At 42.0% G+C, this 57,162-nt stretch overlaps 2 protein-coding genes across 3 annotated transcripts; one reads left to right on the forward strand and one right to left on the reverse strand.

The window, feature by feature from the left end:
* The first annotated feature begins 714 nt into the window (after window positions 1-714).
* On the forward strand, window positions 715-14,505 carry Trmt10a (tRNA methyltransferase 10A). 2 transcript variants are annotated; one of them, XM_028857644.2, is made up of 8 exons: window positions 715-839; window positions 4,952-5,155; window positions 5,972-6,134; window positions 6,990-7,061; window positions 7,992-8,066; window positions 9,697-9,846; window positions 11,574-11,679; window positions 12,989-14,505. In XM_028857644.2, the coding sequence occupies exons 2-8, from the start codon at window positions 4,971-4,973 to the stop codon at window positions 13,243-13,245; spliced, it is 1,008 nt and encodes a 335-aa protein (XP_028713477.1). In that variant the 5' UTR covers window positions 715-839; window positions 4,952-4,970; the 3' UTR covers window positions 13,246-14,505. The 2 variants fall into 2 exon arrangements, with proteins under 2 accessions (XP_028713477.1, XP_028713485.1); XM_028857652.2 differs by lacking the exon at window positions 715-839 and adding an exon at window positions 1,154-1,707.
* Window positions 14,506-17,688: 3,183 nt separating this feature from the next.
* Window positions 17,689-46,235, reverse strand: C6H4orf17 (chromosome 6 C4orf17 homolog). Its single transcript, XM_028857906.2, has 9 exons — window positions 46,004-46,235; window positions 36,543-36,758; window positions 30,753-30,956; window positions 27,930-27,994; window positions 23,606-23,749; window positions 22,576-22,657; window positions 21,347-21,554; window positions 19,704-19,747; window positions 17,689-18,308 (listed from the first exon to the last, which is right to left on the reverse strand). The coding sequence occupies exons 2-9, from the start codon at window positions 36,673-36,675 to the stop codon at window positions 18,121-18,123; spliced, it is 1,068 nt and encodes a 355-aa protein (XP_028713739.1). The 5' UTR covers window positions 36,676-36,758; window positions 46,004-46,235; the 3' UTR covers window positions 17,689-18,120.
* Between the last annotated feature and the right edge of the window lie 10,927 nt (window positions 46,236-57,162).

The following is a 57,162-nucleotide window of genomic DNA, read 5'->3' on the forward strand; positions in this document are numbered from 1 at the left end:
TAACCATGTTCAAAGGTCAAGCATCAAGTAAAATATACATCATGGTTCTTTCAATATTGAAAGGGCAGACTTCTATTCAAAGATTTGAAAATAGTTTATTTCCAAATTCTATAATAGTCATCAATTGAAAAGGCCAAATTAAAAAAAAAATAGTCAGTCTATACACTGCTTAATTTTTTCCCTTCGGTTGGTCTATATTTAGCAAAAAGATTATATAAGGTCAAGTATTACAAACGATGAAATATCACGTGTTTTGCAAATTAGCATAGGAAAACCTCAAAAGAATGGAGCATAAAGCGTATGTTTTTACTAAGGATATAAAAAACTTAAATTCTTAACGTCAATGCATTTTTATTAAGAACTTCACTTTAAGTTTTTTCCACTTATGAAAACCATGGTCTGGTAACCTTTACCTACATAAATTAGAAATCATTTGGGCAATAGATCACCCTCTCAACACCGAGAAAATAAAAGCATTTCGTGTTTCGTATTTTGATTTCTGTAAGTGGGGCTCTACTCCACTCGCGACCCGAGCTGATACATGAACAAACGCCTGTGACTACAAATTAGTTCTTCCAGGGAAACACACCTCATGGTAGCTACTACGTTCTCCAACTAAAGCCGGGTCTCGACCCCGCCCCCTACAGGCCCCGCCTCCTCCCCAACTTGTTTGTAATTGGCGCTATTCGATGACGTCAGCCGTAAGTGCCGTAACCAGGCGCGCAACCACCGCCTCTGGGAGTTGAAGTTTCTGGCGGAGGACTGACGCGTGGAGCGGTGGGCACATCGGAAAGGCGTTCTGACCGAACCCTGGCGTTCCCCATCGGCCCCGCGGCTTGGTAAATATGGAACTGCGACTGTTGCGCGGCTAGGCTTTGGTATCCTTGCGGATGCTAAGGGAACGCGAGCCGCACTGCCCTCCGCGGCAAGCACGGCTTCCGGGGGAGAGGGCAATAGCCCGGGAAGTAATCGCCTGGTCCCCGAGGATGTGACGTCAGGCGGCGCGTCCCCCGCCGCGCCCCCGGCCCTCCTTGCAGCGGCCTGATTGGTCAGCTGCGTTGGCTCGCGCGGCGAGGGCGGGGCGGGCGCGCGGGCCTGTGTCTGCGCGTGCGCGGGCCCTGCGCGCGGGTCTCTCGGGCTTCTGTTGTTCGTGGGGGTCTGAACCGGAAGTGTGACAGGAAGGGACATGTGGAGCCGGCGGCCCGCCCGTCGTAGGGCTGCGTTGTTGTTGGAGGGCGGGCAAGGCGCTCTCCCCGCCTCTGCTCGGTTCCCGTCCCTGGGCCTGATGTGCCCGGCGGTCGGGTGCGGGGAGTCGAGGGGCGGTTGCTGCAGACGCGGCTGAGCCTCGCGGTGAGCCGAGGATGAGGTTAAGATCCACGAGCTGGTAGATGTCACTGGAATACATTGTGTTTAAAATGCGGCTGTCTGTCCGGAGGTGTAAAGAGATCGTAGGAGATTATTCACTTAAAAAAGAACACGAACAAAACCGCCCAGAACTGTCTTCTAAGATTCCTCCCAAGCCGGCACTCTGGTCAAAGGGATTTGACAAATGAACAAAGGGCTGTTTCTACTGCGTAACTGACCAACACGTTTAAAACAAAAACAACTGTTACTGGCAGGTCATTAATTCTATTCTGCAGTTACTGCGACTCGGCCGTTCCCGAAAAGGAAACTTGAAAACCACCAAGGCTGTTTTATTTTGATTCGGTATGGTAACAGCTGAGGGTTTTGTCTTCGATGATGTATGCTCTCCCCACACCAAATACTCTTAGTCATCATTGTTCAGTCTTATATTCCCATCTGATACCCTATATCCATGAATTAGCCATCCATTTTTAAAAATTGTGCTGCAGTAAAATTCCACGCTTATGTTCTATACTTTCTGTAAAATGTCCTTAAATAACTTGCTTGACTTGGCTTAGTGAATGAAAACATACTGTGAGCATCACTGCCGGTCAGGGAGGAGCCCCAGACACTGCCACAGAGACGTCCTAACCCAAACTAAAAACAAAGTGTGCTCAAAAGTACCATGTTTTGCGTAACAGGTAATTGCAGCAAATTCGTACACAATGAATTTATTGTATGGTAGACAGTCGGAGCGGAAGCTATCCGGGTAAAGTCTAGCCAAAATAAGATAGCCAGCGAGTATTTTATATGCATTTCATGTATACGTGTTTCAGTACGTCTGTCTGGCTTATTTAATTAAAGCTTAGGAAACTCACCCGGCACAGTGTTTCGAGAATCGATTAAAAAAAAAAATTAGGTCTAGTTCATGTTTCCTTATTTTTGATAGGCTGTTCAAAAATGTTACTATTCTGCGATAGGTCAAATTAAATTTAACTTGAGACATTTTAGATGTGAAAGACAAAGGCTCCCCCTGGTGGAGGTGAGTTATAAAACATGCTTTTGTAATCCTCAACACTTCAGGTTTTAGAACCACGTAGAGAACTACTGAAAAACATTGCCATGGATAAGCAGAAATGGAAAATTTGTTTCATAAAATGTTTTCCTGTGAGTTTTAGTTTTTCTTTTAAGTTTTCATGTTTAATGAGTCTTGCTTTTTCCATTATCCCTTGCTTTTCTGTTATCTCTATACATTTTTGAGTTTAATGCCTTCAGAGACGTCTGTCAACAGTGTACGGTCAGCATGGTCCCTTCAGAACCCCCACCTCCAAGGATTTAGGTGACTGGGAAGTGTTGATGTTGGAGCTGGGTTTGAGTCATAATGCCATGATTTCATTCTTTCTCTCTCTCACACTCTCTGTCTCAGTCTCTTTTGGTTTGTTGAGACAGGGTTTCTCTGTGTAGCCCTGGCTATCCTGGAACTCGCTCTGTAGACCAGGCTGGCCTCGAACTCATAGAGATCCACCTGTCTCTGCCTCTCCGAGAGCTGGGATTAAAGGTGTGCGCCACCACCACCCAGCTCATTTGTCTCTTTAATCAGCCAAGTATTTTGAGTATATTCTGTCTGCTAGATTTGTTTGAGATGCCTTGTTTCATAGGAATTATTTAATAACTTTTAAATTCAAATAAATCCAATCTCATGGTGACTTCTTTTTAAAGTAAATCTAATACAGTCCATTCTGGTGAGGTTGAGATTTTGTTAGGTGATGCATTCTTTATCAAACTCAGGAAGAATTAGTAACTGTTTAGTATTACTCTTATTTCCTTTTCAAGTGATTGAAATGCCGTATCTATTCACTCAGTTATCCTAAGTATGAAATAAGAATCAAGTAAATCTCAACTAATGTAACACTGTACTGTCAAAGAACATGAGAATCATATAATAAAATTACTGTTTAAATTATGTTCTGCAAGGGTTTTGTTCTCTCATTATTACGTTATGGAAGATTGTTTTCTCTTTCAACTCCTCCTCCTTTTTTTTTTTTTTTTTTTTTGCTTAGATTGTAGCCTCTCTGTAGAGACTTATTAGCTAGCTGTATTTAAAAAAAAAAAAAAAAAATCTCTGAATGTTCCTTAAGGCCATAGACTACTTAGTAGATCACGCTTAGTCTTTGGCAGGGATCCATAGGAAGCACTTTCCAGCTTTGTTGTTAATACTCCTGAAGAGTAAAGACATTGCAGTGTGTTTAGCCTCCCTCTGAGCAGCAAGTTCAGTTCTAGCTAATATGGATCCAGAGGCATGCGGTTAGGTTTAAATGAAGATTTATTTCGGCCGGGCGTTGGTGGCACACACCTTTAATCCCAGCACTTGGGAGGCAGAGGCAGGCGGATCTCTGTGAGTTCGAGGCCAGCCTGGGCTACCAAGTGAGTTCCAGGAAAGGCGCAAAGCTACATAGAGAAACCCTGTCTCGAAAAACCAAAAAAAAAAAAAAAAAAAAAAAGATTTATTTCAACCAACCCTAAGAATTTCACAAACTGATTACAGAATCAACTTTTACATTTTCTTTAGCAATGACTTTATTAGAGAAAGAAAACTTGTGTCATTCAAGGTATAAAATATAGATATCCATGAACAAAAGTTGAAGATGAATGTGTACTTTTTGAAAATAATTTGATGTAATAGGAATATTAGTATTTGTTTTGATACTTATGTAAAATATAGCCATTTCCTCTTATCAATAAGTAGTTTTGGAAATAGCGTTTTTACTGGCTTATATGTAACTGACCTTATAGAGTTATTATATATTAGTTATTTATTAGAGGAACCATATTTATTTACTCTTTTTGCTGACACTCAAGTAAATTCTGGCTTTTCACAGTTAAAAATAATGCTAGAATGAACACAAATTTTAGTGTACATTTCTGACTCAGGAATTTATTTCAAGAAAATAAATTGCTAGGTCAGCACGTGTCCTTGTTTGATTTTCTGTTGCTGTGATAAAACACTCTGACCAAAAGCAAGCTAAAGGAAGGGTGTTTCTGCCTTATGCCTCTAGACCACGGTTCCTCACTGAGGGAAGTCATGGCAGGATCTCAAGCAGAAACCGTGGCGTATGCTGTATGGCAGCTTACTCCATTGCTCATGTTAGTGAACATCCTCATACGGCCCAGGACCACTTGCCTAGGGATGGCACTGCCCACAGTGGGCTGGCCCCTTCCACATCAATCAGCAGATATGGCCACAGACCAATATCATCTGGGCAGTCCCGCCACTGAGCCTTCCTCAAATAACCCCGGGTTATGTCGTCTTGACTGTAGGACAGTATCAGTGTATGACAACTCTCAAAATGTAACTTGCCTTCTGGGAAAACTGTATGATGCCCCTCTGTTGTATATTTAAACACCAGCCCTTTACCAGTACTGTCAACAAATGTATTTAATCCATGTTAACTGATAAAGATCTTTGCCAATAAATGGAATTTAACTATCTAAATCTGTATTTTTACTACTGATAGAGTTTAACATTCGTTGGCATCTTTTGGCCATTTGGATTATTTTGCTTTGTGTTTATAAATTATCTATTCATATAAACAATGTTGTTTTCCAGTTTTTCAGAAACAGCAAATATGTCCTCTGAAGTGCTGCCAGCATCTCTTGAGACTCCTAACGTGGAAAGAAAGCCAGGCGTGGGTGAAGGTGAAGAGGAGGGACAGAAGCCAAGATTAGATGCAGAGACTGGGCCACTATCTAAACGACAGATGAAGAAGCTGCTGAAGCAAAAACAATGGGAGGAGCAGCGAGAGCTGCGCAAGTGCGTACTTCCGCGCATGCTACTTCTCATTCGGAAACGGGAAGCCGGGTCCTGTCAATAGTCGTCTTCATTGAAACTGAAGTTATGAAAAAATAAGGTTACGCATGTTACTAGCTAACACCGCGTTGCTGTTAAAACCACACATGCTTCGATTTTGTGACGTTTCTTGCAATACTGATGTTAGGCTCGGCACCTTTTCTCCCCTAAAACTGCCTGCCTGTCAGGACACCTGTTGGAACAGCTGAGACAGGGAGCGGGTGTCTGTGTCCTAGATACGGGATAAAACAACAACACAGGAAGGTCAAACATGGGCCTGACGTGGGTATGGCTGAAACAGGTTTCCATGAAAGCACTTAGGCCAGAGCCATTGTCTAATGCCAAAACGTATAAGAGATTAGAACAACATTGGGCTTTTATTTTTGTGCTTTAGTAGATTTAGTGAAATTTTCTTTTTAGTATTCCCAATTATTATTGAACTAGAAAATCGTTTAGGGATGAGTTATGAAAGTAAAATTCTTCATAACTCTTGTTTTTCTTAGGTATAGTATAGTTCCAGTAACGAAACTATTGAATAATATATTCAGTTACTCATTAAAGAAAGCTTTATATTATCTTTGCAAAGTCACTGTCTCCGTGTGTAAAGTTACTGCATGGAGTAATAAAGCTGCTTCTCTCTGACCTTTTCTCCCCACAGAGGAGAGGATGTTTCATAAAACTTGACCATTTACAAACATAGCTGCTTTTTGTTTAATTAGAAGTCTTGTGAACGTCTAAATACACAAATAACAAAAACATTGTTTTGTTTACTAATTTTAGGGAAAGACGAAAAGAAAAGCGCAAGAGAAAGAAATTAGAGCGGCAGTGTCAGCTGGAGTCCGGCTCAGACGGAAGTGACAGGAAACGCATTCGAAGACAGGCTGTTCATAGCAGCCTCCGCCTCATCATCGACTGCAGTTTTGATGATTTGATGGTGTTAAAGGTATCCCCAGGTCCCTGTATGTGAACTAGGTTAAATCACTTATTCGCGTGTGTAATGTTATCGACAGTATTTATGTATTAAACTACATCTTAAGTTTTTCAAAATCTCTTACTCCTAAATTAAGTGCTTTTATATGTATATGCATATTTATGTTTATGCTTCTATATACATAGGTAGATATTTACTCATAATTAGATAGTAAAACTTCATAACTACATATTAGTTATAAAGATCTATAGAGTTACTGTGATGACATGTCTGTAATTCTGTCACTTGGGAAACTGAGGCAGGAGGATCTCAGAGTTTTAGGCTAGCCTAGGACATATAGCACATTTGAAGCAAGCCTGGACTACTTAGTGAAATCCTGTTTCAAAAAAGTCTGTAGCAGGCCTGGAGATATGGCTCAGCAGTTAAGAGCACTTGCTGGTCTTGCAGAGGACCCAGGTTTGGTTCCCAGCACCCATGTGGTGGCTCACAACCTTGTGGAACTTCAGTTTCAGGGCATCTGACCCCCTCTTCTGGCCTCCAGAGGCACTGCATGTACATGGTGCACAGACACAATAGCCAAGTGCAAACACTCACAAATTTTGTTTTAAACCTTGCATTTTCCCAGTACCACTGGGGTAAAGTGTGGAAATAGCATGATTCTAAAAAGAAGGTTTTGTTTTTCTTGTTTGTTAAGACATCGTCAAGTGGCATTTTGAATAGATAGAAACTTTAAAGGACAGAAGGATAGGTGAATTATGGAGCATTAACTTTACAGGTAGAAATTTTGTCAGTGTGTAGGAAAATCAAATGAAAACTACCACAATCGCCTTTATTTATTGTTGTTTTTTAAATTGTGCTATTTTATAGGATATTAAGAAACTTCATAAGCAGATTCAACGATGTTATGCAGAAAATCGACGTGCATCACATCCTGTACAGGTGTGTATGGAGAATTAAAGAAAATTTAGGGTTTTTTCCATCTCCCATGATAAAAGGCTTGGATTGTTGCAGTTGCCCTTGCCTGAGAGTCGTAGAGGTTTTTTGTATCATACTTATCTGATCAGTTTTTTCTACAAAAATACTTTGAACATGTGTCAGCAGTCTTGTACATTTTCGGGGTCTGTTCACTCAGGATTTCATGTATTCACACCAGTCTCTCAGCTTTTGATGCCTTCCAGCATGGGAAGTGGGAAGGGAGGGGAGGGAGGAGGGAGGCTGCCCTGTACTGATGTGTGCAGCAGGGTCTCTTAGCTGCGTCTGTTTTCCATTTCCTTTGGAGCCGTTGACACTTCCGAGGAGGGTTCCGTAAACTTAGGTGAGAGTGACTGTGAGACTTATTGACTGCTGCAATCAGTAGTCACAGAGCCACGAAGAGCCAAGGACTTCCCAGTGTGCTGTGTGTGGCTGTGTGGTTTACCACGTGGGAGCAGTATGGGTTGCGTTTTTGTACAGTTCTCTACCTACCTCAGTGCCAGTCGTTACATCTTTGTCTTCCCTTCACAAGACCCTCAGCATCCTTGAGTCAGCTGTAAAGTGGGTGTCAGGGAAGGCTCTGCAGCAGCAAAAGTAACCGCAGTAAGAGTGGCAGCAGCACTTCCCCAGGGAGGTGGATGAGAACCTGACTCAGGGCAGGGAGTGTGCAGGATGATGTGGGAGGAACATGTGGGTGGGCTGCCACGGCCAGGGGTTCACACCTGTCCTTCCTACCGCCCATTTCAGGGTGCTCGGGGTTGAGCACAGTTCTTTTTTTCTAAATCCATGAAAACTATTTTGTCTTTCACTGGTGATCAGATGAGTAATGAGGGAAGTAAAATACTGAACTAAATGAATGATTTTCCTCTTTTTCTCTGCTTACCAATTGCTCATCAGTTTTATTTGACAAGCCATGGAGGTCAACTGAAAAAGAACATGAATGAAAATGACAAAGGATGGGTCAACTGGAAGGTAGGGACCGTCCACTCACATGTCATTTCATGACCTCTGAGCTCCTGGAAGGCCTCTTGGTTTCCCTAGTCTCAGGAATGGTGTGCTGCGAACCTGGTGTCGTTACAGCCGTTTCTGAAGTCACACAGGGGAGGAGCTAAGGAAGAGAGTGGGATGTCTGCTCATCTGTGTTCACTCTCTTAAGTACTGTCTGCTATTTTAGAGACACTTCTTATAAAAGAACTACCTAAAAGCCTCACTCTAAAACTTGAAAGTGTCTCTACATCTAAATCCGTGCTGGCCACTTTGTGACCAGTAGCCAAACGCGGCTGTAAACTCCTGAGATGTGAAAGTCTGGATCGTGAGTTGACATGTGCTATAAATGTGAGATACGTGCTGAATTGGGGGATATAACATGGGCATGTTATGTTAAAATACATTGAAGTTAATTTGCCTATTTTTTTTTTTTTTTTTTTTAGTGTGGCTTCTAGCAGATTCAGATTTTATCTGTGATGTATAATTTCCCTGTTTTAGGTATTTGTAAAGATGTGGCACCAGTGTGGCCAGCTGGCTGGGTGCTCTTCTGTTCAGGAGTGCTGTGTTATGTCTGTCCATGTTTGTTTACTGTTTGTTTTCAGCTCTTACAGTCTCCAGCTTTCCCCACTAGCACCTACTAATCTAAAGACTGCATTCATTAAAAGCCTGTGATACAGACATTTGCAAGAGGATCATCCTTAGCAAGTCTTTGATATTCATGTCTCTTTTTCTAAGAAATAATGAATACATTAGACGAGCATATTTTCTAGTTTGTGTCCTGCTAAGCTTATTATTTACACCCTCACTTTTTTAGAGAAATATGGATTCAGTGGCTTCTAGTAATTCAGATACCTTGAGGCCACTGTGAAGTATGGAGTCAGGTTTATAGCATACTGCTTTATAGAAAAGTGGCATACAATTTAAGTGTCTGCTTCACTTGATTTTCTTTAAAATTATTGTATGAAAGTCAGGGTCTGGTGATATCATTCAGGCAATTAATGTGACTTGAAAAATCTGTACTACCAGCTCTTACTCAGTCTTGTATCTCAGCTGACAATTTTGGTCAAGAAGCTTTCAAGTTTGTCTCCTGATAGAAACAGACACATTCAATGAATTAAATTGACAAGCAGTTTCCTTTTGATGATTCGCATAGGAGATGTAATTGGAAAAGGCATTTCTTATCTGGAAAACAGTGTGATCAAGAAGGCAGGAAAAATGTGTTTTTCTTTTTTCTTTTTGGACACAGATAAAATGAGAAAGATAGGCTAGTGCCATATTCAGGAAAGAGTTTCTAAGTTAAGGAGTTTGAACCTCCAGGACAGGCCTGAATAATAACAAGTGAGATTTTAGAAAGTTAGTTTGCGCTCAGTGTGTGGATTAGATTAGGGACTGAGGCCCCAACCAAGGAAACAAGGTCAGTAGAATATGTCAGTGACTGAGTTACGATGTAAGGAATTGGTTATGGATTTTAAATGCTATTCTAGCAATAGCCTCTCAGGCTTTATTTCAGATGCTTTTGGGCAGGTTTCTTTTGGGAAAAGAGGATAATCATTTTTAGTCAGCTTTCACAGTATCCTGCTAATTAATATACTCATTCTCCTTCTGTTTTTTAAAGGATATCCACATCAAATCAGAGCACTATAGTGAACTCATAAAGAAAGAAGAGCTGGTTTATCTGACGTCAGACTCTCCTAATGTACTGAAGGACTTAGATGAGTCAAAGGCCTATGTGATTGGAGGGTTAGTGGACCACAACCACCACAAGGTACTGTGCTTTGCTCCTACCTAAATCTGTGTTTCAGATAGTGACAAAGACCTCATGACGAATGGTCTTTCTTGAGCACCTGTTACTGTTGTGTGACCTAAGCTAAGCAAAGGACTTCACATTAGCTTACTTGACCTTTTCTGCAGCTCAGGGAGATCAGTGCAGTTATTTTCTACATTTCACAGTTGCAGGATTTGAGAACAAAAATTAGCTAAATTCAGTATGTATACAAAGCAGACTTACATAATATTGTGCAGTTCATATTTTTGTTTTGTTCTTATTGTTCTCATTTTTTTTTTTTTTTTTTTTTTTTTTTTTATTTTTTTTGTATTTTTGACATGTTTGTGATCTTGAGTCAAAATGTATCAGAAGACTGATTTCACATTTGACCACATGATGCTGATGACAGTTCTAGAGCATGTTTTATACTGATATTCTAGCTTTATTATTTGTAATATATGATTTCTCAAATTATTTTTCTCTCTTATTTTTTTTTCAATCTCGTGTCTTTATAAAAAGTTACAGAACTCCTCTTTCTGAAGAGAATATTATGTACTTTGCAACATACTCAATTCATCCTATTTTTCTGAGGAAAAGTTATTTTTTCTAAAAATTATTGTCAGCACAATATATGAAGGAATTGCATATTCTTCAGCAACAGTGTGTACATAGAATTTCTGCCATGTCACAGGCGATCTGTGGAGCACCAAGGCGTAATACAACAGAGAAATTGGATTGGATTTTTTTTTAATTGTAATCTTGAAGTTGCCAGGTGTGGCTAGCCATTGGATGAGCAACTCTAGAACATCAAAGGGACCTTGTCTTCAACTTTTCTGTTGTTCTCGGTGGAAAATTTTAGCTTATAATTTATGCATGAACAGGTTCTCTGCTCAGGTTGTTTGTTGCTCTAATAGTTTTCTCCAAAAGCCCCTGGCTCCTTTCATCTCCCCCCCCCACCCCCATATGCTAAGTACTTGTTGAGAGATTCAGCTTACACTTCCTGCATGGCCTTTTGGGATTTTTCATCTAGGATAGACATACACTTAAAGTATTTTAAGTTTGAGAAAATATAAAATTCCAGCCAGGCGGTGGTGGCGCACGCCTTTAATCCCAGCACTCGGGAGGCAGAGCCAGGCAGATCTCTGTGAGTTCGAGGCCAGCCTGGGCTACCAAGTGAGTTCCAGGAAAGGTGCAAAGCTACACAGAGAAACCCTGTCTCAAAAAGCCAAAAAAAAAAAAAAAAAAATATATATATATATAAAATTCCTATCTCACTGTTTTTTAGGTGATGGAAAGGAAAAATAAAATATAAGGCAGCTGAAATACTTCTCACTCAGGATTTCATTTTATTGTATGTTTGTGCCTCGGTGTATGACTGAAACCGAGCGTCCTTTGTATATTTCACTCACAGAGAGAGTGATAGTGTTTCTTTCTAAATTCAGTTGGAAAGTTTAACACTGTGAGAAAGGGGATTAGGGATGGGAAAGAGAATAATTAGAAAACAGATTCCATCCCTTGTTCTGCCATTGAGAGGCTTCTTAACTGCTGGGAATGCACTGTCTTCACCTCTGGGCAGTGAGGTGGTTATACAAGAGCTGGGAGTTCTCTCACTGCCAGGACTTAAATGTCCATGCTCTTGAGATAGTTTTCTCCACTGAAGTCCTTTCTGAAAAAGGCCTACCCTCTCATAGACTGTGTACATCTAAGTCCAGTGTCTTTATTCTCAGGGACTCACATTTAGACAAGCATCCACTTATGGAATTGAACATGCACAGCTCCCTCTTGCAGATTTCGTGAAGATGAACAGTCGAAAAGTCCTGGCAGTTAACCATGGTAAGCTACTGAAGGGTGTGCCTGAATGGACACTCTGAAAGAGACAGTACAGTTCAGATTTGGACGAATAGAAAAGAGGAGTCATTTGTTTATTAGAAATAAGAGTGAGTGCTTCAGAAACTTTTAAAAATCTACAAAAGCATAAAAGCAACTAGCTAGCCAGCCAGCGGTGGTACACGCGCCTATAATCCCAGCACTGGGGAAGCAGAGCCAGGCAGATCTCTGTGAGTTGGAGGCCAGCCTGGTCTACAGAGTGAGATCCAGGACATGCACTGAAACTACGTGGAAAACCCTGTCTCAGAAAACAAAACAAAAAAAAAAATTTTTTTTTTTTGAGACATAGTTTTACTATGTAGATCAGGCTGGCATTGAACTCAGAGAAATCCACCTGCCTCTGCTTCCATCCTGAATGTTGGGATAAAAGGCATGTGCCACTAAGCCACCCAGCTTTAATTTTTTTTTTAAAGATTTACTTTTGTTCTTTGTGTATGAATGTTTTGCCTTCATGTGTATATATGCTCCAAGTACATGTGTGGTGCCTGTGAAGCCCAGAAAGGGAATTGGACCACCTGGAACTGGAGTTATATAGGCAGTTGTAAGCAGTTCTGGGGGTATTAGGAACTGAACCCAGTCCTCTGTAAGAGCAGCCAGTGCTCTTAACCACTGAACAATCTCTCTAGCCCTTTTATTTAATTTTTTAAAGGGACAATTTTAACCATACACAATAATTTATGTAATCCTAAATACTTTTTATATAACAAGCTTTATGGGATTAGAGAAGTGAATTTACTTTTCCAGTGAACAAATTTCTTTGAAAACCTTTGATACCTAGTGGAAATGACTTTTCTATAAAGTTATCTAGAAAGCCCTCCCACAGTGTGGTGAACCTAGGGACAGTATGGCTTCCTTCCTACTACTGTGAAAGCAAAGGCAGATGGTAGGCAGAAGCTTTCTTGGGTGGTTCTCTTAGGGGAGATGAAGAAATGCAGCTGAATGCTAGCCTCTGTGTCCTAGTTGTTAGTGCCTGAGAGATGAGGAGGTGGCACTGATGGGGATAGGGTGGGACCTCAGAAGATCCTATCCTGATTATGAGTGACAACCGATGCTAGTGAGTTTCTGGGGCTGAAGAACTGGCTGAGGAAAAACTGGAAGAACAAAGACTGGAGAGCCATGGGGCAGTTGGTCCCTGAGAGCCAAAAGGCAGAGGAAGTAAGAACTTGACAGTAATTAGGGCAAATCAGCACTCAGCACAAGGGTCACATTATAAGACAGCTGAGTAAGGAGTGTCTGCCATTTGTCCTTGTTGCAGTGTTTGAAATTATCCTGGAGTTCTTGGAAACGAGAGACTGGCAAGAGGCATTTTTTACCATCTTACCCCAACGGAAAGGAGCTGTTCCTGCACATAAAGCCTGTGAAAGCTCTCCTCAGGACCAGCAGCCCCAGCCAGAAGGGTGGGACAGTTCCAATGAGGGAGAGCATTGCAGGAATCACCCTGGCTCACCACAGAAAGAAGAGCAGGGCCCGCAGAGCAGCCCGGTGTCCTCAGTGAGCCCTGTCCCACAGTGACCAGCCTCCCCTAGCTGTCCTTCCACTGAGGGAGAGTCTAGAGAGTGTGGCGCCTCACAGAACACTAGACTACAAGAACACTGATCTTTCTCTCAACCCTGTTGTGGAATTTAGAGTTAAATGATAATGAAAAACCTTTTAAGCACCAAGAAAGGATTGTTTTGTTTTGTGTAAGAAGACTTAAAGGTATGATTTCAAAGTTGTTTGAAGCCTCAGATCAGAGTCATGGAGAATGTTCCCCATACTATGCCTTCCTTCTGCTCATTCACTGGAGTGTATGCTTCAGAGTGTGCCTTCTGATTTAGCGTGGGTCTTCTCTGTTCCTCTCAGTGTCTTTTTGGTGCGATCCTATTGTTGGAGCAGATGTGTGTGTGTCACTGGGATGTTGGACTTGGGAGGCTGCCCTTCTGTCTGTAGCTTGTGTTCAGTGTAGTTCTTTTGAAGAACTACATTAATTCTAGAAGGAATACCAGTTGTTTTCAGGGCTCAGGAATTCATCCCTTTGGACAGCGGGGCCATTCCTGCGCCTCCCTTGTGATGCCTTCTCATACTTTTGAAATAATCACAAGGATAGTCTTAAATTCCTTAGGGACAATAGTTAATTCAATTACAAAATGAAATTTTTAAAGAACCAATTCGTCTTTACCCCAATTTAAAGCAAAAAAAAAAAAAAAACCTGTCCTTTCTTTCTATATGTTTTTCATATATATAACATATTTCTATATATGTTAGCTTTAATGTGAATATTGTGCATCTGCCTCCTACTGTAATATCCCAACTAATGTAAATGTGTGTTTCTGTAAATAACATAGGCATGTAGGAAAATGTGCATGTAATAATGTGTATACCTGTCCACATTTTAGTCCAGTTACAGGACTGATATGTATTGTTTGTGGAATGGTTGTGTTGAATGCACTAATACCCAAGTCCAAAATCCAACAGTAGTTGGAAACTGACAAGGAAGAGGGAGCAGAAGGGAGCTGTTCACCGTCTGCGTGGCAATCACAGAGAAGTACATTCAGCCCCAACGCCCTCGGCACAAGGGCAGTGGGTCTCCAGGAGCCCCACTGAACTGCGACAAAATCAGTTTCCGGTCTTCTCTGTTTATTATGTAATGTGTATGTGTGCTGGCATCACACTCAGATGGAAGCTTATTTAGAGTGAGTATTGATATTGACTGTCTGTTACTTTATTCTTAGTTACCTGTTATAGCGAGTTCTTTCGAAGTTCTGAAAGAATAAAGTTCGTGTTGTTACTGTACTGGCCCAGGTTTTTGTGAGATGTCCCCCTTAGGGCCGTGTTTGAGCACTCGGTCTCCAGCTGGTGGCGCCGTGTTGGAGGGTGTGGGAACTTTGGGAGGTGGAGCCTGCTGGAAGAAACCCGTCACTGGGGTGGGCTTGAGGCTCTATAGGCACTTGTCCTTTTTAGTCTCTGTCCTTTGTGCAGATAAAATGTGGTCACTGCTGCCTGACTGCCAGGCCGCCTAGGCCTGTGCCTGGCCTGCCCTTCCCTGACCTGTAGTCCTGCAGCCACAGAAACAACTGATACAGTGCCTCCCACTTGAATTAGTGTATATGGAATGGGGCCCTGTTGAATTATGAAAGGGAAGGAAAGTATTTCAGTTACCACATAGTTTCATTCTCATTAATCGCAAAAGCTCTGTGTTGATTTCCTGGGTGTGCTGTACGAAATCACCACAGACAGAGTGGGCTAAAATAACCACAGCTTCTTTCCTGCAGCTTCCGAGGCTGCAGGTTCAGAGTCAATCGTGAGAGGGCCACACTCTTACTAGCATCGCAGAGCACCTGCACACACACGGCACACATACACACACTTAAAAGAGCTTGGTGTCCGCCTCTCGGCTGTCGGCCAGAAGACAATGACCACTACTCATCTTCAAAGAATTTCGGAGTTATTTAAAGATTGGCTATAAAAATAATACTTAAAGACCCTTTAAAAAAATCTTAATGTGTCCTTTTCTTTCAACTTTTTTGTACAGCAACAGGTAAGCAATAAAAGGAGAAAAGAATAGGTAGAGAGGTCTTGAATTCATGGGCACAGAGGCCTAAAGTAGTCAGTGAGTGAGCCCATGGAGACATTTATCCCTTTCCCCAGCTCACTGGGAGGCATGTGCAGTAGCGTGACATATTCCCAATAGTTGGGATGCTGGGAAGATTAGGGAACCAGACGAGGTTTAAGCCTGGACACTTAGGTTTTCATTGTGAAACTGCCCATGCTACCAAACTCAGTGTCCTTATTTAAAATGTGACTGTTAGCACATTTATCCCATAGGGATGAACCAACGATCGCCTGTGAAGTAAGCAATGATGTCGTGGTGATGCCTTCTCACCCTGGTTTTCCTCTATGTCTGCATCTCCCTCATTCCTCTTCTTCTCCCCTGACCTCACCTGCTCTAAAATAGCGATCACCAGCTGCAGGGTCGTTCCTTTGGAGTGCAAGCCTTGGCATGATTTTGAAAATGGACTTGTTGCCAGAATAAATAAATATTTACAGGGAAAAAAATATGTATCATTTAGGGAAGCCTTTATTAAAACAGTAAAAACAGCCATTGTGGCACGCCTTTATCAGACTAGCAGACGTGATCTCTGTGAGTTCGAGGCCAGCCTGGCTACAATGAGCTCAGAAAGCGTAAAAGCTACACAGAGAAACCCTGTCTCGAAAAAAAAAAAAAAAAAAAAAAAAAAAAAAAAACAATGCTAACATAAAACACAGTCGTGAAAGATCACATCTATGTCCTGTCTGCAAATATAAATGCTCATGCTTCAAAATGCCTCAGATTGGATAAAAATGTGACTATATCCACTTTTAAAATAGTAATAATAAAATTTAAAAACAAGGAAAAGGGCATACCAAGCTTAAAAAAAAAAAAAAAAAAAAAACCAAGTTAAATCTTCACAGTGATAAATGCTAGCACTTTCCAAGCAGCATGGGAAAGAGAGGATGTTCTAATGAAGGGGCAGTCTTAATCTTCCATCACAACCAGAGCTCCTCCATGTCACAGCACACACTGAGAGACAGCTTTGAGGATCGGATGAAATAGAAACACATGTGTAAGGAAATTTAAATCATGTTTCCTGCACCATGACAGTGCAGATGCATGAACAGTAAGTATGTGGGCAATTGGGACACTGTATAATTAATAACAGGTGTATCTAGATCGAGATCCATATGTTGAAAATAAAAACAAATTTTGTTTTCCATCATCTGTAGAACATTTCTAAAAGAGATAGTGGACTATCAAGGAAAATAAAAACTTAAGCCCTACAGGCAGGTTCTCTGTGACAAAGCAAAGTAGAAAACAAAACATGGAGTCTGGAGAAACAGATCAGTGGGTAAAAGTGCTAGTCATGCAAGCATGAGTATCTGAGTTCAAATCCCCAGAACCCACATAAAAAGCAAGACACATTAGTATGAACACCTATAATCCTAGTGTTCCTACTGAGAGAAGGGAAATGGATATAGAGTCCCCAGGAACTTGTAGGGCAGCTAGCCTGTCATACAAAGGGGAAAATCAACAAAGAGACCTGTCTCATAAAAGTAGAATAGGAGTAATACTCAAAGTTATCCTTTGACCTCTACATCTGCATAATGTGCCTGCAGAATGTGCATACATGAATGCACACACATATACATGTTGTACACACAAGTACATGCACATGTATGCATACACATACAGACACATACAGAAAACTTGAGATAAGAGAAAAAATAAAATAAAATAAAGCTAAGCAACTGGAAAGGATATGCAATCTGAAAGTAAGCACTATCCCATGGAGCCATCTTCCCAGACTCCAGTGACCTGATCTTTATTAGTCTGGAGAACAGTCCTAGTGTGATCATGAGAGTCTTTAAACTAAAAGAAACAGGCCAAAGAGTGTCGTACTGATTTGTTATAAGAAGTGAACAATTTGGTTAGCTATTGTTCCCTTTCAATATGGAAGAGAGCCACAAATGAAGGAGAATGGATCACCTGTAGAAGACAAAAAAACAGACTTCCCAGAGCCTCCCAAAGGAAAATGACTTCATTTCCATTTTAGCCCATTCCACATCTCTGCCTCCAGAACTGTAATAGAATAAAATTGTGTGGCATTAAGTTGCTAAGTTTATAATATTTTGTTACAGCTACAGTAGAAAATTTAGTACTTTTCTCTGGTGTAATTTTCTTCTGTCTGCTGGGTACAGTTGGCAGTAATACCCTAGATGATCATTGAGCCACAAGGTAGAAGGATCCTGGGCCTCTCAATCAACAAGCACTGCATAGATGTCCACTGAGTATGAATGTAAGCCCTGAAGCACATGTTACAAACTTATATTAATAGAATAATAGCTGTAGCCCAAGAATAGTTAATTTAAAAACACCAAAAAATTCTATATTATTAGCATTCACCATTAGCACTGAGTGGAAATAAACTCCTTTCTGGCTCATGAATTAAAGATACTTTTTATTTTATTTTTTTATTTTTGGAGAGATGAGAATTATTCCATATCATAGGTTGCCAAACCTGGCTCAAATGTTAAAAGTCTCAAGCAATTTTCCTCCACTCTGGATTTAGATTCAGGGCTCAATTCTGATTATGGATGGCTTTCTGGTATCCGCTCTATATTAGGTACTAATACTATTAGTACAGGATAGAAAATTGCATTTAAATAAGCATATTTCTTTTATGTGTATTAAAACTAACTACAAATAGAAATAATGTCTTCATTAATATTTATTTCTAGTGTTGTGTACATGTGTTTTTGAGACTTACATGTGCCACCATGTAGAGGACTGTTTGGTTATTTTTAAAATGATTTTTGATGTTCTGTCAGTGTGCAGCTCATCTTTGTGAAAGAACTGGCCAGTGTCCATTTCTACCTTTGGTGTGTTAAAGGATAGAGTGCCCTTTGAGGGCTGTACACTTGCACACTCCTTGCTGACATTGGTTTTGTCGATCTGCTGTCCTGAGTGTTGGACCTGAGAGGAGTCTTTGGTTTGCTGAAATATTCTTTAACAGGTGTTTTCATCTTGTTTCCTCTTATAAGCAATGGGGTCTCAGTCCCTGAAATAGAAAAAAAAAAAAAAACTATTAAATAAGACGATAATCGAGAAGCTGAATTTAGCTTCTGCCTTGTTTTATGAGTGAGCAGTGTGGGGTTAAAAACAAAACAAGTATGAAGGTTAGATGAATAAAAAACACTCAAACATCTTAACAGAATCAATTCACGTTTACCGTGTTCACCTTCAATGAGATATTTGTGCTCAGCTACATGATCTGTTTGCTTACTCTTAGAGGTGATGGTGGGGTTTAGAGTTGGTGAAGTGTGAGGATGTTGGGGAAAGGACTGGACCAGTGAGATAAGAATCTGTTATCCTGACAGGTAAAATAAGAGAACAGACAAGCATCTTAGACCAATTTAACTGCACTCCACAGACCCTTCCAAAGCCCACACAGTCATTCCAAGCCAGGAGCAGGTTTGGAGATGCCAAATGTCAACTGTGGAGAAAAGTGGTGCAATCTGGAGATTCCTGTTTAAAAGTCTATGCATCTAGGCAGGGTAAATCTATGTGTGGGCCATCAGTGAAACTCATGGGTAACTAGAACTATCATTAATTATCATTCTAGAGTGAGGAATCTGTTGGGCCATCTTAGAGCAAGGGATGGGATATGCTTTCTGATCTCAGCTACACTTATTGCTTGTTAATGTATAGAGCCACTTTGGATTTTGGTGAACTCCATGGGAAAGTAACAAGGCCACTGAAGAATTCTACTTGGTGAACCTCTCATTTCTGGTAAAGGGGAACTTGGAGAAGCAAGACAGATTTTATATTGGAGGCCTGTAGATTTTATATTGGAGGCCTTGACAATTGCTCTGTAGTCATTAATGCAGTTCTTGTTTTACTGCTGGGAGCTGCAAATCTCCAGAGAGGCTACTCTTGTACGCTTCGAGACCAAAGTAGGCTTTCTACGACAATTGAGTTTCTCTGGTCTAAACTGTAGGCTGGTACTGGGCTTCTGATTGGGGCACACTGGTTCTCAGCTGCCTCATAGGGTACCTGTTTGTGATTGCTGCAGTCATATTCTTTTCTGGTAGATTTTCTCTACGGTGAAATCATTTAGGTCCATGACAGTCAAACCGAGCAGAATTAACCAGGGAAGTCGCTGTCTCTGGATGAATCAGCAATCTTTTCAGTGAATGAGTGTGACTGCTTGCAGCCACTACTGCCTGACTGTGTTGCTTTTCAGAGTGTTTGGTCCCAAAGAAAACTTTTTTGTCATATTTATCTTACACAAAATTGAGCAGATGTGCTTTAGAAGAGTGGGTAGGGCTCAAAGCTACTCTCAGACCTCACTGATTGTCCTTTGAAAGCCAAGATCCTTAGCACCCATGTCCCGAAGTAGTTAGTACCTACTGATTTCCTTATACCATCTGCAATCACACAAACTGTACTTAACCTTGTGAGACAGCCTTACTCCCTTCGGATCCTTGACTTGACATTCTAAATCAATTGGAGAAAGAAAAAGAGTTTGAGAAACAGCAATAGACTATAGCATCAGCAGACTAATGGCATCTATCTTAAACATGCTATCCCAACCTTGATTTAAATTACCTACCAGTGACTGCTTACTGTGAGCAAATATCTAGCAGGCCTATCATAAGCCACTCACTGAAGAGGAGGTCAGCTCTTACCAGGTGCTACTTTCTGATTTCACAGAAACTTAACAGTGCAGGCAGTTAGAATGTATACTTTTTAAAGTGACATTATTTTTATCATATTATTTCTGTGACTTTACATTTAACCCAACATTTAGTTTACTTATTTATTTGTTTATTTGTTTATTTATTTATTTATTTATTTATTTATTTATTTATTTATTTATTTATTTATTTATTATGTGCACAGTGTTCTGCCTGCATGACAGAAGAGGACACCAGATCTCATTATAGGTGATTGAGAGTCACCATGCAGTTGCTAGGATTTGAACCCAGGACCTCTGGAAGAGCAACCAGTGCTCTTAACCTCTGAGCCATCTCTCCAGCCAGCCTAACCCACATTCTTTCAACATGCTATACATAAATATACATGTGTTTCTTTTGTTTGTTTGTTTTGCTTTTGAGACAGGGTCTTTCTATTTTAATTTATTATACGGGCTAGCTTTAAATTTTAATTTATTTTAAATTTGCAAAACCGTTGCTCCAGTCTCCTCCGTGTTGAGATTACAGATGTTTACTGCCACACCCAGCTCTGTTTCTTCTTCTGTTAAAATTGCATGGTTTAACAAATACTGCTTCTAAAACATCATTCAAATGGCTTAGTGATTATTTTTCTCTCTGAAACTTCCTAGGAATATATCAGTTGAAGTGATTTATTTTTATCTTCATTGATTTACATTAAAACCCATACCTATATAATACTAGCATTTACAAAATATGCATAACACTAATAATAGTTCCAGTGTCCTTTATGGTTTGCATACTTAAACTTTTTTTAAGGCCCTTGTGGCTAGAAAGATGGCTCAATGTTTAGGAAAGCTTACAGTTCTTGTAGAGGACCCAAGTTTGGTTCTTGTTTTTTTTCTGGAGCTGAGGACCGAACCCAGGGCCTTGTGCTCACTAGGCAAGCGGTCTACCACTGAGCTAAATCCCCAAACCCCCAAGTTTGGTTCTTAACACCAAGAGGCTCACAGCTTCCTGTGACTCGGCTATAGGGGCATCTGATGCCCTTTTCTGGCCCCTGTGAGTATTGCACTCATACACCACACACACACACACACACACACACACACACACACACACACACACACTAAAATAACCTTTAAAACGCCTTTTTAAAGCCTTATATTTTCTTAGCTCTCTAATGTCTAGTCTTACTTTGCCATTAGTGGAAAGGGAATTTTCTTCAAAGAGAAAGGTTATTTATTAGCTAAAGAATATAGCCTCTGCTGAAATGTTCTAACAGTGGAACTGAGAACAACTTTGTTATTGTGTGTGGGTAGAGTTAAGACTCAAAACCTCCGCATGACTAGCAGTTGAAAGAGAAAACGAGGAAGTGTGAAGTCATTCTGTGCAGAGGCACCTGGGTGGCCTGTTTAATTACCTGGGGGGCTGATGTCCTTCTCTAGCTCCGGTCAGCACTTTGGGTTTGGCAGGTGTGCTTTGCATTGATTTGGCTGTGGTGGGTGTTGCAGCTATGGATGACTTCTTGGGCTCTGCTGCTGGTTCTGCTGGGGTATTTCTTCCATGGCGAGTCAACAGGTTAATGTCAGAGAGCTCAGAATGAACCAAAGCGGATACCCACTCCTTTTCTGGTTGGGGGGGAAAAGGTTGGAGAGCATGGACGTTACTATTGTCGTGTTGACGAGAAGTAAAAGTTTTGTCTCTTTTTAAGTCAGTAATGGGTTTCACTGTGACATTGCCATACATTTACGTCACTTCAGCGTGTTCTTTCCCCCCTCCTTTCCCCTCCTGCCTCCCCTGCCTACCTCTTGCAAGTCCATTGTGCACCATTCATGGAGGCACTTGCTTACACACACACACACACACACACACACACACACACACACACACAAGTAATAACATATTCTTTTGTAAATGCATGCAATTTATTAAATGTCACAATCCCCCACCCATAGAAAATTGCCCCTAAGCACTTTGCAATTAAAAGTAGTCTTGAACTCTATGGCACGGTACTATTTTTCCAAAATGCTCCCCATTTTCAGAGAGTACTCCCCGGACCAATATCACCCACCAGCAACACCTGCGAAGGTGTTGGAAAAGCATGTTCTTGGGGCCCATGGAGGAGGTCTTGGCTCAGTTTGATGATCAGCTAGTTTAGGGATAGCTGATATGTGCTGTATGGATTGCCCTGCAGTGTATTGATATTTTCATGACACATACAAGGGACAGCCCAAGAGATAACAGGCATTAGCTAAGATTAAATCATCATAGCTATGAGGAGTTTGAAACATGGAAGGTCATGCTGCTACCCTCCACACCAAAGGAAAGAAACAAGCCTATGTTCAGATTTCACAATAGGCCAGAGGATGTGTTCATGGAGGGCCCTGGGGTATGAAGCATAGAGGAGATGCAGAAACCAACCTTAGCTGGGGATACATGTTTCCTATTAATGTAATGAGATACACTACACTTTTTTGATGAGCTGAATGGCCAGCATGCATGCAGGTAGGTGTACAGGCTTACAGGGACTCTGGGCAAATAATTCGGCAATATTTATTTGCAAACCCCAGGTAGGAGGCTTCCATGTGTCCCACTCATCCCTGACAATAACCCGAGGTTGGTGCCTGCAGACGCTCATTTTAACCTCACCTTTGGTGCTTGCGTGAAGCAGCCACCGCAGAACTTCGGCCAGGGAATCGGTATGTAAAATGTCACTGAGCTTTGCCAGGATCTGAGAGGGAACACACAGTGAGGAAGTCAATGGCACCAGGCTCACAAGGTTTCCTTCTCTTCCTTTAGAATCTCATCTCCCCAAATATCACTCCGGGTACATGCTACTTGGGTCAGTTGGGATCTAGTTTGTGGGCTACATCTCCAACAGTGCAAAGGGCGGTCAGTGAAAGCATGGCCAGTTCAAGTGATGTCTGTTGTGTGTCGTGCTGTGTCTATTTGATTCTAACTTCTGTTAGGATCAACTTACTTCAGGAAACGGACCCCTTGTGCGGGCTTCTGGGGGCCCGAAGGAGAATCTGCTAGTCAGGGAAGTTGGCTGAACTCTTGGTGTATTAAGCAGCTCTCTGCACTCTGGTGTGTGCGTGACTGAGAGCCAGCAGCTCCCAAGAATTGTTCTTTCATTCAGTCTTTTCTCCTCGACCTCTGCAGTTTGCTCCATGTGTGCGAAGGTTGACACTGGACCAAAGACTCAGTGGGGCCTGTGCATATTTCTGGAGCTTGTTCTCTACATAGGGTTTTCTTCTTCAGCATCTTACTTACAGAGACTCCAGCCAGCTCAGCATCCTCAAGCTCTAACCGTTTTCCCTGTAGTGAAGACACTGCCCTGTGGGTACCACTTCTCCATGCCATGATTAGGAATGTGCCCTAGCCGAAGTCTGGGTTAAATGCAGTAATCCTCCAGTTTCACGGTCATGGAGCTGTGTTGTCTGTTGCCAAATACCTAAAAACAACTTATTCATATATTCTTCCCCTCTCAGTGATGATTTACAATGGAGGCTAAGTCCTGAATGAATCTATCATTTTATCATCTATTACCTGTCAGCGTCACACACCTGTGACATTGCTGCTCACTCTCGTGTGTGTGTGTGTGTGTGTGTGTGTGTGTGTGTGTGTGTGTGTGTTCATGCCGTTTCCAAGCTATGGGTTTAATAAACCTGCCTCTTACCTTTATCTCCTGCTCCAGATAGTTTGGTATGCACACAGTGTTTTCATTCCCATCTGTCTTGGTACTCATCACTTCCGAGTACCCGGAGCCAGCCGCAGAGCCCGTCCTTGGAGGCAGGAGTGGCTTTTTGGCTTTAAATTCACCCTAAATCAAAGATACGGTATGATCGGCATGTGTTGTTGCACTTGTAATTTCTACATAAATTAAATTAAACTAATGAGAAGCATTAACTTTGCTCACATTTTAAAATTACGTTTATTTAACTCTGTGTGTGTGTGTGTGTGTGTGTGTGTGTGTAGAGAGAGAGAGAGAGAGAGAGAGAGAGAGTTTGCATGCACATGAGCATAACATGGTATACATGTTGTCACAGGACAACTTTCAAGAATCAGTTCTTGTCTTATATCATGTGAGTCCTGGGTGTCTGCCACAGGTCATCAAGCTTGGCGGCAAGTGCCTTTACACACAGACCTATCAAAGGCCAGAGAAACATTTTTCTTTAGTAAGAGAACCATACAAGCAAACACGATGCTAATAATTTTAAGTGTCCTCTAAACTCTACCAAACCTTTGTGTTTGGAGACAAAGCAGATGGTGACGTATTATGGACTTTGGTTGAAATCATTTAAAGCCCTTGATGAAATTCAAGATAGTAATCTAAATGGGAACGTGAGACGTTTTGTATATTGTTGTCTGGGTGGCAATCAGCCCCTCCCACAGATGATCTATGTTGCCTTGGGAAGATTCCTTTTACCACCAGGAAGACAGCAGGGAAGATTCAGTTTTGTCTGCAAAGAGGCTTCATTGTGTGAGCTGTGCTTGCTCTGCTAAAAGCTGGAAATTTAGAATTAGGAACTAATTTTCTTGCTTTTAGTAGGTCAATGGGAAATAAAAAGGTATGTTGTGGGGTGGGCTGGAAATACAGTCTGCAGTTTAAGCAATCACAACAACAACCAAAGAGTATGGGGACTTTGAGTGGAAAGAGCTACAAAGGCCTTGGATCGCAGAGCCTGTTCCAGGAAAGGCCTTCCAACCACCTTCACTGTGGCCGGTGTTACTGACACACCGAGTTAAGAGGAATTGAGTCAACCTGGGCTTGAGATGACCAGAATGAGAGAAGAGCCTTTAACTTCTGGCAGTTGGGAGAGCAAAGCTGTATCATACATATTCAGATTGATTCTTTTTGAAAACTTCTCATGTGTATACTAACTATTCTGCTTCAACTCCTCTCATTGGATATAACTGAAATATCTGATTGGAGTTTTAAAAAATAAAAGAATCAGAATGTACAGGACAACATGGAATTAACAGGAATCAAAAGTAAAGGGAAGTAAGAAGCAGAAGTTCATTGAATGTAGTAGACATTTTTGCTTTGCGATCATTGTATGATAATGAAAAATAAGAGCTTTTTGACTACCTGAAACTGTCTGAAAGACAGATCTCATAAGGACGACCACCTAAGAACTATGTCTCCAAGATGAAGGTGACCTAATCATGCAACAGTCCGTGAATAAGATCAATGAGATAGGAAAATCCAAAACATTGATGATAACTGATGAAGTTAAACATTTATTTTTGAAGATGAGCAGAACTTGTAGGCCATTGTGCTGGCAAGTTTTATGTCAATTGGTAAAAGCTATAGTTTTCTGAAAGAAGGGAATCTCCATTGAGAAAATGATGCCATAAGATCCAGCTATCAGGCATATTCTTAATAAGTGATACATGGGGGAGGGCTCAGCTCATTGTGGGTGGGACCACCCCTGGGCTGGTAATCCTGAATTCTATGAGAAATCAGGCTGAGCAAGCCATGAGGAGCAAGTTAGTAAGCAGCACTCCTCCATGGCTTCTGCATCTGCTCCTGCCTCCAGGTTCCTGCCCTGACTGAGATTCTGCTTTTAATGATGAACTAACTGTTCTATGTAACTGCAAGTGAGATTAACCCTTTCCTCCCCATGTTGCTTTTGGTCACGGTGTTTCATCACAGTGATGATAATCCTAACTATGATACATATCAAAAGTGAAAGGCATGAAGTGCCATCATTAGGGACCAGAAGACAAACAACTGTGCAGGTATAAAATCATGGAAAAAATGTTTTGTTTTTTTTTTTTTTTTTTTTTTTTTTTTTTTTTTTTTTTTTTTTTTGGTTTTTCGAGACAGGGTTTCTCTATGTTTTTTGAGACAGGGTTTCTCTGTGCCTTTTCCTAGAACTCACTCTGTAGCCCATGCTGGCCTCGAACTCAGAGATCCACCTGGCTCTGCCTCCCGAGTGCTGGGATTAAAGGTGTGCGCCACCACCGCCCGGTGGAAAAAATGTTTTTTGAACAAATGTGTCAGTAAATCTTAAAAGTTAAATGAAATAGATAAATTCCTTGAAAAGGATACAAGCTCCCTAAGCTCACTAAAGAAGAAACAAACAACATATAAAGCAAATCTTTATCTGTGAAAAAAGAAATTGAATTCTTCGTTTAAAACTTTTAACTGGAGGGAAGCTTGAAGCCTGGGTGACTTTACTTAAAGATTCTAGTCATCAACTCTGTATAAAATCTTCCAAAATATTAGAGATCCCAACTTTATGTTGTGCCCACTAGTCCTGAAAGCAAACCAGGAAAAGATATAAGAAAATGTTTTTATAATATAAACATCTAATACAAATATAATATAACAATACATTTGCATATATAATAACTACATTGCTTGGCAGAATTCATCCTCCATGTCTGACAAAGCACTGGAAACAGAAGGAAGCCGCCTCAGTCATGTCTGGGCATCTGAACTGGGAGAACCAGCACCGTGCTTCGGGATGAACGTCTGAATGATCAAGTGTAGGGCGCGGCTGTCAGCTTCCATGTTTCTAGTTCACACTGCACCAGAGGTTTGGCCCTCACAGTCAAGCACAACACACATGGAAGCACGCAAATCTGAAAACATAATAGTGTGGGTCCCCTGGCAATGGGACCAGGACTTACCCCAGGTACACAAACTGGCTTTTTAGACCCCATTCCCTATGGTGGGATGCCTTACTCAGCCTTGATGCAGGAGGGAGGGGCTAGGCCCAGGGCCAACATGGTACAACAGCCTGTGTTGACTACCCAAGGGAGGCCTTACTGCCTATGAGGAGGGGATGGGGGTGGGATGGGAGTGGGTGGGGGGAGCAGGAGAAGAGAAGGGATATATAAAAGGAAAGAAAATCTTTTTTAAATAAAAATTATATATATTAAAAAATAGAAAAATCAGAAATTTAAGTCTTACTCAAAGTAACTTTTTTTTAAAAGACCTTGAAACAAAAAGGCAAGGTTCAGATTTAAAGAAAACATTTGCAAAACACATGTGGCAGAGGATTTGCAAATCCTGTACAAAGCCTTCATATCACAATTACAATATGGTCAACAACTCAACTTCAAAGAGATCTGAACATCCACAGCCCATCAAAGGTCACATAAATGACAGGGAAGAAGGGGGAAGCGGCCATCATCAGTTGTGAGAAAAAGTCAGAACTCAACCCACACAAGGAACAGACTACTCAACCCTAGGTTAGCCTTGTTTGCTTGCTTGTTTTAAGACAGGAGTCATACTTCAGCCTCCTCCCTGCTAGGATGACGAACCGCAAGCACACTTCACTTCTATGAGCTGAAAACTAGAGCCAGTTGTTTACATTTCAGCAGGAAGTGGAGAAAAGGAAGCTGTGAGCTATGAAGGAAATGGGAAGCAGAACAACCACCGGCCATTCCTTTAAACCACTTTCACACAAGACCACCCCAAGAGTCAGTTATTGTACTTGCAGGTATTGACCGGGAGGGAAGTAAGTATGGATGTACAAAGAGACTTATGGGTGAGTGTTCATCTCAGCTTTGTGAAAAGGTGAACATGACCCTGATACCCTTCAACATGAGCCTGGGTTCACAACTGTGAGACAAGCAAGCCCTGAGTCCCTTGGCATTAAGAATCAACACAGCCACATGGGTGGATCTTAGAATAATCTCGCGAGTGAAACCAGACTTTGAAAGAGAACTCACATGTGGTCCCATTTACATAAAAGTTAAAAGTCTGTTCCACTTTAGTGACACAAAGCAGATCATTGATTGTGTTTGGGAAACCCACGGAGCTAGTAGACATGTGCATGTTCCTGACTTTGGTTGTGCTTCGCCAGGAGGTGTAGATGTACTTGTCAAGATCCAGCTAATTGTGCATTTGGGATATAAACATCTTCTATCATAAAGGTACACTTTAATAAAGCAGTGGAGATATTGTGAGAGACTTCTCGGAAGGACTGTAAAGTAGGGCAAGTGTCAGATGTCGGACAGCTGGCTGCAGGCAGCTGTTGGTTTACCTTCTTTATCCCTAAGGGATTGTCGCAGGAAGTTTTGAAGCATTCATTGATATTTCTACATGGCTCTGAAAGAAATTCAGGAAATGTATTTAAATTAAATCAAAGAAATGTCAATCCATGCTTTATGTATTAGTCGCTGAAATAAACTGGTCTGTTCAAACTTAAATTAAGGTCAGTTCAACCCTATGTGTGCATATGAGAAAAGTTGTGATGGAAACTGTAGTATAATAACATTATATAAGTGCATTTATGTTTTTTAAAAAATACTGGTTCTATTCCCAGAATGATAAGATGAAGACATATTGGAAACTAGCCTGCCTACCTGCCTGCCTGCATTCCTTCCTTCCTTCTGTCCTTCCTTCCTTCTTTCCTCCTGTCCTTCCTTCCTTCCTTCCTTCCTTCCTTCCTTCCTTCCTTCCTTCCTTCCTTCCTTCCTTCCTTCCTTCTGTCCTTCCTTCCTTCTGTCCTTCCTTCCTTCCTTCTTTCCTTCCTCCTTCCTTCCTTCCTTCCTTCCTACCTTCCTTCCTTTTGTCAGTCTTCCATTTCTTCCCCCTCTCCCATCTCAGTCTCACACCACTACCCAGGCTATCCTGTGATCCCCTGACTCAGCTTCCCAAGTGAGTAGGATTGTGGATCTCTTCCAGCAGCCCTGGCTACTACACTTTCTTGATCTAATTAAACTGATTGTAAAAGTAGAATCCTACTGTATGTTTCTTATCCATGTGTCTGTCACTTTTGTTTAATAGACAGTTGGTATGTGGTTTTTTTTGTTGTTGTTGTTGTTTAATAGACAATTTGTTTGCCCCAAAGACAGAAGATTTGCACTGAGTTGTAATTGTATTTTTAATTTTGTTTCTCAGCCTTAAACCCCTCTTGGCCTGACATCATCCACAGCTCTGCTCAGCTTCCTCTCTTCTTAATGAAGGTATGTCCTCTCGAAGGCATGCTCCTTTACCAAAGCCATAGCCACGCACCATTTTTGTTAGTAAACTTTTTTGTGTGCATAATCTCCATAGCAGCTAAATTCATCAGTTCTGTCTGAAGAAAGATTGTTACTTCTGATAATAAACACGGTGTTATGGCTGGTGACCATGTTCAGTTAGTGGTGCCTTGCTGAGAACAGAAACTACTCTGTTTTAAGAAAAACAAATAAGTAATATAGCGAACTGAGCATGTGTAATTACATTGGGAGGACTGGAGTGTAAACATTTGTTTTGAGGTCTAGAAATCAGTGACAGCCTGACTCAACCCAGAATCACCTAGGAAGAAAGTCTCAATGAGGAATTTTCTAAATCAGGTTGACCTGTGGACGTTTCGGTGAGGGACTGTCTTGGCTGACTTTGCTGGTGTGGGAAGAGCCAGCCTGAAAGTGGGAAGAACCATTCCCGGGTTGGGTCGCTGAACTCTCTCACAGTAAAGACGGCTGGTTAGTTGAGCACAGACTACGCATTCTCTCTGCTCCTGACTGTGGATGTGATATGACCAGCTGTCTCAAGCCCTTGCTGCCATGATTTCCCCCGCAGCGATGGACTGTCACTAAGAATTGTGACCTAAAACACACCCGTTCCCCCCTAAGCTGATTTTTATCACAGTATTTCGTCACAGCAATAAAACGAAACAGGACAGGACTTGGTACCCAGGGAGTGAGGTCATTACCGTCATAAAGCTGTGTTGGGGGCTAGAGAGACATAGCACTGAGGGTAAAAGTCCTAGATGCTCTTGCAGAGGACGGGGTTCAGTTCCAGCACGCACATGGTGGTTTACAACCGTTTGTAATTCCAGTTCTCGTGGATCTGATGCCCTCTTTTGATCCCTTCTGGCACCAGCCACACATGTGATGCATATATATGCATTCAGGCAAAACATTCATATATATAAAATAAAAATCTGAAAACAGAAGTTTAAACTGAACGTGTTGCTTTTATACTTTTGGACTATGTTGTTGGAAGAATGTGGAAGCTTTTGATCTATTGATCTAGAAAAGCCAATGCCTGCTAGAAACAGTTAGACGGGCTAATCTGGTGGGATCTTGGAAGACAGTAAGCATCTATTAATTTATTTAATCAAGTACTAAAGGCCAGACACTGCATGTGAGCTGGAGGGAAAAATAAGAGTGTCGTGAGCACAGAAGGCGGAGCCATCAGGACATGAACTCATGGGGGTGAGAGTCCTGTGGGAAAGACGTGCACATCTCCATCCCTGTTGTGTCCGCTGTTCCCGCCAGTGTTGGCCACTCCCATCTGCCATCTTTTAGCAAGCTTCTCGGGAAGTTTTCCCACCACAAATGTCTGCCAGAAGTATGTTAGAGAGGGAAAGACTCCCTCTGGCTCATGGCTGGGGTTATAAAGTCCATCTTTGCAGGGAAGGCTTGTCAGGGGGAGTGTGAGACAGCTGGGAGCCAGGGAGCAGAGGATGGATGCCCATGCTCAGCTGGCTCCTTTCTTCTTTCCCTTTTTCTGTTCAGTCTGGGACCTCAGTTGTGTGAAATGGTGCCACCCACCTTCCCTGATCACCCACATTCTCCAGAAACACCTTCCTCAACATATCCACAGGTGCGTCTCCAGGCTATTTTAAATCCAGTCAAGAGTTGACATTTGAAATCTACTATCACACAGACTCTTCTAAGGATTGGATGCTATACCAAATATATCAAACAATAATAGTATTTGTTAATAGTGTTTTACTGAATTGTGGTTAGAGGAATGTAAATTGTCTATATTGAATAATCTATCTCATCTGTCACTCCAGCTAGTTAGGCAATCAATCTTTCCAATTATTTGTAAGTGGCCTAAGAACATTTTCCATTTCTTTATAGGGACTCACCAGACTGAGGTCTTGAGGGAACTTTATTCCGGACTGGTGACAGCCCTCGGGTGGGGCTCTCCAGGGGTGCGGTGCTGGGTGGATTACTGAATTTGGTTAAAGGTGCCTCATTCCTCTCTGAGTAGTTCAACTGGCCAGTGCTAGCCAGCATTCTAAGTGGGATCTCATCGTCATTCACAGTGCAGATTGGGATGTTGTTCAAACCTGGAAGAAGAAGGATAACCATTTGTTTGTTGACAAAGCTGTCTGGAACATACCCCATCACTCACTGTCACCTAATGCTCTTACGTTTCCTACAGCACTTATCACTAGTCTTATTAAATCTGTTTGTAAACTGCTTGTCAGAGCTGCACTAGGATGTGAGCCTCATGGATGGGTGTTTTGCCCGTTTTGTTTACTGTCTGTTGCCAGTACCTACTCCAGTGCCTGGCAGAAAGCTAGCGAGCTTTGATGGCTGAATGAACGGCTGGATAATACAACCAAATACAAGGCTTTTATTTGGTTAAATGCTTCATACTTTACTAAAGGTAACTTTCTATATAGAAATGAAAATTCTTGAAGACATTATCAGATATTATCATTATACTTGAAACACTAGAATAGTGAGTGATTGGCCCTGGTACGTAATATATAATTGCATAAGAAATTAAATATAGGCAACTTTACACACAAACACATGTATTGAAACTCCATTCCTAATTGTTTTAGCCTATATGTTTTGTGTTAATCATTGTTCTCATCACTTTTTCCAATATCATATCACGTACAAATGTGCACACGTGGCAATCTCATACCAGACAGAAATACAAGGAAAGAATTCAGACTCCATCTATTCAAGAGTTAGGTAGGAACTGCTTTCCAAAGGTATAAAGGAACAAGTACAACAGCGTGGTAGTGGTTTGAAAGTCCAGTGTGGCATTCATAACTGACAGCTTGTCCATGAGAGGTGAATTCAACCCGGCAGTGAAGGAAGACTTGTCCTCCAGCTCAGCAAAGGGTTCGGGAATGGAGCTGGGCTCTGGGGAGTCAAGTTTCTGCAGCTGAGGTTCTAAAGCTCCCTTGTCTGAGATCCCATCAAACGCTCTGTCCTCATGGCCCTTCGTCTCTGATTGACATTCAATCTTAGTTTGACGGGAGAGTGGCTGTTTCTGTCCAGGGTAACTGTTTTTTAGTGGATGACTATCCTTTAACAGGAAGTTTAAAATTACAGAAATGATTAACTAAGAAAATGCGTACTCTTTATCCTAGTTTGCTTTCCTATCGCTGTAATAAAACACCACAACCAGAAACTTGGGAGAGGAGAGGTTAGTTTGGTTAACACATCCACATCACAGTGCATCATAAAGGGGAGCCAGAGCAGAAGCTCAAGGAAGGAACCTGGAGGCAGGAACTGAAGCAGAGACCATCTCGACCATCAACATGAGTCTCTACTATTGATACATAAGGCTGTATCAACTTTTGATGCTTATGGCTCCGTCTGGGAATTTGCCTTTTGATGAAGGGCGTCCTCATGCACAGCAGAGCATGACCACCCAATGTCTGGCTTATGGAAGCCATAAAGGCTGAGTTTTTTTTATTTAATTAATATTTTATTCATTTTACATACCAATCACAGATCCTCCTCTTCCCTCATCCCATCCTCATGCCTTCCCTCCCCAATCCACTTCCCATTCCCTCCTATAAGAAGGTAAGCCCTCCCATGGGGAGCCAGCAGAGCCTGGTACATTCAGTAGAGGCAGGTCCAAGCTCTCCCCCCGCCTGCACCCCACCTCAAGGCTCATGCACCAGGGATAGATCCTGATCCTACTGCCAGGAGGCCCCTTAAGCAGATCATGCTACACAGCTGTCTCGCTATGCAGAGGGCCTAGTCCAGGCCCGTGGAGGCTTCACAGCTGTTGATTTAAATTTCATGAGTTCCCACTAGTTTGGTTTGGTTGTCTCTAAGTTTCTCCATCATAATCTTGATGCCTCTTGCTCACAGAATCCCTCTTCTCTCTCTTCAACAGGACTCCTGGAGCTCGGTCTGGTGTTTGGCTGTGGATCTCTGCATCTGCTTCCATCAGTTACTGGATGAAAGCTCTATGATGACAGTTAGGGTATTCACCGATTTGATTACTGGGGTAAGCCAGCTCAGGCACCCTCTCCACTATTGCTCTTAGTCTAAGCTGGGCTCATCCTTGTTGATTCCTGGGAACTTCCCTAGCACCTGGTTTCTCCCTATCCCCAGGATGTCTCTCTCTGTCATGGTATCTCTTTCATGGCTTTTCCACTCCATACCTTTTCCAGCTCAACCATCCCATTCCCTTACGCTCTCATCCCCTATCCCCAGTTTACTCATGGAGATCTCATTTATTTCCCCTTCCCAGGGTGATCCATGCATCCCTCTTTGGGTCCTCCTTGTTAGTTAGCTTCTCTGGAGCTGTGGGTTACAGTCTGGTTATCCTTTACTTTACATCTAGTATCCACTTATGAGTGAGTACATACCATATTTGTCCTTCTGAGTCTGGGTTACCTTACTCAGGATGATATTTTTTAGTTCCATCCATTTGCCTGAAAATTTCATGATGTCATTGATTTTACTGCTAAGTAGTACTCCATTGTGTATATGTACCACATTTTCTTAATCCATTGTTCAGTTGAAGGGCATCTAGGTTGTTTCCAGGTTCTGTCTATTACAAATAATGCTGTTATGAACATAGTTGAGCATGTGTCCTTGTGGTATGATTGAGTATTCCTTGAGTATATGCCCAAGAGTGGTATGGCTGGGTCTTGAGGTAGATTGATTCCCAATTTTCTGAGAAACTGCCATACTGATTTCCAAAGCAGCTATACAAGTTTGCACTCCCACAAACAGTGGAGGAGTGTTCCCCTTGCTCCACATCCTCTCCAATATAAGCTGTTATCAGTGGTTTTTATCTTAAAGGCTGAGTCTTTATCTGGAATTGAGAACCCTATAAAAGGCCACCCCAGCCCTGCTCTCCCTTGTGGGCTTGGTTGAGGCCTCTGTGACATCCATGTGGCATTTTACTTTCTCTTTCTTGTTTAATTCTGCTTCCTTTGTTTCTTTTGTTTCTCTAGAGGAAAACATAGGATACTATGGCAAAATATCACCTGACCATCTACATTGAGGATATGGGGCCTAGAGCGTCTCTTTGAAATGACATTTAAGCCAACATCTGAAAGATGAGAGATATCATTAATGGTGTTTTCTGTATAGAGAAAATAAGTGTGAAAACCCAGAACTTGCAAAGGGCTTGTTACACCTTCAAGAAACTTGGACAAGTCCAAGTATAAAGTGTGTGCATATGTAGGTGGGGAATTGTGAGGTGAGTTATAAAAGACAGAAGTTACATCACAGGATTAGACAATATTATCATATGTGCCTCTGAGGGATTTTAGCAAGATGTTTAAATAGCCAATTTTACATTTTAAATATGATTTGTGTGGTGGTTTTATAGAGAATGAATTGGATGAGGGTAACTGATTTTTCTGTTTTTTTTTTTTTTCATCATGGCCATCCTGATTATGTTTGTCAGATTTGTCAAAATAAGGATAGCAGTAATATTAGCAAGTATGATTTGAATGGGATGTTGAGGCATGTGGGAGCCCACAAAGGTTTCCTAGTGAGACCTGAGCCTGATTTACACAGCAGGGCTGCATCAGGGGATGAATTGACCATGTGCATGGTTACCAGGTGTTTGGAAGCATCTGCACTTGGCTGTGCTAGGAGGAGATCTTTTGCTCCAATCCTTGGCATTCTTAAAAAAAAAAAAAAAAAAAAAAAAAAAAAAAAAAAAAAAAAAAGCCCTTTAGAAGAGATAGAAGGGGCCAGTAAGGATCCAGGTCTTCCCGAGGATATCCTGTGTTTCTATCTGTCTCTCTCTCCCCTCTATATTTCTATATTTCTATCTAAATCTCTTATCCCTCACTCCTCAAGAATACCCTGGAGGAGAAAGGTGGGGGCAGGCCCCCCACAGAGGCAGCACAATGCAGTGGGCTGAAGAGTGGCTCAAAGATAAGGGTGTGAGAACCCTGAGTACACATACCTCTCCTGTCTATGATGTCTGTTTTGTAGCATGATATACAGAACTTCCTAAATGTGCTCAGCAGCCAGTGACCCCTTTCCTCCTCCCCACATGAGCTGTACTCTGCATTTCTACCTCCTGCTCCATTTCCTGGTGCTCTTTTCCATGTTGTCAACTTTCCCGTCACCTTTCATGTTCACACGTGTAACCACGACACAGAACTGTTGTTACCAGGCTCTGCCTGTGTGGTCACTCCAAGTCAGTGTTTGTTGACTACTTATTGAGGAAGCAAGGTGGCTCTCATAGGAATATGAGTCTCAGGGAATAAGATGAAGGACTAGTGATTAACCCAGCAGCTGAGGTGGCTTTTGAGGAGGGAGGTGTCCCACAGTTGCCCTCACCTGGAGTGAACTGACTGATTCACTCTATCTAGTGCCAACAGTTCTGTTTGTTTTCCATGTGCTTTGTAATCCTGCTAACTCCACCTCCTCAAACACCATTTCTCTCTAGAGCACAGATATATGTAGAGATTACATGTGCTTTTTATTCTTCAGTACAAGCTGAGAGAATATACTGGCAATGTCTGGTTTCCAAGGGCTTGCTACAGAAAGATGAGGAGATGGAAAGGGAAGGAAAGATAGGGAGGGAGGCAGGTAAGGAGGTAGAGAAGAGAGGAGGAAAAGAAGGCGATAAAATATATGCTCTTTTTTTTGTTTAAAGACTTATTTATTTATTATGTATACAGTGTTATGCTCTTTAGTATGACTTGGTCAGTAATAGAGTGGCTGACTATCATGTGCAAGGCCCTGGGTTCCATATCCAGCATGTATGCAGATATATGCACATAAATGTACTTCATATGGCTTTTGTTTAGATCCTGGCATGGGTGTCATGATGGCTCTTATTGTTTGTCAATTTGACTACATCTGGAATTAACTAAAACTCAAAAATGGCAGGGCACACACCCATAAAGAATTTTTTACTTAACTGGAACATTTGAAGTGGGAAGGTCCACTTTTAATCTGGACCTTTGAGATGGGAAGACATACCCTTAATTCAGATCTTTAAAGGTGGGAAAACCCACCTCTAATCTGGGCCACACCATCTGCTGGAAGCCTATATAAAGGATATGGAAGAAAGATGCTCTCTTTGCCTGCTTCTTCCCACCCTTGCTAGCAAGTCCATTCCTTCACTGGCATTAGAGCTTATTTCTTTGGGATTCTGGCATATACTGAAGGCTAGGTGAGGAATCCAGCCTCATGGACTGAACAGTCACTGGATTCTTGAACCTTTCATTGGTAGACAGTCATTATTAGATTAGCTGGACCACAGCCTGTAAATCATTCCAATAAATCTTCTTTAGATAGATAGATAGATAGATAGATAGATAGATAGATAGGTGGATAGATAGATAATGGTAGATAGATTCATTCATGAAGTTCCATTATTCTAGAGAACCCTGACTAATACAGGTGTGAAGGTAGTTAAGAATGTAAAATACATTTAATCCAATTGGTCAGTATCACCTTGTGCTCCCTGAATGACTTCCCAGGCTCTGAGTACTTTAGTCCTTAGGCCCATGTCCCAACACAAGCAATCTATGGGCTAATATCTAGCAGAGAAGGTACTCACAAATGTCTACAGGCACTAGGACCTGGCTTCTAATATCTTAGCACCTTCTTTCACCAGTGGTCAAATACTTTAAGTAAACATTACAGTTTCTGCACAAAGGAGAAAAATATCTGACTAGCTGAAGTCCTATTACCTTTGATGTGGCAAACTCTTCTGGGATGAGGCGTGTGCCTGACTAGGAAGCAGCTGTCATTTCTTGCCATCATGTGGCTGCCTTTGCTCTCTGAGTAAAGAGAAGATGTTGGGGACTTGAGGATTGAGTTCATGGCTTGTTGGTTTTCCTCTCCCCAGTTGCCACAGAGTTCTTGGGATCTAGCTTGATTGGCTTCACTCACAGATGGGCTGAAACCTTGAAAACACAGAATGTCAAATCAAACTTCTATAAACATTCCAGACCAGAATAGAACATAAGTTCCCCTGGAAAAAATTGAAGTATCCGTGAAAATGACCTCTATTTTACTTTTAATTGTATTTAAGATCTCTGTGGTCCTATGAACAATTAATTTACACAATTATTTCTTTTAATGAATTAAATTTAAAGTAGGCTTTTAAAATACCATATCTGCAAAAACACTTTACATTAAATTAGCCTTATATATGGAACTTTCATTTTGTATCTTTAAGAAACCTAGATTTTCAAATTTATATCATTCTTCAAACAGCTAAGACACAAGAGAGTAAAAATGAGGAAATGACACTAGTCATTCAGCTGATAAGCTGGATAGCATTTGCTAAGTGTTTGCAACATCCAGTGATATTAGATATTCTTTCAATCATTGATTAACACCAATTACACACCACAGATCTAGAACTTTAAAGTGTTACTGTTCTTGAACTCACAACCAAATTGGGGGTGTGGTGTGAAAATCTGGATTCAGAACATACAAAAGAATTATTTAAACCTTCTGAAAATGACGAGCCATTCTTGGAGCTGTAGAGATGGCTCAGAGGTTAAGAGCACCAGGCAGGTCTTTCAGAGGACCAGGTTTTGACTCCCAGCACCCATAGGGTGGCTCAAAACCACCAATAACTCCAGTTCCTGGGGATCTGATGCCCTCTTCAGGACTCTTCAGGCACTTCATGTACATGACACACAGACAAACCCAAGGAAAACACCCACACACATTAAATAAATAAATAAATAATAAATATATAATATATGCAATTTAAAAAGACATACTGCTCTTGAAATTTAAGAAGATGTTTTTGATAGATGTAGTATATTTTCTGTGTTATATGTAAACGTTATTCATCATACCAGAACTGGCAAAGAGACATTTTTATTCCCATTTTTTTTTTTCTGGTCAGATTAACACGTAGTACCAAATGTCCAATGAATGGATGTTGTTGAGTATTTCTGGTTTATTGGCATCTTTTGTTTATCCATTTATGTAGTAGTAGTAGTACTAGTAGTACTAGTAGTACTAGTAGTACTAGTATATATGTGGGGGGGGCTCATGCATGCTGCAATGTGCATGTGCAGGTCAGAACAACTTTTACAAGTGGGTTCTTCCATTCCACCTTGGGTTAGGGGATCGATCTCAGATCTTTAGGCTCATACAGCAATTACTTTTCTCCACTGAGCCATCTCATCAATCCCTATTTATATCTTTTTATACCACAGCAATCTGTTCAAGTTTTTCCAGGGTATATTTTTAGAATGCCTGGTGTATAAATTATCAGCCATGTTACCAGAAAACATATGACTTTTAAGAATTTCATTTTGGTGTGTGTGTGTGTGTGTGTGTGTGTGTGTGTGTGTGTGTGTGTGTGTGTGTTTATGTGTGTATGTCTGTATCTGTGTATGTGTCTGTGTGTGTCTGTGTCTATGTTTGTCTCTCTCTGTGTGTACCTGTGTGTGTTTTAGTTAGCTTTAATGGTCAGCTTGGCACAGCATAGAGCCACCTGAGAAAAGACATCTCAAATGAGGATTTCCCAGAACAAGCTGGACTATTTGGGCACATCTGTGGGAGACTGTCATGATTACTAATGTTGTAGAAGGGTCCAGCTCTATGGATGATATAGCTAAATATGAGTGTCATTGGGTTTCTATCACTGTGATAAGACACCATGACTAAAAATAACTCTCAGGTCATATTCCTTCATGAGGATAATCAGGGCAGTAACTCAAGCAGAGAAGGAAACTGGAGGCAGAAACTGAAACAGAGGCCATGGAGGAACACTCCTCATAGGCTGGCTTTTCCAGGTTTGCTCAGCCTGCTTTTTTATACATTGTAGGACCACCTGCCCAGGGATGGCACTACCCACAGTGAATGGGCCCTCCCACATCAATTACTTATTAAGAAAACACCCTACAGGCTTGCCTATAGCCCTATCTTTTAGAGGCATTTTCTCAATTGAGGTTTCCTTCTCACAGCTTATGTCAGGTTGACATAAAACTATCTAGTACAATAGGTCTGTGAGCAAGCCAGTAAGCGACATCCTCCATGGTTTCGGTTATGCTTACTTCATCTATGAAGTGGATTCCTTGATTGGAGGTAACGCTGTCTGTAAAGGCAAGCAGGCCTGCCTCCAAGTTCCTGCCTGAGTTCCTGGCCTGGCTTCCCTCAATGCCAGACTCTGAGTTAGAGGCTGAAAACAAACCTTCCCTTCTCCTAAGCTGCTTTTGGCCATGGGATTTGTCGCAGCAACAGAATGGAACTAGGATGGCATTCTAAAGTTATTCTAGGTTAGAGAAATTATGCTTAAACATTAAATTTAGAAAGTATCATTACTTAACAAAAATGGTATATATTTAATATTTTTATTTTATAATTCATTTAATTTTACATATCAGCCATGGATTCCCCTGTCCTCCCGCCTCCCGCCCCTGAGTCTTCCCCCACAATCCACCCCCCATTCCCACCTCATCCAAGGCAAGGTCTCCCCTGGGGAGTCAGCCCAGCCTGGTAGATTCAATTGGGACAGGTCCAGTCCTCTCCTCCCTACACCAAGGCTGAGCAAAGTGTCTCAGCATAGGCCCTAGGTTCCAAAAAGCCAATTCATGTACCAAGGACAGGTCCCAGTTCCACTGCCTGGGAGCCTCCTAAACAGTTCAAGCTAATAACTGTCCCACTTATCCAGAGGGCCTGGTCCAGTTCTATGGGGGCTCCTCAGCTCTTGGTTCACAGTTCATGTGTTTCTACTAGTTTGGCTATTTGTCCCTGTGCTTTTTCCAATCATGGTCTCAATATCTCTTACTCATATAATCCCTCCTCTCTTTCGCCCACTGGACTCCTGGAGCTCCACCTGGGGCTTGGCTGTGGACCAGTGGAACCGAACTGAAGACCCTCACATTAATCCACACACCTATGAACATATGATTTTCGACAAAGAAGCCAAAACTATACAATGGAAAAAAGAAAGCATCTTCAACAAATGGTGCTGGCATAACTGGATATCAACATGTAGAAGAATGCAAATAGATCCATATCTGTCACCGTGCACAAAACTTAAGTCCAAGTGGATCAAAGACCTCAACATAAATCCAGTTACTCTGAATCCAATAGAAGAGAAAGTAGGAAGTAGTCTTGAATGCTTTGGCACCAGAGATCGCTTCCTAAATATAACACCAGTAGCACAGACACTGAGAGAAACAATTAATAAATGAGACCTGTTGAGACAGAGAAGCTTTTTTAGGGCAAAGGACATGGTCAGCAAGACAAAACAACAGCCTACAGAATGGGAAAAGATCTTCACCAACCCCACATCTGACAGAGGGCTGATATCCAGAATATATAAAGAACTCAAGAAATTAGACATCAAAATACCCAACAGTCCAATTAAAAAATGGGCTATAGAGCTAAACAGAGAATTCTCAACAGAGGAAGCACAAATGGCTGAAAGACATTCAAGGAATTGCTCAACATCCTTAATCATCAGGGAAATACAAATTAAAATGACTCTGAGATACCATCTTACACCCGTCTGAATGGCTAAGATCAAAAACACTGAAGACAGCTTATGCTGGAGAGGATGTGGAGCAAGAGGAACACTCCTCCACTGTTGGTGGGAATACAAACTTATACAACCACTTTGGAAATCAATATGGTGCTTTCTTAGAAAATTGGCAATCAACCTCCCTCAAGACCCAGCTATCCCACTCTTGGGCATATACCCAAGGAATGCTCAATCATACCACAAAGACACATGCTCAACTATGTTCATAGCAGCATTATTTGTAATAGCCAGAACCTGGAAACAACCTAGATGCCCTTCAACTGAAGAATAGATAAAATGTGGTACAAATATGCAATGGAATACTACTCAGCAGAAAAAAACAATGACATCATGAGGTTTGCAGGCAAATGGATGGAACTAGAAAATATCCTGAGTGAGGTAACCCAGACTCAGAAAGACAAACATGGTATGTATTCACTCATAAGTGGATATTAGATGTAAAGCAAAGGATAACCAGACTGCAACTCACAACTCCAGGGAAGCTACCTAGTAAAGAGGACCCTAAGAAAGACACAGGGATTGCCCAGCCACAGAGAAATGGATGAGATTTACATGATCAAACTGGGGGTGAGAGGGTGGTAATGGAGTGTAAGGGTCAGGGGAAAGAGAGCTTAGGGAAGCAGGAGGTCCCAGCCAGATCAGGAACAGAGAGGGAGAACAAGGAAAGAGATACCATGATAAATGAAGATCCCATGGAAATAGGAAAAAGCAGAGTGCTAGAGAGGTCCCCAGAAATCCACAAAGATACCTCCACTATAGACTACTGGCAATGGTCGAGAGAGTACCTGAGCTGACCTACTCTGGCGATCGGATGGCCGAACACCCTGACTGTCATGATAGAACTCTCATCTAGTGACTGATGAAAGCAGATGCACAAATGGTATATTCTGTTATTACTCTTTAGGACTATCACAAGGAGAGTTAATTCTAATCTCTTTGTATGGTCAAACTACATTAATTTACTGATAGATTTTTGAGACAGAGCCTCACTATTAGCTCAGGCTGGCCTGGAACTCACAATTCTCCTGAGCCCTCTGAGTGTTGGGATCATGTCTACCACACCAGGCCTATAATCAAACTTTACACTTAGTGTAGCAGGCTTTCTTTTAAGCCACCAACCAGCTCCCAAATCATGACACAGAGACTTCTTATTAGAAAGAATGCTCAGTCTTATCTTATGCTTGTCCTACTACTTCTTAGAACTTAACCTGTTTCTCTTCACCTACATTTTTCCTTGAGGCTTTTTAACCTTTCTTCATTTCTATATATCTTACTTTCCTGCTGTCTCCATGTCTGACTGGCTGGAAGGTGCCTGACTTCTTGCCCCAAACATGTCCCTCTCTTTCTCCCTCATTCTCTTCTCTAATTCTTCTCTCCTAGATTTCTCCTCCTACTTATTCTCTCTGCCAACTAGCCCCACCTGTCCCTCTCCTGCCTAGCTATTGGCTGTTCAGCTTTTATTAGACCAATCAGGCGTCTTAGGCAGACAAGGTGAAACAAATGTAAAGCATCTTTATGTCATTAACAAAGGCAGCATAAACAAATGTAACACATCTTTATATCATTAAACAAATGCAGCAGGAACAAATGTAACACACCTTTACACAGGTTAGAATAATATTCCACAGCATAAACAAAGGTAACACATCTTTGCCTAGTTAAAATAATATTCCACAACTTAGTCTTCCTGTGTGGGTCCTTTGCTTCAAACAAGCCAAATAAGTTCATGCTTAATTTACAAGACAGAAGAGGAATACAAGCTGGGTAACAGGAAGGGCAATAACCTGGAATGAAAATTGGGATCAACGCAGACTAGTTGAATGATCTCCTAGGTTCTCATTTGCTCTTCTATAATCTGCTGGAGCTGATTTAAATATCAGCTGGAATATTCAGTTTTTCTCCTTTATGCGTCTGTCCCACATGAGTCCTCTTACGTGAGTCTGAAGACCTGATTCATGAGGTTACGGTATCACAGGTAAACCAGAGGGTGATGCAGCTATCTTTCTTCTCTTCAGAAGAACCTTGGGAAGGTCTGGGATTCATCCACTCATTCTAAAGAAATGTTGTATGCTTGGTTTAAAAAAGTTTGACCAGATGTCATTTAATATGCAATGAATGTTTAGAGAGTAAAGACAGCATATAAATATTTTGTCCAGATATATCACTAAAATTTTGCAAAATCTAAGCTATACATGACACTTTTGTGCCCCACAAAATTATTCGGTTGATGTCTAGTCATCAACATGATAATATTAGGAGATGGAACCTTCGGAAGGCATTTAGGTCAAGAAGGTGGAACTCTTAAAGAATAAGATTAGTGTCCTATAAAAAAAAGTCCCAGAAAGCCACCTTATCATGTGAGGATGTGCTGAGATGTGGCCCATAAGCTGAGGAGTTGGCTCTCACCAGCCCATGAATGTGCTGATGCTTTCATGGTAGATTTTTTTTTTAGCCTCCAGAAGCATTAGAAAACTATTTTCTGTTGTTTATAACTTTCCCTGCCTATGGTGTTTTGTTATGTCAACTTAAACGGATTAGAACAGTGTTCTTTGAAGTCCAATTTAAATTTACATTTTTAGAAACGCAGTTGATTGGGTAATAAACTAAAGTTGTACTTTAGATCATTTTAGCAAGTGAACTGATGAAAAAAAAAATCAAACCAGCTTAAACTAGAGGAAAAGTCAAACCATGCTCATTTACCCTACCAATGGCCCACACTTTTCTCTTCTACCTCATGCTCATGCTGACTTCAGCACTGGTGACCACTCATTGTCTGCTGTCTTTTAAATCCCTTCCCAGAGTCTGTGAATTGGTTTGAAACACTTTCCTTTCAAAGTTTCACATTATGATAGATAACAAATTTGAATGATAACTTCTTAAGAATTACAAACTCGGCCGGGCGGTGGTGGCGCACGCCTTTAATCCCAGCACTCAGGAGGCAGAGGCAGGCAGATCTCTGTGAGTTCGAGGCCAGCCTGGTCTCCAAAGTGAGTTCCAGGAAAAGTGCAAAGCTACACAGAGAAACCCTGTATTGAAAAAACAAAACACAAAACAAAAAAAAAAAAGAATTATAAACTCAGGAGAAATGAAAGTATTGTTTATCCTCGTATCGCCATACATTTAAAAGACAAGATTAATATAAAAAAAAGAGCATACTTAAATTTTTAAAAATTTATTATTTTATGTGTAAGGGTGTTTTTCTTGCATGTATGTATGTGTGCCATGTGCATATAGTGGAGATCAAGAAATAAGCTGTTTACTTATTGAATAAATATGTTTACTGGAGGATCAGAAATGTCATTTATTTCCAATAAAGAGACTAAACCTTTTTTGCTGAACCCAATATTAGAGATATTTTTAGTACCTAATTGACTGATGTGTATCAGAGATGAGTTCCATAAGTGAAGTAACGACCACTTCTACACATAAACCATGAGTTAGTTTAACAAATAGAATCTTGTAATGTATAACGGCAGGACAGCAGAAGCCACACACTTATTTCCAGAACTTCATAAGTATTTGCTGCATGTTCTAGAAGACAATTCCCAGTCTATTTTCCCCACCATGTTTTTAAATGTCAGATGGTCATACGGAAGACGTGTTCCCATCTCAGGAGCACATATCTTAAGTCAAAATGCTGAAAACTACCAACTCAACTGCAGTGTCAATGTCTGAGGCTTGGAAATGCAGCACCCATGGGTGCTCCAGGCAGTTCAATCAAGTCAGCACAAGCAATAGAGAACTTAACCTCCTTTTAAGTCATTTCTATCAAAATAAGATAATTTGAAAACATAAGAATTTTAGCTATTTTTATTAAAAATCCTGACTCTTGCCTTACTATATATAGATTATAAAATTTACCTAAGACTTCCTCACTTAGTGGATATGGAGGTTTAAAAGAAAATGGCCCCCAAAGGGAATGGCACTATTAGGAGGTGAGGCTTTATTAGAGTGGGTGTGGTCTTGTTAGAGGAAGTGTGTCACTGTGGAGGTGGACTTTGAGGTCTCATACATGCTCCAGCCACACCTAGCATCTTAGACCACTTCCTGTTGCCTTTGCAAGATGTAGAACTCTCAGATTATTCTCCAACACTGTATCTGCCCACACATCTGCCATGTCCCACTGTGATGATAACTGACAGAACCTCTGAATTATAAACCAATTAAATGTTTTCCTCTGTAAGATTTGCCATGGTCATGGTGTCTCTTCACAGCAATAGAAACCACAACTAATACTCAAGAGGTCTCTCTCCTGAGAGAAGATTGCTGAGCTCTGTCTATGTCTACTTTGTCATACTCATGCTGCTGACACTTTAAAAAGGAAATGTGGGCCGGGCGATGGTGGCGCACGCCTTTAATCCCAGCACTCAGGAGGCAGAGCCAGGCAGATCTTCGTGAGTTCGAGGCCAGCCTGGGCTACCAAGTGAGTTTCAGGAAAGGCGCAAAGTTACACAGAGAAACCCTGTCTCGAAAAACCAAAAAAAAAAAAAAAGGAAATGTGAAGAGTATGTGAGAGGAATTGAATTGCACTTTGTGTTCATCATTCCAAAAGCTATAGCTGTGGAGATGACTCAGAGATTAAGAGTACTTGCTGCTCTTGCTGAGGACACAGACTCAATTCCCAGGACCCACATTTGGCAGCTCAAAACTGTCTATAACTCCAACCTCATGTTATCTAAAGCCATCTGGCTTCCACAGTGCTGTACGAACGTGATACATACCCCTAAATTAGGGCAAAACTCTTATACATTACATAAATAAATAAAAAAATTTCAAAAATTACTTAGGAAAAGAAAGTTTCCTTTCTTGTAGTCTCTCAAATCTAGCTATGTATTAGTAAATTACTGAACTTATTTGGAATAAGGGAAATACAATCCTCCAAAGAGGTAGGTGGCAAAGAACAGTTAATGTTACTCAGAAAAATGCCCTGCAAATTTGCATAAAATATTGATAACCTTAAGTTCAAAATAGTACATCCACGAAACACAGGCTTTCAAGGAGCCACGAGCAGATGAAAGTTACTTGAGGCAGCCATCTTGTACAGATATCACTCAGGGCATGAACACTACACTCCCACGCTGCTAGCCCAGAACACACAGCACAGCTGCCCCATGGCTTCTTCCCTTACTGGATTAATTTCTCTGGGCACACACTTTCTCCAAAAGGTGTCCTAACCCCCATCTTGTAGTAGCTCCAGCCATCACCCAGCCTCTGTCACTTTTTCTTCTTTAAATCACTCTTTGTAGCATCCACCCCTCCCTGATTTCTGTTGTAAACATTCACTTCTTCCCTGCTTTTTCCAATAGGATGTCATCATCAGACATGCCTTCATCTAGCCTGGTTTTTCATTTTTGTTTGCCTGCTGGGTGCATACACCTGCTACATAGTATAAACTCAGTCATTGCCATTAAATGTGCTAGTGATTTTTCCACAGAATAAATGTCTCTAGTCTATGCCTAGTGCAGTGTTATTAGTATGATCTCCTTCAAAATAAGTGGCTAACTTTAAAAGATAACATCCTTTTCCTCAAAATGACTTACTTGGTTTTTGTATACCTTAAAAAGTATATTTGAAGCTTGTAAGTAAAACGTACTTAAAATGTTAGCGAATTATTCTAATGATAAATAGAAATACCTGAGGACAGTTTTTAAAGCAGATAAATCAGGTCTGTTGATGCCCTTCCAACCTCATATTGAGTCTAGACTGAATATGTTATTTCCTTAAATCTCAGGACTTAAGCTAAGGAGATTTTACTGGTGGCAACGGCCAACTGTCTAGTGCCTTCCAAAGAGCACGGCTGTGTCCCCCAAGTTTCTCCCGCTCTCCCTTCCAAGAGCTGGGGCGCCTCCCTGGTTCTTAGGCAACAACACAGAGCTTAGCAACTGAATAGCATTCTGGGGAAATCGGAGTTCCAGAACCTTGTGCCCGCCATTGCTCTCGGGCCTCCAGTTAAACAGCTTCATTAACAGCACAGCACATCTCTCCCAGGCTGTTTTAGTTTTGGCAAATGGTGCTGTCTATGTGCTGAGTTTTACAGCCTGATGATGCTTTCATCATGGAATCAGCTGTGCTAAGGTCTGGCACCCCACTGAGGTCTGGTACCCTGTTACAATAGGAAAACAGATAAAAGTTATGAATGGGAGTTTTACAGAAGCAAAATTATGGAAATGCATAATAAACAAGTGTTCATCAGTGACTAGCACTAGGCAAACTGAAACTGTCTCATAGCACCAAGAATTCTGGATTTCTATGTAAATCATGAGAACTCATATCTACTCTTCCCAGAACTGTAAACTGCTGCAGTCACTTCTAAACCCAAGCTGATGTTCCAGATACAGTTGAAAGCCCAGAAACTCCACCTTAGTTCCCATGTCTACACTCATATGCAGCCATTTATATAAGAAAATTGACAGACACAATCTTCTCCTAACAGGCAAACCTATCACAGGATACATAGCTATAAGGCACAATAAAACTACATCAATGACATGTTTAACAGGAATGCATTTGAGAAAAATTATGTGGAAAATGAGGTGAAGAGCTTATGGGAATTTAAAAAGAACTACAATAATCTGTAAAATTATTTGCGAACATATACATGTATAGTGAACCTACTGAGAAAAACATAAAATTCAAGGAAATGATTCTCTGGGAGGGGAGAGAGAAGCAGTGGGGGAGGGGTGCAGAGAGCCAAGCTGGGACATTGAGAATAAGCCAAACAAAACACGATCCATAGGGAAACATGTTTTTCTCATGGACTTTGCCACAAAACCACTTTTGTGGAAGTTCTCACATTTGGAATTTCCCTTTTTTAAATTAATATTTTAGTTGACTACATTTATTTGATTATTTGATGTGTGAAAGTGTGTGTGTGTGTGTGTGTGTGTGTGTGTGTGTGTGTCCAGAAAACAATTGAAGGAGTCAGTTCTTTCCTTCTCCCAGGTGGGTCCCAGGGATCAAACTCAGATCCTCAGGCTTGGTGGCGAGCATACTTAGTAACTGCTAAGCCATCTATTTACCGTGTGTGTGTGTGTGTGTGTGTGTGTGTGTGTCTGTGTGTCTGTGTGTCTGTGCGCGTGCGTGCGTGCGTGCATGTGTTGAGATCACCTGTTTTCTTTGAGACAGAGTCTCACTATATAGCCTTGGCTGGCATGAACCTTGCTATAGATCAGACTGGCCTCAAACTTTTGATGAACCTCCTGCTTGCTTTGGTTACAGGTGTGTGTCACAACACTTGGCTAAAGGTGCATGTGCAAGATTTTACGCACACAGAAAGCAAAGCTCTCTGTCTCTTTTTATCCCCCTCCTCAAGTTTAGGTCATCTTCTAGTCACTTACTGTAAGCACTGTCTGGCTGTATCCCGATGCCTTCTGTTCTGTTTTGTGTGTGAGTCTGAGGACCAAACACAGGTCCTGGCACAAGCTGGGAAAGTGCTCTACACCTGAGCTGTGTCTGCAGCAAGCACAGCATCTTAGACGTTCTGGAGCTTGCACACTGGACCTTGCACACGCTAGGCAAGTACTCCATCAGCTATATCCCTTAAAATTTTAAAGCAGACACGTCAATAAGTCAGAAACAGCTATGGAAAAAAATAGGTGTGTTTTTGTTTTCTGTGGCTCCTTAACAAATCTTTCCAAATTAGTAACTTAAGCCCACAGAAATGTACTGTCTGAGTGTTCTACAAGCTACAGGCCCACCAGCACCCGCGGGGCCACACTTCCTCCACAGGCCTGAGCAGAGTCTGGCCTGCGTTTCACCCTGGGTGTCCCTTGGCTTGCTCAGCTGATGGCATTGCTCCCCTGTGGCTCTTCACTGATTGTCTGTTTCTGTGAGGTCTCTCCTCTCTCCCCATGGGCATCTCCTTTGTGGGTCTTACTAGGATACTTGTCGTTGGATTTTTGGGTTTAGCTGGAAAGACTGGATGATCTGATCGAAAGATTTTTAACTACATCTGTAAACACCATTTTCCAAATAAGCTCACAATCCACAGGTTCCAGGAAAAACTCTTCAAGATGACTGGAGGATCATGGACCTCTTAACAAAAGTGTGTGTGTGTGTGTGTGTGTGTGTGTGTGTGTGTGTGTGTGTGTGTGTTGTGCATGAGTGCAAGCATGCATATAAACATAAAAGGGATAATCTTTGAATTTCTCTCTAGTGTTCCTGACTGAAACCCAGAACAAATGAGCAGCTCCTCCAGGGTCACACACTGAGGACCTAGCCTGTGCTAGAGCCAGGGGGTAGGCTGAATTGCCAGCCTGGGGACCCTGAGGGCCTCTCAAAATCCAGACTGGCTGTGTGATCATGTTTCTCACCTGAGCAAAAGGAGTCACACTTGTCTGTAGAGCCCCAGTGGGAAAAGGAAGGATGGGTGGCCTTGCTCTGGGCTGGGACCCTCCATGCCTGGGAAAGGGAGGGGATGTATCTTCAGCTCTCCAGTCCAGCTTGTCTATCACTGGGAGAAGAGCTGGTGTGCAAGTGGTGGTTTAATCATCTTTCTCTTCCATTTGTGCATCCATACAAGACACTTCACGGACACTGAGGAGTTAAAGCCATCATCTGTTTTTACTCATGTAAGATGTGGCTAAAGGGGTAGGGAGAGGGCTTGTCACACAAGCATAAAGACATGAGTTCGGGTCCCCAGCACAGAAAATAAAAAGCCAGGTGCTGAAGAGCCTGCCTGTAAGCCCAGTGCTGGCTGTAGGAGAAGGGAGGATCCAGGGCTTGCTGTCCAGACAACTAGACAGTTTGTGAGCTCTGGTTTCTGGGAGCCCTTGTGTCAAAAACAAAGTGGTGACCTTTCAGACTGTATTCTTCCATGTCTGCTGCAACCTACCACCCAGCATAGCAGGTCCAACCCCAGACTGCACAGCCTGGGCAAGGACCGGGGGTGGTGACTGTACAGGTATTGGCCACGAGTCTTCTGGTTGTCCCCTCTGTCTTTAGACTGCATATTGGGAGCAAGTACACACATTTGTAGATTTGCTACAGATTATGGCTGTGTGAATCTGCCATCTGGAGAAGGGAAAAGCGTAGCTTGGACCGAAAGTAGAGTGAGTTTCTGTCCCTGATTTTGCAGGAGAGTTAGTAAGGACTGACTTAGAGGAGTCTTTTTGTTTGTTTGTTTGTTTGTTTGTTTGTTTGTTTTTTCTGTGTCTAGTAACCTTTATAATTGATTTAAAAAAATGTAAAGTGGAGAGTTATTGAGGAAGATACTCAACATTGACCTGGCCTCAACACGTATGAGCACACCTCCCTGTGCAACGCACCCCTCCAACCCTTGCACACACAGAAGTGCACATACACACAATCATGAACCGTGCAACTAGAGAACAGAGAGGAAAGGGGTGCTGCCAATCACACCTCTTAGAAACAATAGCTGCTTTCAAAGATGTTGCCTACCTTAGCTTCACGGCTGTAAGTGTCAAATATGCCACTAGGTGGCGGCAAGGGGCTATAGTTTGACAGACACCGCTGTCCTAGACTAGGGCAGAGAGGAGGCAAGTGGGAACTTTCAGAGGCAGATCCTGCTGTGGCCATTCAGTTCCATAAATAACACACCTCTCAGAGATGAAGTCGCCAACGAGGGTTTGTGTACAGGTCTCCCATTAAGCTACTGGGTCACCAGAGTTGATGGCCTCCACGAGTGGACAGACATTTGGAACATGGATAGCCTTTTCTTGGAATTTTCCTGCATGCTGTTTGGTTTCCTCTTCGTTGAGGGTGAGCTGTGAAGGGCCACATGCTGCAGCTCAGGATGAGCAGAATGAACAATTAGTACCCTCCAAAACGCCTTACAGACCCAGAAGTGCTAAAGAAATCTGAGCTGGCCATTGACTCATGCTATTACTCCTGAATGAAAACCCTGGAAGGACAATTTTCAGTCCTGGGTATAACAAGAGGTCCTTAGGGACTTTTTTTCAAAAAAGAGATTCTACAGATATATGGGTGGAATTCACTCTCTGTGATAGTTGAATGAGTGAGTGGATGGATGGATGGATGGATGGATATCAGGGTGTAACAGTGAGGTGGAGTCAGATTCTTCTAGCTGTAGGACTGACTGCAGAGGGGAGAGACATGGGACACAGGGAATTTCCAAGCAGTGACAAATACCGCATGTCCGACTCACATAGAACCTGGGCTGCTGCAGCAGCTCTGAAAGTTCTGATACTACAGACCACATGCAGAAGTCAGTACACGGAGCATTTCCCAGGGAAGATGGCCTATTCACCCCTGGAGGCAGGACTTGGTAGCAAGTTGAAGACACTATCCCACTACCAATCTATGACTGATATCCCTGCCTTGGTGATACATGTCAGTTTATTGATTCCAACTATTTGCTTCCTTTGAAAGTTGAGATGATTGATCCTTTCCTGTCCATGGACCGGAGAAGAGTTACAAGGCAGAACCATGGTCCCTCTGCCCAGGGTGGTTCCAGTGCTTGGCCTAAGGCCTGGCCCAGGCTTCTGTGGACTGTAAAGGCCAAGCATGGAGTCTACATCTGGGGCATCGAAGAGTGACTGCCACACTAGCCTCCAGCAGAGACTCACTTCCTAGGTAAATGGCTCTGACCACTCTGTACGCAGCCAGCCTGTGCCCTTCTTATGCTTGGCTCATATGAACTTTCAATGTCTCTACTATGGCCCGATACACTGCACTGTGAAGACAGATTTCACAACCAAACTGTCCATGTGTGGTCAGCTGGGTGGGGATCATTTTCTGCCTCTTGGCACAACAATATTGTGTTCATGCTCGTGTGTGTGTGTGTGTGTGTGTGTGTGTGTGTGTGTGTATGTGTGTGGTGTGTGTACCCATGCATACACTCATGCATATAGAAACCAGAGGTTGACTGTGTGTTGTTTCTTTGGCACTATCCACTTTATCTTCTTTTTTCTTTGAGATAGGATCTCTCACTGGCCTGGGGCTCACCAATTTGGCTAGCTTGGCATACCAGTGAGCCCCAGGGATCCACCTGTCTATCTCCTCAGCACTGATATTACAAGCACAGACTATCATGCTTAGATGTTTATGTAGGTGCTGGGGCTACCTTATGCTTGCTCAGCAAACATTTTATCCTCTGAGTTCTTTCTTCAAGTTCCTTGGCATAACATTATCATAAATGGTAATGTTATTTAAACAATTTCTATGATCTAGACTGAAGAGTTTGTATACATGTATTCCCTTTACCTACCACAGCCATCACAGGGGCCTGGGACTACTGTAGCCTTATTTTATAGGTGAAGAGTTTGCAGCTAGAATCACAGAACTTAGATGATTACAGTTCAGACCCAACCCCAGTGCTATGTCAAGCCGAGGTTTCTGTGTAGCCATAACTACTCCAGAACCCATGCTCGTGTTAGCTCTAGTGGAAAGCCCCTGGTCGAATTTGATTAATAATAAGATCCTTAATCCACCATCAAAGCGAACCAAACCAAGTTTCGGAACCATTGTAGAAATGTAATGCTTTCTGTCATGGTTAGTGTTAGCTGGAAATAAATGTGTCTTTAGGTTGAGTCGTTGAGAAACTGGTAGTTTATTACCAGATCTCTGGACAAGACTTTAAGGGCCAGAGCAGGCGGGGTGGTGGCCTTAGGGAGGGGGCAGTGGCTTTAGAGAGCACAAAGATGAAGGAAAATAGGATTCATAGTTTTTAGTAAACTATTAATTTTTATAACATGATAATGCAAATATTAAAAATGTTTATGTATTCTATCTTCTCCATTTTCTCCTTTAAAAGAACTATGTATGGAATATGGTCCTGCTCACACTGCCCACCAGCGGGGCGTTTTCTGAAAGTCCTCTCCACCCTCTATGACTGCATGTGGATATTGGCATATTGGCTATTGAACAAGAAGTGGACGTCTCACACAGGTATGTCTAGGACTGCACAGGTAGTCCCATTCTCAGGGAAAGTCCTAAAGGAACTTGACTAGGATACTGTCTGGGGAATATTTTGCCTAAAAAGAAAGCAGGGGATGAGCTACACCACTGTTTCTTTCTGGACTCATGTGCTCGGGGAAGATGAGGTAGCTTCACGCCAGCAGTCATCTTACTAGCTGAAAGCAGAACAACAGGCAGCCCCACCCCCTTGGCCATGCTGGGGCCAGAGGCCATGGCTCTGGTCAGCAGCCTCTGCAAGCTTTGCTACGTGGGATTAAAATACATAACCACTCTGGGTTGAGAGTATCCTGTTCCTGGTGGGAAAATGGCTTTCTACCTGTCATAAAGTACTTACTGAAGGTAGGTCTGAACTGTGTGCTTCGGGGATTATAGGATAAAGTACCCAGCTGTCTTCCTGAGCCCCTTTTACAACCTCATCTTATTCCCACTGGACCCCAGAGAGAATTCCCTTTAAAGACGCTTACATCAAGCAGGAGACAGAAGTCACTAACTTGCCAAGGTCAGCTGGAATCCCAACTCATGCCTCTTAGACTGTGTGCCTGACTTCCCAGGACTAACCGGACTGAAGGCATCCCATGATTCAAATAACAGTGTAGAGTGCAGGAGCTGCTCTAACTCCTGCCTTTACTGAGGTCCATTTCTCCAAGCCGAATCATAGTCTGGAAACATTAACAAGGTAATTCCTAAAAAGAGCCAGTTGAACGGCTTCTCTGTCCTCTGCCTCCTGCCAGCTGCAGAGAGGAGGTAAACCTATGTCAGAGTTACTTCCCACTTCCCACTGCTTGCTTGATTTGCTGTTTGTTGAGTACATCTGTTGGAGTTTGGCAAGAAAAATTTCTCAGGAAATGCCAAATTGAGGTCTTGGTAGGGCATCCTAGGCACATTTAAACAAACAAAAGATGTCATAAAAACAAAAACAAATGAACAAAAGAATAGTTTGTGTGGTAGGCTATCCCTTGATTAAAACTGTAAGGATTCAAGGTTGGTGCCTCGGAGAGTACCTTTAAAGCCAGCACTTGGGAGGGTGAGGCAGGAAGACTGAAAGTTCAAGGTTAGAGATCCTGTCTTCAGACAAGCAAGGCATTAGACTGAACACTGGCTGCTACTCTCATTTAAGACTGCCATTTAAGCCGGGCGGTGGTGGCGCACGCCTTTAATCCCAGCACTCGGGAGGCAGAGCCAGGTGGATCTCTGTGAGTTCGAGGCCAGCCTGGGCTACCAAGTGAGTCCCAGGAAAGGCGCAAAGCTACATAGAGAAACCCTGTCTCGAAAAAACCAAAAAAAAAAGACTGCCATTTAAACTTCGTGTTGTCTTCAAAATATAAGGTGATAAACAGCTTCTGGCTACACACTTAAAAGGTTTGTTGTAACATGAATCTTAAAAGGTCTTATTAAAAGAAACCTGGAGCCAGATATTGGAGTGAAAGCTGAAAGATCAGAGGGATAGAACAAGCCAGTCACAAGTTCTTACTGCTAGGAAATTCTCAGCCCAAGGGAGAGTTACTTTCTATATACTCACGCCTATAAACCTTTCTGTGCCCTGCTGTCTTACTTCCTCTCTCTGCCCATTTCCATCACTTCCTCTTTCCGCCCAGCTCTATCACTTCCTGTCTGTCTGTACAGACTTCCAGACCTCTATAGCTAACTAGTGCTGGGATTAAAGGAATGTGCCCCCATACCTGGCTCTGTTCCCAGGGTGGCCTTGAACTCACAGAGATCCGGATGAATCTCTGCCTCTGGAATGCTAGGATTAAAGGCATGTGCTACCACTGCCTATCCTCTATGTTTAATATAGTGGTTGGCTTTTTCCTCTGATCCTCAGGCAAGCTTCATTGGTTAGAGCACACATAAAATATCACCATAGTTTGTGAGTGTTGCCAGGGGTGTCCAGTCCCTAAATTTGTCATGGATAACTCTTGAAGAATTTGGACAGCCAAGTCTCTCTGACTCAGCGTGACTGTACTTCACACCTATGTCTCTGGCCACCCACTCCTGACATTACAAGAGGGCAGACACCTGCTCTCATGGTGTCTCCTGGAAAGCACATTTTGAGACTTCAATCTGGACACCTTTGCTACCCACACATGAACTCATTAGCAGGTCTTCTGCTCTTGTTCAGGCACTGCCCTCTCACCTCTGCCTCTGTGAAGCACCCCGGCATCGCCCTTGTGAATTTTTGAGGTTCTCCCCTTTTCTATCTTCAAGGCAGATTCTCCTTTGTCCTGTTCTGACTTTCTCCTTCACTGAGTCACATGGGTGCAGCCTCTAGTCTGCTCCTTCACCTACATGTTCTCACGGGGCCTTCTTACAAAGACACTGATTGCTGAATTTAGGTTCAACCTTGATCAAATATGACTCCACCTTAATGTCTTACATCGTATGCACAAAAAGTATTTTCTAACAATATCACAGTCTGGCATTTGGGTGAGAGCACCCAATCTTCTCACAGTGCTATGAGCTATGTGCTATTACTTTCTTTTTGTAGATGAAGAAGATGAGGCTTGCAGAAATCAGACAATACATCAAAACTTACAGTGATTTTAAATGGATGTCGGAGTCCAGAGACTGAACTCTTAAGCTCTGCCCAGTATTTTCTGGTTAATAAGGTGAATCTTCTCCATTTGCAGATGAGAAAATAAAGTGTAGAGAGCAAAAAATAATTTTCCTGGTCTCATACCAAGTGAATCTGAAATGCAGACCCTAGTTTGATTTTATGTAAACCTCAATTCCTGTTATGGCCCCTGTTGGTTTGACTCAGTATGGCCCCAAATGATGATAGAAATGAGGGAAAGAGGGTGGTTGGTCCTTTGAAGATACAGCGGCTCACAGGAGGAGGAGGAGGAGGAGGAGGAGGAGGAACTGTGGAGAAAGGCATGCCCTATTTGCCCATGCTTGTGAAACCTGTGTCAACCTGACTGTGCCTACCTGTACAGGACTCTTCGTTCAGTGACCATGAGAGTATGCACATGGATGAGCAAGATGACATGGGCTTCTCACTTACGTTCCTTTGATGTGGGGTCTCAGGGTTTTTCACCAGGGGCTTTGTGCATGGAATTTGTCTTAGGGCTCAGGACACTTCTCTATCCACAGTTCCTTTCTCCCTTCCTCCCTTTCCATTTTATCTTTATTTTCTTCTCCTCCCCCATTTTGCTCAGCTATCTTATAAACATCTCCACAACCCATTCATGTCCCAGGTCTTTCAGGTAGCTTATCATTCCTTTTTGAGATTACCTTTGAAGTGTCTCAGTCTCTCATCTTCAAAATAAACAAAAATACTGCTTGGCTTGTAGGGGTTTAATGATTAAATTAGATAATGATTTAATGAGCCAGTAAGCATTATATACAAGTGGTTGAAGGAAAATTCACTAAGTCATAAGGAGAAAATTTCAGCTTGTCTGAGGTTATTTTTAACAAATTACTTCAGATGTAAGATCTCTCCTCTTTACAAATTGCAGAAATGTGGGCCTATCTCTGGCTTTCAAGGATTTCCTGATATAAAACCTTCTTGCCATTTTCCCAGAAAGTATCAGAATATTTCAGAAATCCATACAGATGAATGCCCAAATTAGTATTTCCAAGACTAGGTCTCAACTGTGGAAATGAAACCACCACAAGCAAACCCTAGCCCTCATCAGACTATGGAAATGAGGCCACCACCAACAAACCCTAGCCCCCATCAGACTGTGGAAATGAGGCCACCACCAACAAACCCTAGCCCTCATCAGACTGTGGAAATGAGGCCACCACCAGCAAACCCTAGCCCCCATCAGACTGCACTGACTAGTTTTTATCTTATTCATTCATTCTTCCACTCATTCGGTTTGTAGCCCTCGATGGCCTGGGGTCATGATAAAACAGGCTAGCCTCAAACTTCAGGCCCTTCTTCTGTCTTTGCCTCACTAGGATAGTGGGTGTGCACCACCATGACAGTCACACTTCTAATTAGAAAACCAAATTTACCACTGTTTGGGCATAGTGTAACCATGTCCATGTTCGAACTTGAAGTTTTTCTATGTTGAAATAATCCAGAGCAAACCCCAGACTTGTCCTCAACCAGACCTCTCTGATAGGATTACACCTCAGGTCCCAACTTGCCTTCAGCTCTCTCTCTCTCATTAGGTAATAGCAGGTCCCGCACTCAGTGAGAACTGCTGTTTCGTTCACAGCAAGACTGGAAACAGGGAGACTGGAGATCACCTCGGTCCTTGAGTAAGGTGACTCCTTTAGTTAGGTGACATTCCTAAACACAAAGTCGACATCAGTGAAAGGGCTAAAAGCTCCTTTGGTCAAATAAAATTCCAGAAAAAGGATAGTATAGCTTACCAAGGGAAATGGAGATAGGCCAGAAAGACGGGGTATCTCTGAATCTTTGACTATTTAGCAAATTGAAGGTTGAGGTGAATCAGGGTGTTCTAACTTCTGGACTTGAAAAATCCACCCACTAGGGCCTGGAGAGTCGGTTTAGGCAGTAAAGCTCTTGCCTTGCAAGCTTGACCTGAGTATTGGAGTATATATTAGCAGCACCCACATAAATGCTTAGAAGGCAGGGTGGCCCCCAGCATGCAGGAGGTAGAGAGAGGAGAGCCCAAACATGAGCTCCGTGGGGTTCAGCAAGGGACCTCGTCTCAATATATAGCTGGAGAATGATCATGGAAGACAAGCTCCACATGCATGTGTACACGTGTGTGCCCTGAAGAGGAAGAGCCCCCTATACTGGAGTTCCTTACCCACCCTTTCATTGTAACCTGAGGTGTCCTATGATGACCCTCAGCCCATCCAACACCTTCAAGGAGGGATCTTTGAGATACAAGTCTTTTCTATTTTTCTCAAAGCCAGCCACCAACAAATTAATTTCCTTCCACTTAATTTCTATCTCCCAGGTTTTTGGCAGGGTG

This window comes from Peromyscus leucopus, chromosome 6 (genome assembly GCF_004664715.2).
Source record: "Peromyscus leucopus breed LL Stock chromosome 6, UCI_PerLeu_2.1, whole genome shotgun sequence".
NCBI lineage: Eukaryota > Metazoa > Chordata > Mammalia > Rodentia > Cricetidae > Peromyscus > Peromyscus leucopus.

Coding starts and splice junctions, on each gene's coding strand:
- C6H4orf17 (XM_028857906.2), bottom strand. CDS start 36,675: ATGAACTCAATCCTCAAGTCCCCAACATCTTCTCTTTACTCAGAGAGC. Junction 23,750..27,929: donor ATCCCTTAGGGATAAAGAAG/GTAAACCAACAG, acceptor TCTTTGATTTAG/GGTGAATTTAAAGCCAAAAA. Junction 19,748..21,346: donor GAAGGACATCAGCCCCCCAG/GTAATTAAACAG, acceptor CAATTGATTTAG/AATGTCAAGTCAAGGATCCG.
- Trmt10a (XM_028857644.2), top strand. CDS start 4,971: ATGTCCTCTGAAGTGCTGCCAGCATCTCTTGAGACTCCTAACGTGGAA. Junction 6,135..6,989: donor ATGATTTGATGGTGTTAAAG/GTATCCCCAGGT, acceptor GCTATTTTATAG/GATATTAAGAAACTTCATAA. Junction 9,847..11,573: donor TGGACCACAACCACCACAAG/GTACTGTGCTTT, acceptor CTTTATTCTCAG/GGACTCACATTTAGACAAGC.